Source organism: Crotalus tigris, unplaced genomic scaffold (assembly GCF_016545835.1).
Source record: "Crotalus tigris isolate CLP2741 ecotype Arizona unplaced genomic scaffold, ASM1654583v1 scf7180000017548.2638350, whole genome shotgun sequence".
NCBI classification, from domain to species: domain Eukaryota; kingdom Metazoa; phylum Chordata; class Lepidosauria; order Squamata; family Viperidae; genus Crotalus; species Crotalus tigris.
The window spans coordinates 1,737,458-1,809,546 of NW_024096466.1; the positions used below are offsets into that span (position 1 = coordinate 1,737,458).

A 72,089-nucleotide genomic window follows, 5' to 3' on the forward strand; every position below is an offset into this window, starting at 1 on the left:
TTTTTCATTATGCATCCTACACCCATTCCTTTATGTACTGAAAAATTTTACCCAGAAGGGATAATCAATTTTCTGATTCCCTTTGCTGGCTTAACCAAGCTGCATTAAGTCTGCAAGACACCTGTTATACTCACAGTGCCTTGAAAAACAATGCCAGATTGAGTTATTAATTTTGCAAAAGGCAAAGCAAAAAGATAAATTTGGTTGTAGGAAGTACAACGGCAGTTATCTTTATTAACCCTTATTTAATCATCCCAGCCAACCAAACAACCTAGAGCTACAGTTCAATATTTACATCTTGCAGGGGGGAGAATGTGGGGCAAAGCATTTCATCTAATCAAATTGAGCAGAGCTTAACATGCCACATTAAATGTTTGCTCTTCGGCGGCAGAGTTCACTCATTCTGTCACTCTAATTCCTGGGCCCAATTTGAAAATAGTCTGCGTTATGTGTTATCTTGGAATATGTTTGCCTACTAAACTTATGTTAAACGACCTTATCCCTGAATGTGACATTGTCAAAACCAATAAAAAAAGAAAATAATAAAATAGATATTAATAAATTTTTGAACTGGAAAGGTACAGAAAGAAAAAAGAAGGGAGCAAAAGGAAACGCTTCCCTTCATTTCCAAAATTGTGGATGTGGTAAGAGATTACTTAAAAGATTTTTTGTTTAGATGCCTTCAAATGAGTTCTTAAGTTCTCATTATTTTGTCAACCCCTTCCTAAATCCTTTCTAATCTAACATATTTTACTATTAGTCATGCCTGAGATATCTATGGAGGGGGGAAAGGTTAAAAAAAATCAATGTAACAGCTGCAACCATGTGATAAAGGTCCTTTTTCATGTGCATCAGAGCTACTATCTTGATTTTTTAAAAAAAACAAATTTCCCCTTGCAGACATCCCTAATTTACACTTACCATAGTCTGTTGGAAATTGTAGTTCAGCAACATCTAAACGATGTTTCCCAAACTTGGCAGTTTTAAGTTGTGTGTGGACTTCAGTTCCCAGAATTCCACAGTCAAGGTTGAGAAACTCTGATCTAGAACAGGCATGTCAAACTGCTGGCCCACGGGCCGAATGTGTCATGATGAAACCGCGCCCATCCCATTGCCGGCAATGGGGGAAAAGTCATGATACGTTGTGTGACGTCACATGATGTCTCAAGTTTGACATGCCTGATCTAGAAGATCAATAGTTGATTTCCTGCCTTAGAACCTTAGAACCCTTTCCCTTTTGACAATGGCATGCCGGCTCCTTTGTTAATCAGACACAATATTTTCATGATTCAACAGTGCATTCCACATTTCAATTTAAACCTGGACAAAACGTAGGTCCAACAAACCAGACAAACAACAGACAGCCCTATGCAGGCTGAAAATCCAAGTCAGCTTTTTAATTTGATCAGCTTATCATTAGAATCAGGGACTGCAAAATTCCTCTGCATTTTCTTTCTATAAGTTCCTGGATGAAAGAGAATTTGCTTCAGAAATTTATTACAAAGTAAAGGAAATGAAATTAGGACACATTCTTGAAGGATGGTATGCAAAGTTCAAGTTATGTTGTGTGAAAAACCTTTTTGAGATGCCAAAAAGCTTTTACTACTCAAAGAGGTAGTCTTTGATTACAGAGACAAATAACCTAACTCATTTAAAGTGCTGTCCTATAAATGGAAAAAGATTCCATTGACCCAACTAACATTATGGTATTTTTTAAATAGATTTGGGGTTAATGTGTAAGGTCACTGGCCCTTACATAAACTTGAGATACTATTAACAGTCTAATTAGGCAATTCAAATGGAGGCTTCTTGAGGAAACAGTGATTTAATTGATGAAGTAAAACAGCTGGGTGGCAAACAATCTGGAACACTGTCAGAGTTGCGTCCAGAAGTGCCACACCTTAGAAAATTAGTAGCATTGCTTTATAAACTTTGTTAGCCAATCAAAAACAGACAACAGAGCCATTACATCATAAGGAAGACATCAATCATTCCTGTACACTCCCTTATTCCCCCCTTCAGTACATCCCATCCATGTACATGTTTCCTATGCTTGCATGAAATACTGATTACAGAAGCAAGATAGCAATAATTAGGCTAAACAATTTCTTTTTGTTCCAGTTACAAAACCATTGTATTTGGGTTTACCCATTGTGGGTTCTTATTATCATCATGCTTGTCATAATCCGGGCTGAGTGTATTGTTTTATGTTTTTAACTATTTTTAATCTTGTTTTAATTTTTAAAGCGTCCCTGAGTCTAGACTGTATAGTTTATATAATCTAGAGTCTATAGGCAGCCATAAAAAAATTTAACATCATTAATAATAGCTTAACATATGCATGTTCATAGATGTAACAGTATATGAGAAAGACCTTGAGAGACAGGCAAGAAATGCTGCCTAAGGATTTGGTCAGATAGCAGAAGGTATAGCTCTCAGCAACATAATGAGCAGAGAAAGACACTCATAAGCAACCCTCCTAACCTCTCAAGCTGTAAAGGAGATGGCAGGAATTTGTACTTTCAGACTTTCAAGTACTTACAACAAAGTAGAATTAGTTCATTTTGTCATTATTTCCTGTCTGGTCCACTTGGGAAGGCTGACGAGACATGACACTGAGACAAAAGTATGCTTGCTTGTTTTGTTTTGAAACACCCAAACTCCACTCCACTCTGATGTATGTGTCTATATATCTGTTTTTCCTTCCTCCCATTTCGGAAGGGTTCAATGTTGGGAGCACTTGGTAAAACACTTGATTGCAAAACGTTTCAGGCTGAGATGAATGGTAGTGGGAATGCTGACACACAGCAAAGCTGATCTTAAGCATTAGCACAGTGTTAAATGGATTTTGAGCTATCCCAGCGTAGCTTTGGCATGGTAAAGAAGCTCTCCCTGATGGATTGTTAGTGGTGCCCTAACTCTTTACAGGACAATAATATTGACTTCACATTAGATAAACATGAATCTTCTAAACAAGAAGAGAACAAACCAGAACTGGTCTCTCCGTTGCTTCTCTGTTAAAAGGCAGGCAGGACACAGTCTGTAGAGTTTAATTTTAACTGTAATTACCTTTCCCAGTAAGGTGCAGTACAGTAACAAATGAAGCACAGTACTGTAACAGAGGGTGCTAAAGAGAGACTTGGAAAGGTCAAGCCTCTTGCCTAGACAATTTTTATTTTTAAGAAAATCCATTAGTGCCTACCCACCACCTTTAAAGAGCCTTCAGGATTTTCAAAGAATGGTGGTGTTGAGGAGAGAAACAAAATTAATGTTCGATAGGCTTAAATAGCGTGGTTGAATGACATGACAGAATAGAGTACTGGTCTATTTCATTTCCAGGCTTCCATTTTTCCAGACATAGCCCGAACACATTCCCAGGATACCTACAGCAACACTTGACATATTTTTGTAAAATCTACAGCCCTGGTTCAAAGTTCCTATGTTGATAACTTAGAGCAAATAGAAAGTGTATGTGAGCATCATTGATACTACATTCTTCCTGTCCTTTCCTTTTCCAAAGCCAAATCTTGATGGCAAATATACTTTTGCCACTTGCAAGAAACCTTTACATAATTTCAGATCTCCTCTACAAGAAGTCAGTTCAATGCCATTGCTTTGCCCTCAAGCTGCTGAAGGGTGAAGAAGGGAAGAGAAGAGAGAAGAGAAGAGAAGAGAAGAGAAGAGAAGGGAAGGGAAGGGAAGGGAAGGGAAGGGAAAGGAAGGGAAAGGAAGGGAAAGGAAGGGAAGGAAGGAAGGAAGGAAGGAAGGAAGGAAGGAAGGAAGGAAGGAAGGAAGGAAGGAAGGAAGGAAGGAAGGGAAAGAAAATAGTAACTTTATTGTCACTTTAAAATGACAATGACATTAAAATGACATTTCATTGCATACAGCTCTCAAAGGATCACCATCTCCAATACACACTACATAACTATGACAAAAATAAATAAATACAGAATTATGCATATACCCACATATATTATATGACACAGAGAAACAACACAGTCTAGTTCAGATTATGTATACATGTGCATGGCGAGAAAAACGAATCTTGCGAGTTTACCAAATGGATGGCATAGGAGACAAAGCTTTTAGAGAATTGGGTAGTCCTGCTAAAAATACTTTGAAACCTCCTCCCAGAGAGGAGCAACAAAAACAGACCGTAAAGTGGGTGTGTAGGGTCTGTAACAATGCTTCAGCAGTATCTTGAATACCATGAAGCAAGCTTCCCATATTCTTCTAGGCTGTCCTTACCAATCTCTGTATGGACCTTCTATCTGAGGCACTGCTGCCATCAAACCAGACAGTGATGCAGTTTGTTAAAATGCTCTCAATTGTGGCCAGGACAGAAGGAGAAAGATGTCCTCTCCTCATCCGACGCAGGAAATGCAAATGCTGGTTTGCATGCTTCACTAAGAATAAGGTGTGGAGAGACCAATTCAGATTGTTAGTTAACTGCACTCCCAGATCCTTAATGCTGTTGACTATATCCATAGCTCCATCCTTGATACTGAGTGGAGTATGACTATGCCAGCTCTTTCTAAAATCTACAATGATCTCCATTGTTTTATCAATATTTAGAACCAGGTTACTTTTATTGCACCAGTCCACCAGAGCCTTCACCTCTTCCCTATATGCATCTTCAACTATCATCCTGGATAAAACCATCACTGCCATGTTGTCTGCATACTTCATATGATTCATAGCAGATTTGGCACAGCAGTCGTGGGTCATCAAGGTGAACAGTAGCAGGCTCAGGACACAGCCCTGTGGGGAACCCATATTCAAGGAGATGGAGTTGGAAACTTTCTTTCTAACTCGCACAAACTAAGGCCTATTAGTAAGGAAATCAAGTATCCAATTATCTAGAGTATTAAAACCTAATGGGCCCCAGTTTGTTCACCAGATGCTCAGGAATGATTGTGTTGAATGCTGAATTAAAATCCACAAACAGCATTCACACATAAGTATTCTTCCCCTCCAGGTGCACCAAGCTAAGATGAAGTACATAGGAAAGTACATCTTCTACAGAATGATTCTTCTGATAAGCAAACTGTAATGAGACAAACCATATAGTCCTTTACCAATCTCTCAAAACACTGCATCATAATGGAAGTGAGTGCAACTGGACAGTAATCATTAAGGCATGAAATTATAGATTTTTTGGGGCTCTGATACAGTGATTGCAGTCTTAAAACATGATAGAACCACAGACTGATGCAACGAGAGATTGAAGATGTCTGTGACAACAGTGGCTAGCTGGTCTGGATACTCCTTAAGTACTTGCCCAGAAATATTAACAGGACCTGCAGCTTTCTGAGTATTGACTTTCCGCAGGACCTTCCAAACAGCAGTTGTATCAAACCTGAGCTCCTGCTCATTAGGAAGGGGAAGAGCCTTCCTTGCTGGAATGTTTTTTGTGGCCTCAAACTATCCAAAAATATATATTTAGCTTGTTAAGAGAGTTTATGTCACCCTTACATGTCAGGGAAGCTGCCTTATAATCAGTAATTACCTGAATACTTTGCCATATACATCTTGGGTCCATAGGATCTTGAAAGAAATTCTGCACTTTCTGACTGTAGGCCCATTTGGCTGATTTTATAGCATGCCTCAAATCAGCTCTTGCTATTCTAAGTGCTGCCACATCACCTGATTTGAAAGAAGTGTTTCTAACCGTCAACATTGCATGGACCTCCTGTGACATCCAAGATTTCTCATTTGCTCACATGATAATAGACTTAAGAACACTGATATCCTCCATATATTTTTGGATATAAGCAAACATAGTAGAAGCGTACTCATTCACATCCATATGTTGTGCATTCATTGCAGCCTCTTTAAATGTTCCAATTTGTGCGCCTAAAACAGTCTTGTAGAACTTCCATAGCTCCTGCAGGCCACACTCACTTGTTTTCTAATTGGCCTCTCTCTAACTAACAAAGGCTTATATGCTGGCATAAGCATCACAGAGAGATGATCTGAGGAGCCAAAATGAAGGCAAAGGGTAGCCTTAAATGCTTTCTCAATGTTAGAGTAAGTTGAATCCAGAGAATTCGCACCTCTAGTAGCAAAAGCCACATATTGATGGAGATTAGGAAGGGCTACTTTCAAGTCAGTCTGATTGAAATCCTCTACCACAATGAAAAACCCCTCTGGGTGGATGATTTGCAAGTCACAGGGCTTCATTCTTGTTGGCTCTGGGGGGAATATACACAGCTATAATTAAAATGACAGTGAATTCTCTTGGCAAATAAAAGGGTCTACATTTCACAGCTAAACACTCAACATCAGGAGAGCACTGGCTGAAGACTACCTTAGCACTGGTACACCATCTCTCATTAATATAAATACATACCCCATCACCACAGGATTTTCCCCTCAAACACTGCTCCTATCCAGCTGAAATGCTGAAAAGCCCATCGTACTGATAACATTGTCTGAAATAGATGACTTTAACCATGTCTCTGTCAGATTTAAAGCACAGCAGTCTCTCACAAAGAAAGAAGGGACGTCCTAGCAATGCTTGAACTTTGCCCCAGGTAAGAATAATGGAAACCCCATTATATAAACAGGGAGCAAACACACACTCACTACCTCTGATAATGTTACTTATCAGGTAAAGGGAGCCCTTGATTTACAACCAGTTGCTGGGCCATTCAAAGTTGCAGCAGACCTCCCAAATTCCTTTAATGAATATGGTGTTTACTTAACTAACCTCCCTGCAAAAACAGTTGTAAAATCATGTATGGTCCTGTGGCCACCCACTTAACAACTGCCACAATGTACATTCGTAATTCCAGATTCAATTAGTTGAGGATTACCTGCAATAAAATGTTTGAAGGCAAACAATTAAGCTTAGAAAGCACTAAGGAGTCCATAATGGAAATGCTGCCTCACTTATTTTTGGAATATTTTCCACTCAAGCACTGCTCTGTCACAATTGGCATACATAGCCGCAGAACTGGGCTCCTAGCTGAAATGTTTGTGGTCACAAATCCCCTCTTCCCGATGCTATCATGGTCTGTACATTCGACCTTCATTTGATGTACTCTCCTAATCCAACTGTGTCAGAGAAAGGATTCTCACTATAGTTTTTTTGTTTATGGGCAATGAAAAAATAAAAATGAGAAAAAAATGAAAACGAAATGAAATGTTCATTGTATTATGGAGGTGTGTGGTCAGAAGTTTCAAGGTTTCACCTCTGTCCTATTTGAAGATAATGAATATCACAAGACAAATAAATCCAATTTACAAAAGGCATGCAATGTGCTTGTCAAATGACAAAATGCTGTGAGTATTCTATAGTTAAATAGACTAGTAAAATTTCTGCCTTGGGATTAGATTTCATCTTCAAGAAATCAATGAGAAAAATCTTCTGAAAAACAGTCTTTACCAGGGCTTTTTTTCTCATAGAATAGCCAGAACAGAGTTCCGGCACCTTTTTTGGATGGAACCTTGTAGGGTAGGCAAGGCGGGTTGTATGACATGTGTGAGTTCGCCCCCCCCCCCTTTTTTTTTTTTTTTTACAAAAAAAGCACTGGTCTTTACTAAGTAATAAGAAAAATAATATTTAACCAATTTTAAAGGAATTTGGCATAGCTACCAAGTGGTCTTGGTTGTTCCTTGATAGGGATATTGTTTGTTTCTTGATTGTTGGTCTAATGTTAATCTTGTTGTTAATCTCTGATCATCTTGGTGTTGAGTTTCATTTTTGGCTTTTTGATTGTCTTGTTTGAATTCATCTGTAGATGTCCATCTAAACAGAGGTTTTATTTAAAAGCCTAGGAATAAATCTCTACATAGAGAAAAATGACCACCAAGACCACTCCCATCAATACTGACAGAGGAAGTCACTAGTATATAAAATGAAAGTAAACCCCACACCCTACTAACGCTAATGATAATACCTAGTCTGATAATGAAAAATCTGCAAGAAAATGCCCAAGTTTAGAGAGCACCAAGAACTCTGAAGTTCAACCCTGAACTAGAAATATTTTCCTCTATTAGTGTTTAAAAAGCCAATGAATGTTGGGAAATAATAGTAGAAGGTGATTCTGGGAAACAAAGATGGTATAAAATAAGTAACTGATGAAATGCTGCCTCTTTGATTTTTCAAAAGATCTTTCAAAATTGTCTTTGCAGTACTTTCCCATCATAATTTCATCCCATCATTAATCTTGTTAAATAAAGGATGTGCTGCATTCAGTCAAATTCTTCATTTTTAAATAACAACTTTTTTTTTCTTTTTGGATTTATTTCTTCCTAGTGTTTGTAGGATTCACTTTTTGGGAGGATCAACCAAAGTTGACCAACTGGCTTGTTACCTGTGTCTGGAATCATGGGTTGAGAGAGAATGGATTGGCCCAAGATCATCCCAGATGGCTTTGTGTCTAAGGTGGAACTAGAACTCACAGTCACCTACTTTTTAGCCTATTGCCTAACCCTAGACCATTAAAAACTGGCATCACATATATATTCTATTTTGCAAAACTCAGTGGAGAGAGGTTGCCATCACTGTCCACTCCACTACTGATCAGTAAAACAATTTGTGGTTCAGTGAACTTTTAAAAATTCTCCTAAAAATATAAAGTGTTCAGAGACCACATTTTGCCCTTTCTTGACATGAGATGTCTTGAACTAACAGGCATGACCTGATAACTTGCAACTACTTTTTCTTCATTTAGTGCATTTCAAAACTGTGAGACTTGAAGTATTTCTCTTTCCAAAGAACATGGGAATTAATGGATAGTACATCAGGAGGCCCACAGGATGGGAAAGTCTACTTTAGAAATTCTCTGAGCAGCATGAGAAAATCTATCAGAATAGCTCTATAAGATCGTGTTTGAAAAGACATGGATAAACCTATTGTTATGGGGAAGAGAATATAGTGGAAAATCAAGCTAAGATTCAATTAAACCTAAAGAGAAAAAATGAAGGGGTGGGAATTAGCCTTTAAGCAGTGCCCAAGTAAAGCAGCATAAAATGCTTCGTGGACATTAATTAAATAAAGTTTTCATCACCTTTGGGAAGTGAAGATTATTAAAACGCATCAAGAGACACAATAAAGTACATAGAAGAATCACATTGCTTTGTTATTAAATATTGATTTATGTATCGAACTCCATGTAGGATCAAAAATCCGAGTATAAAGGGAGAGAGACTAGATTTTTACTGCTTGACAAGAAGAATTCCACTAAATACAGACAATAATATTTAGCAGATAAGGAATAGATATCACTGTTTTATTATGTTCCAGGTTCTACCTTAGGTATAACAGGAGAAATGAGAACCTATGAGTGATGGGGAAATGACCAGTTTGGCTAGGGTAGATAACATGGGAATAACTATGAGCAATTTTTACTGGTCATATATATTCCTTAAATTTCTGGAAACAATTTCTATGCATTCACAGAATGGCAAAGCTGTTTCCTTATACAATTGATCTAACACAATTCTTCTAGGCTAAAGGACACACCTCTGAATGGTATGCTGGAGCTATCACAATCCCAGTAATCTACGGGGCCAAGTTAAAAACCAAATTTCCCTTTATTTATATTTCAATAAAAAATATGGTTGATACATAGTAATTTATTCCTCCTGACAAATTTAAAAATTACAGTTTGGTAAGAATTCTGTAGATGCCTTCAGATTTACTCTCTTTATATTTTCAGGGAACACATGAACCTCCGGCCTCTGCCCCATTTGTAAAATTATATTTATCCCTACTTACTTTTACATTAGTTTCTTATAGAAACTTAGCACATCAAATAGAAAGGATTAGCTAGAATTTTGATGTCTGAAGTATCAGTTGAGTATATTCAGGGAATGGGGATTATTTTCCCTAATATAGGCCATTCCAACTGCAGTCTGATGTATTATCAACTAGCATTTGATTCTTGTATTTGACTGGCTCTGCTTGGAATCAATTAGACCTTTATGGACGAACAAGCCTAGATATGGATAGGTCTCTGCAGTTTTCCTGGCAAAACTTCAGAAGTAAGAAAATTACAGAGTTGGAAGGGACCCTGGAGGTCTTTGCAAATGCCAAAAAAGCTAACACAGTTCTAGGCTGCATTAACATAGAAGCAGAATCAAGATCATGTGAAGTGTTCATACCACTTTATAATGCTTTGGTAAGGCCACACTTGGAATACTGCATCCAGTTTTGGTCACCACAATATAAAAAACATGTTGGGATTCTAGAAAGAGTGCAGAGAAGAGCAATAAAGATCACTAGGGACTGGAAGTTAAAACATATAAAGAACCGTTGCTGGAACTGGGTATGTCTGGTTTAATGAAGAGAAGGACTAGGGGTGATATGATAGCATTGTTCCAATATCTCAGGGGCTGCCACAAAGAAGAGGGAGTCAAGCTATTCTCCAGAACACCTGACAGCAGGACAAGAAGCAATGGATGGAACGTAATCAAGGAGAAAAGCAATCTAGAACTAAGGAGAAATTTCCTGATAGTTAGAAAATTAATGAGTAGAACAACCTGCCTCCACACGTTGTGAATGCTCCAACATTGGAAGTTTTAAGATGAGATTGGACAACCATTTGTCTGAAATGATATAGGATTTCCTGCCTGAGCCAGGGGTTGGACTAGAAAATCTCCAAGGTCCCTTCAAACTCAGTTATTCTAGTCTAACCCCTGCTCAAACAGGAGACTCTATACCATTTTAGACAAAAGGCTGTCCAATCTCTTCTTAACTTGCTTGCTGAGAGAAAGGGACTGGCCCAAAATCATCTAGCTTCGTGCCTAAGACAAAACTAGAACTCATGATCTCATGTCTTAACCGCTACACCCAATTGAATCTGAATACTTTTTATTACAATAGCCTAATGCACTTCCTAAAGGGGCATCAGGTAGTAATTTCAGTTTTGAGTATTAAACAGTTGAAGAGGTGCAGTTGAAGACCTCAACTTATAAGGATTTGTCTTGGCTCTTGTCTGTTCAGCATTTATAAAAGAAAATCAAGTTTATCCTGTGATATGACATAGTTATCAGTTTTGGTATCAGTTTGGAAGTCCATTCTGAATGAGACAAAACAAACATGGTGAAAAGATTATGGTAACATAGCAGTAGCTATCTTTGATAAAATAATTGTACTGATTCTTAAAAAAAACCAAAATCATAGTTTGTTGCTTAATGTAACCTTACTCCTGGGTGGTTAGATGATGGCAGTAGCAGGAAACAGTAATGACTTTTACCGTCTTAGGCTATTGTGGTTTTTTTTCCTTGAGAGGCTAGACTTGTTTAGGCTAATCTGTGTCTTATTATTCAAACTACATAATTAGGATGAAGCTGAATACAGGGCTACCTTTGTTAGCTAACAATGTCCCTGTCCACTGTTGCATTATGTTATATATACATATTTGCTCAGGCTAATGATTTCAGTCTTAATTCAAAGAATATTTCTTGATCTTTAAAGCCCTAACAATCTTTTTATTTAATGCTCAGAGCCTTCCTTATTTTTATTTTTTTGGGTGACACTATTTTTAAATCAGCCATAGCCCCAAAGAATGCATTTCTCCTCTTAAGATTGTATTGTGATCCAAGATGTAGCGCATAACAGATGGATATGCCTAGATCTGACTGGGAACTATTCAGAATAGCTTATTCTGGAAAACACACATGGGATGAACAACCTGCACTCCTCAGCATAATTTTATGCAAGTCTTGGCCTTCTATTAAAGTCTCTGTATGAATGAGAAAGAGAAAAGATTATATAAGGAAGAGTTGTTGCAAAGAAAATAAGAATTGTCACCCCTTTGAGCTCTAAACATATTTTGTTGTTCAGCCTCACCCTCAATAATTTATCCTTAAAGAAATTAAGCTATCAACAAGGAGAATTTGATATAGAAACTGAAATGTCAGAAATAGGTCATGTAACCTGTATGGAAAATGTGATGACAACTACTTGGTGTTAGGCTGAAGATAAATTCGCAGAATTTTTTTTGCTGTTATGGAGAGGGGAGAGGAAGTAATAACATCAAACGAGGATGATGGAGAGCATCATGCCCTTGACATTTACATCTGTGATGCAGTTGACTGATTAGAGAAAATTTTTCTTGGGTAAATATAAGAGGGATAGCTATAAAATTCCATCTCTATGGTTACTACCATTTTGAACTATTCCACCAAAGAAAACCTCATGTGAGAATTTCATTTTCTCCCCTTATTTGGGAAACATCCTAACCTTCCTCACCATTAGTAGAAGTCTCTTTTTCAGGATAAAAATGTGAAACATCCTCACTTGAACTATTTCATATAGGAGAGAGACAGTCAGCCAGACAGACAGATACCTTTCCTTATGGAATTTGATTACTGACCTCCGTTAAGACTTGAAGGACAGGTTGTCTTCAACACGGGGGAAGGTGTGTGTATGTGTGTGAAACATCATTGAATTTTTATTTTTTCTGTAAAAGCCACCAACTGACAGAAACAAAATGGATGTCTGGATCAATGACATAAAAATAGTTGTCACCTAGTGATTAGCATAGTATTACTTGCAATAATCTCCTTCAATATGCTCCTTGGAGGAGAATATTTGATTATTTGAACACATCAGAATGTTAATTACAACTGGAGCTGCTTTTCAAGACTCATTTGTATTTTTACATTATATGACATTTGAAAGCTTGAGGTAATTTTCGACACCTTATTAGGTGTTTGAAATTCAATTTGTACCCTTAGTTTCAAACAGCAGTCTTCTTAATTTAGCGCCTCTTTAGCTGAATGGGCTGGATATGAAATAGTCATTAGGGAAATTAAGCACAGATAGAAAACCTTATGGGAGTTTGCCCATCTGTCCCCTTGAAAAGGGAAAATAATAACATATATTACAGTCAGTACACATAAATATGGTGCATTCAGCTTATGCTTCAGCTACAAAAGAATAGTTTAAAGGGTTGGAAGATTATTTTTTTCAAAAACTATTTTTAAAAATGCCACAACCTCAGCATTATGTAAACTCTGATGGTGAAATTATAATGTATCTAAGACATGATGGAACATTGATATATCAAATTATTTTAGGAGGAGCATCCTATCTATAGTTCTTTCATAGTAACATTTGTTCACTTTTCTGTACCATCAACCCAATCGATGGCTTAGAATTGGAAAATCTATTAATTGCACTTTTACTCCATTTCTCATTTTTCCAATATTCAGTTTATTCCTGATTCCACATCAGGTGGTGATTTTTCAAACACAACACATATCACAATGTGAACATTTTCGTGTACATTTCCTCTGATATTTGCATTTTGATAACTATTTTCCTGACTTTTTGAAAATTTCTTTTTCACCTATAATTTTACTAATGTAATATATTAATGCAGTTGCACAGAATGTCAGCAGTTTTATATTTGGTTTGCTTTGCTTTGCTTTTGTGATGCCTGGCTCCTTCTCCTTATTTTTTAATTTGCAAAGTTGTCTGCAAAATTTGGAAAACTATGGAATTTTTAAAGTTTATGTACACACCAAAGACTATTAGATTTAGAAGCTGTCTAGAGTGTCTCTAGGTAGCTTCTTTTTAAAATAAAAAAAAATGAAAAAAGAAGTGTAAGTAAATATAATTTGTCCTCAAACATATCTGTGAATAGAACTGCCAAACATAGAAATGTTCTGCTTGAATTGTATATTTTCCCTTGCAAAAATGACAGGGTGGAGTGGAAGGGTAATTAGCAGGACAAATGTCACTGCTGGGGAACTGTATTCAGCTTGATAGGTCAGCCCATGGCTATTCTTTAAATTGTCTTTTGAGACAGAAATTCAATTAAATAAATAGAAATGTTGAAATGTTTCTATCTGAATTCTTTAAAAATAAAACAGCCACAGAACTCATGAAATAGAATGAAATGTGGCTGCCATTCAACTGCTTTTGCTGCCCAACTGGAATTGTGGCATTTTGGGGGTGGGGGGGAGAAATTGACATTTCATTACCCAAAACTGGGAATGCAATGCAGAAACAATATGGATTTACCCATCATTTGCCCTAAGTTTATGGCTTAGTGTTCTGAGCTAACCTAGCCAAATGTCTGCATCAGCAAACCATGCAGAACAAAATGATGGCTTATTGTGATGTGTGAATTCTGCCACTAATAAGCAGTTAAGTCCACACCATTTTATGTGAGAGATGTTACCATCATTGATTTTTTTGGCAGCTGCCAAAAAAGTCAACACAGTTCTAGGCTACATTATAGAGGAGTAGAATCAAGATCACATGAAGTATTAATACCACTTTAAAATGCCTTGGTAAGGCCACTCTTGGAATACTGCATCCAGTTTTGGTCACCATAATGTAAAAAAGATGTTGAGACTCTAGAAAGAGTACAGAGAAGAACAACAAAGATGATTAGGGGACTGGAGGCTGAAGCATATAAGGAACAGTTGCTGGAATTGGGTATGTCTAGTCTAATGAAGAGAAGGACAAGGGGGGACATGATAGCAGTGTTCTAATAACTCAGAGGTTGCCACAAAGAAGAGGGAGTCAAGCTATGCTCCAAAGCACCTGAGAGCAGGACAAGAAGCGATGGATGGAAACTAATCAAGGAGAGGACTGGACAACCATTTGTCTGAAATGGTATAGGATTTCCTGCCTGAGGAGGGGGTTGGACTATAAGATCACCAAGGTTCCTTCCAACTCTATTATTATTGTTATTGTCATTATTGAAGCAATCTAGAACTAAGTAGAAACTTCCTAACAGTGAGAATAATTAATCAGTGGAACAACTTGCTTCCAGAAGTTGTGAACGCTCCAACACTGGAAGTTTTAAGAAGAGATTGGACAACCATTTGTCTGAAATGTCTGAGCCAGCGGTTGGACTAGAAGACCTCCAAGGTCCCTTCAAACTATTCTGTTCTGTTCTATTCCATTCCCATTCTATTCCATTCCATTCCGATAGCAACTACTCCTTCCTTGGTCTGCAATTATTCCCTGTTCAGAGAGAAGAGTGGAGTATTCTTTATTCAAATTTTAACTTTGTCATAAAATTATCTGGAATTTTATCTTTATCTCCCCCAGACCCCCATTGTTCTGTATTGGTAGAATAGTATCTTACTTTCATATGGATTTTTTCCCCTTTCGGAGCATAGGTTTGGCCTAGAGCTATAAAGTAGAGATGCTTGCAAATAGAAAGGTAAGGATCTGGTTAGCTTTTTCCAGTGCTTGAGGGGCTCTCACAGAGAAGGGGTCACCTATTCTCCCAAGCACTTGAGGGCAGGACAACAAATAACAGGTAGAACATCATTAAAGAGAGATCCAACTTAGAGTTAAGGAGAAATTTCCTGAGAGTGAGAACAATTAATCAGTGAAACGGCATATCCCTGGAAATTGTGGGTGCTCAATCATAGAAGGCTTTTAAGAAGAGAGTGGACAGCCATTGGTACAAAATGGTATAGGGTCTCCTGCTTGAGCAAGGATTTGGATTAGGGTTAGGATTAGGGTTAAGACCGAATATATAATAATTTAAAAATCAAAGATTTTAATTAATATAATAAAATCTAATATTAACTATTAGAATAGAAAGAGTGAATGGTGAAAAGAAGGAAAAACAGAAAAAGAGAAAGAGAAAAGAAAGAATATAGTAAAGAGAAAAGAGATGTATAAAGAAGTGACTTCCAAGCTTCTTCATGAGTATGAACAATTTTTGTATCTCTTCATCTCTCTCAGTTTACATCTAAGATCTCATCATCCGACATCCCATTTTTTTAATCAATAGACAATTCTATAAAATATCATTTTTCAACCATAATGTCAGCAGAAAGTCTACTGAGGGTTACAAGAAATAACAACATAATGTTTTATCCTGGATCAAATAAACCAACTTTATGTTTCTTTCTTTTACTTCTAACATGCTGGACTGTCCAATGATATAGAGAACCAGGAAGAATCTATTCGTCCAATCCCTTGAGCACTTAGAACAATATAAATGCATCATCATTAGGATCATTACCACTATAATCACAGAGGTATCAAATACCTCTGTGATTATATGAAAAACATTAATGATCTTTAGGGGGATAAAATAGTCCTTTTTTCAAGCAAGCCCAATGTAAAATTTGGATGAAAAAATACATATAAAGAAGCAAATTAAGAGGAAACTGTTTTACAATGGTTTTCATTGTATCTGGTTACTGATCAGTCCTACTATTGAATTACCAATTGATTTCTCAATCAATCTATCCATTTACTTGTCTAAAATTTCAATAAATCCTGTTCACAATTAAATCAATTATTTGCTTTAATTAACCATTGCAGAAAACACGAGAAATCACTACATCCTAAAAAAAGCCCACAAACTTTTTTTAAATATGAAAAAAGAAATACCTAATGAAAAAAAATCTTATTAATATTTTGTTCATATCCAGATTTTAAAATCTGACCAGATTTCTAGCCTTGTAATACTTAAATCTTCATTTACTGCCATCAGCATAGAAGTATCAACTGGTGGTTGATCTGATACTGGCAACAAAATGTGGAGGTATTGATTAGTGACTGTAGAAGAAACTTACCAGTTTGCTATTTTCCTGAACTGTTAGGCCACAGTTTCCATCATCTGCAACAGACATAAACTTTGTTGGCTGAGGATGGTGGAAATTCTGATTATAACATTTATAGATGTTATAAATGATGTATCTTCTTTTATTTGTTGGCACTCTCAGAGTGGAGAACAATACCTATAGGTATTAATTTGTTTGGTCCTTATAGCAGAAATCTCATAATTGTGACTTAATATATCTACAAGAAGTACCAAGTTTAGAAGGGCTGAGGTAGGATGTGGAATTCAGCAAGATCCTGCTTTGTTTGCTGTGCCCTCCAAGCATCTGTTCTTAAGTCTCCTTGAAATCAGCTCATTAGGATGAATTTGGTGAGCACATTCACATTTTGTTTTCAGCAACTGATGTGGAACAATCCAGAGATGTTTTACACTTCCCAATAAAGGCTCTGGCCCTTAGACTTCTTGCTAGACCCTGTGCAAGGTCAGCTTCAACTGCCCACTTGAAGGAGCAAATGCAGTGAAACAAAGTTATGTAACATAAAATTATGCAACAGGAAGGTGGGCAAGTAAACAGTAGTATCCTCTGCTATCTTTGACAATAAAAGAAGTTCAAAACCACCAAGTGGAGAAAATTGAAATAAATTTCCAAGCTAAAGTAAGGAAAAATTGATATGAAGAATATTTTCAAGAAATTGTAAGATAGCTTTTGTACACCATTTATTAATTTAAGTGGCTTATTTTTTAATTCCCTTATGACAGGGGTATCAAACAAGCAATGTCACATGATGTGTCACAATGTATCATGACTTTTTTTCCATTGCTGTTGTGATTCCTCACCAGCCAGTTGATCCGGCAGCTGAGTCTAAGGAATCAGATGAGGAGGAGGGGCCTGGAGTGACATTAGAGCTCAAGACTTATAGTTGGATGAGGAGCCTAGTCCCTCTACTCCTGCTCAGGCTGAGACACAGCTGTGCTGGGAGCCTGAGTTGGACAGTGATGAAGAACAGCTGGGAAAAATCCCAGATGCACGAATGTGCAGGCAAGAGAAGCAAGTAGGACAGAGGAATGCAATGAGGCGGCTCCAAAGGCAAAGGAGAAGTCATTAGGAAGTCATGCCTTGGCTGAATTATAAAAGGGAAGGTTTGGGAGGTGCTGGTTGCTGAAGGCAACCGTTCATGTTGAGGATTGAGTTTCTGTGGACTGTGTTTGTTTGCCTTGGACATTGACTCAGGTCTGTGAGAATAAAAGAGGTTGTTGTTTTTCTTGCAGTTCCTGCCTGTTTCTTGTGAGCATAACAAGGACTCATGTAGGTTGGGACAGAACAATTGCCGGCAGTGGGTTGGACACAGTTTCGGTATGACGCATCCAGCCTGTAAACCGGCAGTTTGACACTCCTGCCTTATGATGTCCTCTATCTCAGATCCATGTTAAAGTTACTAAATTTTCATGCCATTGACCAGGGGCATGCACAGAGAGTCAAATGTCAGGATGACAGCTGCCATCTTGCCAACTTTTTCCCCTGCACGTTACATGTAAAAAAAAAAAAAAAAGGAGTAGGGACTTGATAGCAGAGTTGTAGCCTCCTTTTTAACTTTTTTTGGCTTCCATACAGACTTCCCTACCCTGATTCTTTTCTCTTGGGATGCACTGAACATTTACAAGTCCCTTTCTGGCTTTTTTCTCCCTCTTACTGCATCCATTCCTAGCACAGACACCATATTTATATAAAACGGCTTTCCTAGGCTTTCATCAAAATCTGGGTTGCAAGCTTCTCCCGTGACATTAATTCTCTCCCCTCACCAAACTGCCACATCAATTCGGTACTTTATAAACTATTTCAGGGATCCGATTTATCAGGCCTGACAGAGCCTTGTGCTGAAATAAACAGTCACTGCCTCTGCCGAGCTCGCTCTGTGCCTCCTATTTATCATTATTTAATTCAAGGGCCTAAAATTCTCTGACATTATTAATAGTAAGATGAATCGCTCAAAAACTATGGAATCTGTGACCAACCAGGCTGAAATAATCCATTTTGGAGAAAATGTCTACATGGAATTGCCTTCTCCACTGGGTTGGCTTCTATCATTAGCGGTTCCATATGCATGGATGATGGGGAGCTGAGGCACCAAGTCCCCAAAGACTTGAAGACTTTAAGTCTTGCACATTGAAAGTGAGGGGGAAATGAGAAAAAAAAAATGAACCAGGAAGTTTGGCCCTAATATATTTATCAGCTGAATTCCAATCGGCTAATTTAATTTTTTAAGAAAATAACAGATTAACTTGTCTAAGGGTTGAACTCTGGGCACTAACTGGACTTGCAAATTCATTCATTCATTAGAAGGACTACATTACTAAGCCGTCTTGATGAAGATAATCAGCTCCCTGGGATGTGTATGTGCTCTTGCCAATATAATTTGCACCTCATTAGCTATATGGTTTCCTCCTTCCCTGTTTTATTTAAATAGCAAGGATTTAACTGAGGGAAAACATTTTGCAAAGGCTCCAGACATGTTATTTATAATAAATGCATGTCCTGGTCTCTCTCATGCTGATCACTGGCAGCATCCAGCATCCATCATGAAAGATCACAGAGGTGAAGCTCGGCTTGAATGTCTTGCTATCCCCCTCCACTCCCAGAGCTGAGCATACGTTTTGAGAGAGACGATGAGAAATACATCCGATTCATCAGGAGTATGATCCTGCTACCAGTTGTGGGTGGCCAATTGTGAGCAATAAGGTGCGTGATTGCAGCCCCGGCTGCTTGGTTGAGAGTTGATTCAAATGCACTCATGCAAAATCACATTCAGCAAAATTGCCCTAGGAAATGCTTTGACATGCCCATGAACAATTCACAAATAAAAATAGGGATAGGGTAGAGTAGCTGCAAGATTGTCCATCTTGGAATTCAAGCACATTTTCTCAGAATGAACAATTCTTTATTAGACCTAGTAAAGGTTCAGAGGTTTTCTCTTCATTTCACAAACTTCGCTTAACTGGGTCAGGATTAATGGATCATGCAAAGAGCTTATGCTAGCAGGGTGGAGAGAGGGACCTTTTCAATTCCAAACAACATGGGTGGAATAGGTTTTCCTCAGTTCTCAAACTTTTCAGGGCTGTGGTTTGGTAAAGAGGCCCTCTCTAAATAAAAGTACTGATTTCATGGGGTCTGGTTTGGCAGGAAACAAATACACATTTACTTTTAACTGCATTATAATTGATAGAGCAAAGAAAGCAAAAACAGAAATGTTATAATTGAAAACCATTTCATTGGTAATAAGCAATCATTGCAACAATCAAATTTAAAATATTTTCCCCCAACAGAAAGGATAACATTGCTTACTTCTGAGTTTGTTTTGAAATCTGGGTATGTATGTGCTGTGTTTCCCTGAAATTAAGATAGGGGTTATGCTAAATTTTGCTACAAAAGACGCATTAGGGCTTATTTTCTGGTAAGGGCTTATTTTCGGGAAATTATGTATTAAATGTGTCCATCTGGCTGACGATATTAACTGGGACTTATTTTTGAGGTGAGGCTTATATAACGAGCATCCTGAAAAATCATGCTAGGCCTTATTTTCTAGTTTGGTCTTATTTTGGGGGAAACACTGTATGTATTTGATTTATATTTAGATAATGCTCGACAGGCAACCACAACTGGGCCCAGAATTTCTGTTACTAAGCAAAGTGACGGTTAAGTGAATCCCCAATTTTACAACTTTTTTTGTATGATTGTTCAGCAAATCACTATAGTTAAGTGACTCGTGGAGTCTTTAAACCGATCTGGTTTTCCCCCACTGATTTTGCTAGTTGGAAGCCAGCTGGAAAGGTTGCAAATGATGATCCAATGACCCTGGGATGTTGCATCCATTGTAAATAGATGCCAGTTGCCAACTGCCCAAATTTTGATCACAGCACCATGGAGATGCTTTGATGATGGTGTGCAAGAACTGGTTCTAATCCACTTTTTCAGTGCCGCTCTTCAATCACTAAATAAATGGTTGTAAGTTATTTTTGTTCCAATGTATACCTATAAAATTAGACAAGAATTTTTTTCAAAATTTGAATAAAATGATGTGTAAATTCATCTGGCAAGGAAAAAGAGCAAGGATTAAATTAAAATTATTGCAGGACTCAAAGGAAAGGGGGGGATTTGGTCTTCCAGATTTGGAGAAATATTACCGGGCTACAGCATTAGTATGGGTAAGAGATTGGATATTACTAAAAAACAGGAGACTATTATGTCTGGAGGGCCATGACCTACAAATAGGATGGCATGCCATATTATGGGATCATAAATATAAAGTACATAAATATTTTCAAAGACACTATATTAGGCAAGCTCTTGTTGATGTATGGACAAAAATTTGGCAACCAAATTATACCCAAGTACCTAGCTGGATCTCACCGTTAGAAATATATGTACACCCAAAATTTACCCAATTAGACAAGACCATAACATATAAAAATATCTTAGATGAAAGAGGGGAATTGAAATCCAGGAAAACCCTCCAGGATGAAGGGATAGAATTAGAATGGTGGGCATACCTGCAACTACAGGCAAGATATCGGAAAGACCAAAAAGAGTTAGGCATTAAATTAGAACCAATAGAATTGGATAAAATAATATTGGGATCGGAGGATAAAATGATTAAAAAATTATACTATTATTTGTTAGATCAGGCAATGTACAAGGAACAAGTAAAAGTGACTATGTTGAATTGGAGCAAGGACTTTGGTCTTAATTTTGATCTGCACATCTGGCAAGAACTATGGGCAAGAAACAAGAAGCTTACTTTGGCCACCTCTTACAAAGAGAACCTTTACAAAATGTTTTATAGATGGCATCTCCCACCCACAAGATTGGCTAAAATGTGTACCAATGTCTCCCCTAAATGTTGGAAATGTAATTTGACAAGTGGAACTTACTATCATATGTGGTGGGAATGCATGCGAGCTCGTGATTTTTGGAACAGGATTAAAGTATGGTTGGAAGAAATATTAGAGCAAGTGGTAGAACCAAAACCAGAACTCTTTCTATTAGGTTTAACTACGTAAAAGCATGACAAAGGCGTACTTTCTTTAATGCTACACATTTTAACGGCTTCCAGACTGGTTTTTGCTCAAAATTGGAGGAATAAGGGAACTCCAACGGAAGAAGAGATCCTGTATAAAATTTTATCATGTGCTGAGATGGACAGGCTTACAATGATTATGAAAGACAAGACAGAACATGAATACTTTGAAATCTGGGGCAAATTTTACCGTTGGTATGAATTAAGGAGAACTGCTCGGACTTCAAGTTAATGGTAGAATTAAAAGATATATATAACTGTACATATAATTGTATATATAATTGTATTGTATAGAAGATGAGGCTTATATAGAGGTTAAGAACGATGTATTAAACTTTTGTACCATGATAGGAACTGATAGGAAAATTCATTCTGGAATGTCATGTTTGTCCATTGTTGTTTTAATTGTATTATGAATAAAAACATTTTTTAAAAAAGTAAGTAGTATTTACCTGCCAATCAATGCAGAGATCACTGATGCTACAAACAGGTTCACTCCAAACATCCACCTATTCAGAAACTTGCTGAATAACAACTTCAATCTGTTTCAAGCCTAGACACAAGAATGGTCCTCTACTGCTCTTCCAAAATGTCACAACATTCCCTGCTTTACAGCTGAATCAAAAGGATTCAATCTACCTATAAAACCCAATCAATCCTCAATAGGATAAGGACCCAAAATGGCCAGTGCACTAATCTCCTCCATAAATGGGGGAAGCTCTTTTCTTTGGAATATAGCTGTGGTGCTCCAAAGCAGACAGTGAAAGGCATTGTGGAACAGTAACCTCTGAGCACATATCATGCATTGACTATGTAAACAGTCTGTCTTTGAAATAGAGTGAATATTTAACTGTGACGTGCTTTTCCAACATTTTCACCATATACTAAATAAACATATACCAAATAAATAGTAAAGGGAGGAACCTTCTTCACTTTTTGATCTCCCAAATATCTTGGAGGAAATCCAGCTGGAAGAAAGAACACCAAAATCACATTCCCTCTGTATTATTGCCAAGATGACTATATAATTATTTAGATGAAATTAAGATACCAGGTTATGATGCATCTTTTCCCTTCATCAAAAACAAAGATCGTGAGGAGATCTGGAAGGTATGTTGAATCAGATCTGAATCACAAGTAATTCAGTGATGTTGCTAGAACTAAAAAGAGAAAATGCTCTTTTTTATAGGTGCATATACAAAAACTGGAACATGGAATATAAGAAGCATGAATTCAGGAAAACTTGCAATTGTCAAAGTGGAAATGAAGCAGACCAAATTGGTTGTCTTAGTAATAAGTGACTTTAACTGAATTTGAATGAGCCACTTTAACTTAACCATTAGGGCATGAATTCATCAGAATTGTATTAAATATGGTACTTAAAAGAACAACAATAAGTATGTACTTAGCTATAACTAAATAAACAATAGGATTGTATCTATTACAATTATTGGTTATCCTGCAAATACCCAAAAAAGTGAAAGCATCACTGCACAGAATGGAAATGTAGGTCTTCAGTCATTTGTCCTAAAATTGCATACTGTATATCCTTGGTGTGAGGAACACTTACATAATGCACTACAACATACAAGGATTTGTATTTTTTGGAGTTCTTCATTAAATCTTTGGCGTGGGAAGAAATATCAGAAAAATCAAGGAGAAGGATTTCTGGAACTTTATTGTAAATCAGAATTCAGACTTTATTTTAGCTGAGAATCAGATCACATAGCACACAACATACCTTCCTCTTCAGCAGAGTTTTGTACCTGCCCAGATGCAAATAAATGTTTTTTAAAACTTAAAGGACAAATACATAATTGTAAATCTTATATTTTTATATTTACCCAATTCAATCCCATTCCTTTCACAAACTTGCCACCAATTGTAGAAGATAATTTCTGGAAATATGTTTTAATTTAATTTATTATTAATAGACAGCACTAAGTAAAGCTATGACTTTCCTACTTATTGGAAATCAGAAGAAATGATCAATCAACATCACACCTTGTCCAATAGGAAGAACATCCTTCATCTATCTTATTTAATAGGGAGCAGGTAGCAGGCTGCCACATTAGCGACTTTCAGAACACAACAAAGGAAATAGATGGCTTAGTCCTTATTACTCAGAGAAATCTATAATGCTTCTTACCACACAGTAGTTCTGGCAGCCTAAGATTGCTATTGTATTTCCTCGAAAGTAAGGCCTACACCAACAATAAGCCCTAGTTTGATTTTGGGGGGTGGGCGTAATATAAGCCCTATCCCCAAAATAAGCCCTAATTTTAGGGTGAGGCACAGACCTAAAAATCAAACTAGGGCTGCCTCACCCTCCCTGCATCCTGTAAGTGGCCAGGCCACTCCTTGCCAGCCCGCTTCTTCTTCTGAGGCCTCTTCTGCAGCCAAGCCTGCATTTCTCAGTCACAGGGCTTTCCGCAAGGCCTGCGGAGCCAAAAACCGATTGAATCCATAGTTCGGTTCTGCAAGACCTCAGCAGCTGAGCACCAAGCTATGGATTGAATCCATGGCTCAGTACTCGGCTGCTTAGGCCTTCTGGAAATGTCTGACTACAAAATGCAGGCCCAAATGCAGTTGTAGCATTTCAGCCCCAGAAGAAGTGGCCCAGCTGGGTGGGGCTGTCGATGCCAGAGGTAGTTCATTTTGTTCATGCATGTGCACTATCCTTGGTACACCACAGGGGGCAGACTAGCTTTGCACCAGCTGGGTAGTAGCATTTGAAGGATGTTGGGTCATCCAGACTTTTTTCTGCCAACCTCGTTTCTCATCCAGGCAGATCTGGCACCAGCTCCCATTTCTAGACTGAGAGCTGCTAGCTTTTCCCACTGGAGTGATTCCAATTGGTCTACTTGCTTTTTTACATGCTTTTGAACTGTCAGGTCGGCAGGAGCTAGGGGCAAATGACAGGAGCTTACTCTGCCATGTGGTGCCATGGGTTTGAGCTATTGGAGTACCAACCATCCCAGGCCAACAAATCCAGTATTTTTAAACCATGACATCACCATGCCCCTCTTCTCATTTTATGCAATCCTTTGAAAACATCTTTAATTCAGATACCATTTCCTAGAAATTGATCCTTTTTTAGTGTTTTTCATGTGAAATTCTTTTAATGGAGTAATTTTGCTCCATGGTCAATAAATGACAATGAATATCTAAGGCTGAAGCAAATATCCAAGAAGGATGCCTGGACTGTATTGACTGCTTATTTTTTACCTAAGACCTTCTTCATGCCTGTGTAGTCTTCATCATATAGTACATCTCTTCTAGAGTCTAAGATCAGGATTTGTAAATTTTTCTTTTCTAGAACTTCTAGAGATTTTCCTTCTGGATCTGGTTGATGATTGTCAATGTGGCAATGGAGAGTTTGGAAGCTGCTCCACTCATCTTCTTAGAAAGGTATAGCTGAGATAGTTCCACCTGAGATCATTCAGCTGTTTTTTCTTCCTTATAAATTTCTCACTATGATTTTGATCGTAACCATAGCAGGCAACGTAACCTACAGATAGGAACTGTTTTATCATTAGCCCATAATTGGCAGATGAGCTGGCTGGAAGGAAGGGGCAAGTTAAATTAGAATTCATATAAATAATACATTGTATCTCGTCACATTAGAGAGCCTGTTTGATCTAGTAGTTAAGGCTCCAACCTAGCAACCAGGAGATCATAGGTTCTACAATGGTCCCATCTTAGGCACAAAGCTAGTTAGCTGGATGGGCAAGTCATCTCTCAGCCCTAGGAACAAGGCAATGGCAAGATTTATTCTGAATGCAGGGACTTGTCCAAGCAGTCACTAGGCATTAATGCTGACTCAAAGGAGAAAGAAGGAAGGAAGGACTAAAAGAGAAAAGCAAAAATATTGGCTTAATTTTTTTAAGAAACAAAAATCCTTATATAAGAATATGAGTCAAACTGATGAATGGCAAACAACAGGTTTAATACATTTGTTTGGCTTATTACATGCAATAAAATTTCAATAGCATGCTTCTTTTGAAGGAAACACAGATTGAATACAGTTGAAATACATTCTATGATGAAGCAGTGCACTAGAACATATTGGGCTAGACCAGGGGTAGGCAACCCAAAACACTTAAAGAGCCACTTGGACCCGTTTCCCACCAAAAACAAAACACTGGGAGCCGCAAAACCATTTTGATATCTAAAATGAAGATAACACTGCATATATCCTTTTTTACCTTTATTATAGGTGTGTGTGTGTTTGTGTGTGTGTGTGTGTGTGTGTGTATATATATATGTATATGTATGTATGTATATATATATACACACACACACACATACACACACAGGTAAAAAAAAAGGATATATGCAGTGTTATCTTCATTTTAGATGTCAAAAGGGTCTCTCTCTCTCTCTGTCTCTCTCCCTCCCTCCCTCTCTATCTGCCCTTGGTCTGCCTGCTACTCCTCTTCCCCCGCTCTCTTTCTTTCTCTCTCTCTCTCTTTCTTCTCTCTCTCTCTCTCTCTCCCTCTCTCTCTTTCTCTCTCTCTCTTTCTCCCCCCCCTCCTATCTGCTGCTCACCTGACAAGCTTCAAGCTGTTGTCCAACAAGATAAGGGGTAGACAACCTCATCTCTTTTATGACTCATGGACTTCAACTCCCAGAATTCCTGAGTCAGTCTAGCTGGGCTAGCTAGCTCTCTCCTGCCCTTCCTGCAGAGACGCAGCAAAGGGAGGAGCTCCGCCCAGTAAGCTTTTCAGCTCCTCGGAAAACACTGTGAGTCCACTCTCTTTTACACACACACACACACACACACACACACACACAGAGAGAGAGAGAGAGAGAGAGAGAGAGAGAGAGAGAGAGAGAGAGAGAAGCAGGGAAGCACAATTCCTCTCTCTGTCTCTGTCTCTCTCTGCAAAGGCAGACGAGGCTGGGAGCCGCAGGGGAAGGCTCAAAGAGCCGCATGCGGCTCCGGAGCCGCAGGTTGCCGACCTGTGGGCTAGACATTAATTCATGAACTTTTAAAATTGTGGGCAGTAATACATATACAAAAGACCCTTTTCTCTTGATGGGAGCAACTCATCAAATTAAATCAGGCTCTTCTGTCCCCTCAAATCAATTCATTAGAATGGCTTTGTTCCCCAACTCAAAATTCAATGACTCAAACTGAAGTAATGCTTCAAACTGGATTACAGCCAGTTTTCTCACACACTTCTAAAGTCTCCTAAAAAAAACATGGAGAATAATACTACCAGTATTGAATTTTGGCAGGAACTCAGTGGTGGGATTCAGCCAGTTTGCACCACTTAGGCAGAACCGGAAGCTATTTTTTTGTTGTTGTTGTTGTTGCCCAGGCCCAGAATGGACTTCCAGAAGCAGCATCCACACAGAGAACCAGTTGTTCACATATTTGAATCCCACCACTGTTTGAACTCCAGGTGCTGCTAAACAGGCTTTGTTTGGAGGGGGGCATTGCTCACTCATCGTCAACTCACCACTAGCACTTTGAATATTTATTTGAGTCAATCAGCAAAAGCAAAACAGAACTAGTTATTAATACCGATGGTTGGCTTATCTTTGTAAATAAGACCACTGGATTTTCAGACAAATTTATAGTCCAAGGTCACCCCAGCTGTCTTTTATGCATAAGGCAGGATTAGAACTCACAGTCTCCTGGTTTCTAGTCTGGTGCCTTAACCACTAAGTCAAACTGGCACTATTGAACCAGTATTTACTGCACATAAATAAAGTACACCCTGCTTTAATCCTCGTAAATTCAGAATCAAGCCTTCAAACTGACAAAAAAAATAATCAAGAATCTTACAGCACTTTTTGCAATTAATTGTTTTTATTAAAAGCTAGAAAGTTTCATGAGCTGCAGTTCACTATATCAGATGCATGCTGACAAAAGCTTATGCTTTTTATTAACATTAGGGTCAAAGAAGTGCTGCAAGATAGACTAACATACTGTATCTTTCTTCTTACAATTCCTTCAAGGTGGAAAAAAGATCATGCTTATGCATGATAAAGGAATACCATCTTTGGATGGATTTGATAGGCAGACTGATGAGTGATTGGACTGAACTGAAGCAGGAGGGAATGTATGCCCTGGTTATAACTGGATAAATGTTAACATTATGTCTGATATACGATGTGAGATACTCAGTTGAAGCCTGAGGCCCATCACCTGAAGCAGCAGGTCTACAGGTATGCTTTTTCATTATTTATATATATCCCTATACACAACTGCACTTCATTTTTTAAAAAATCTGTTTTCAATGTATCTTAAATTACTAATTATCTTTTTATATAATTTAAATCCTTAAAAACCATCTGAATAGTAGCTTTGCCAGCCAGCTACTAATAACTAATTTTCTCCTCGTTCATAACCCCATATCTAGAACCATACTATAGTTTTTCCAACCTCTTTCCAAAGATATATGTTCTTCAGCAGAACCAGCAGTTAATTTTTTTATTGCCTAGGTCCAGAAGGCACTTCTGGAAGTGGCATCCACATAGAGAACCGGTTGTTCACATATTTGAATTCCACCACTGTATGTTAAGGTTCCATTGGATCTATATGGTTTTAGATGTTTACTACTAACAATGACACGTTCACATTCTAGCATCTAGATAGAATGGTCAAGCCAAATTTTTTCCTGTTCAGCAACCCAAAATCTCAAGTTTGCAATACTTCTAGCTGTCTATCCGAGAGATTTATTTCTTTTAGGTCACAAAGGTGGTAGGAACTTTGTCAATCCTTGTCTCCTTGGTGCCCCCAACCTTAGACAAGTCTTCCTTGACATCTTGATACTCACACAATATGCTTTGGGAGTGGGATTTTGGCAGGAAACTAAGTTAGAGAAAAGGATAGCCAGATAGAAACTTTTGATGTTCTGTTTTAATCAAGTTGAATATGCAGATTTTAATACTTGATAAAGCGCAAGGATTAAGACTTGTTCAGGTTTTCCTAACTAACCTAGTGAACTCCAATGCTTTTCTTACCTAGTCTTCATTTTTCCTAGTCATGTATTCCCAGAAATAAATTAAAATTTTCATCAGATAACTAGAAATTTGGAAAATGAAAATATATCTCATGAAGCAAGATATTTATAGGATTCTTTACACATATAATGATAACAAGGACTTTAAACCATATAATACAATCATAGAAAAGTTTTTCATACCACTAGTTTATTATTCATATTAACAGGATGGCCAGTTTAGATGCTCAGGTGCCAATATATTTTATTGCTGTTGTTAAATCCAACCCTCTAATATAAATTAATGATAGATAGATAGATAGATAGATAGATAGATAGATAGATAGATAGATAGATAGATAGATAGATAGATAGATAGATAGATAGATAGTGTTATGTCCTGAGCCTGTGGAAGCAGGCTCGGGGCATTGCAAGCGGTCCCGGGCAGGTGCAAGGTACCCGGGACCAGACAGGCTGTCGCCAGTACTTGTACGCATGCGCGAGTGCTGGCGCGCCAAAAGTTGCAGATTGACCCGGGAATGGCCTATATAAGAGGCCGGGAGTTTTGGGCATTGGCGGCGTCTTGTAACCAGTATGCTGAACAGAAATAAAGAAGTTCCTGAGAACTACAACTGCTTCTCGTGTCATTGCCATTTCGCGAAGGACGCAACACTGGCGACGAAGGTGGGATTGCCTTACATCGACCGAAGACAGGTGTAAGCTTACCCGAGAGAGTCCTGAGCGGTAGGAATGGTGTTGACTCGGCAGCTACCCGCCAATCCAGCGAGCAATCGGGGGTAGGCTGGCTGATAGACCCTTCCTTTTCTACAAAAATGGCAAAAATTGGAAGACTTTCAGAATTCGACGTCTCGCATCCGGAAAGATGGGAGTCCTACGTAGCCAGGGTGGAAAACTATCTCAAAGTAAATCAAGTAAGAGAAGATAGTTTAAAAGCTGCCACCCTGCTGTGCGTTTGCGGGCAAGATGCATTCAAAATCGCTGAGAGCATAGCAGCACCTGCATCTCTAGAATCTGTCAGCTACGCAGATCTCAAAAAGCTATTAAAGGAGCACTTCCAGCCCAAGTTGTCCGTCATCGCGTGGCGACACACCTTCGAACAGAGGGATCAGCGACCCGGAGAATCAGCCAAAGAATACATTGCCACGCCGAGGAAGGCTGCTAAACACTGCGAGTTCAAGGATCTAGAAGAATGGCTGAGAGACAGATTTGTATGCGGACTAAGGCATAGAGAATTACAGCAGAGACTTTTTGCCAAAGAAGACTTATCATTCCAAGATGCCTTGAGAAAGGTTACTGCAGAAGAGGCAGTGGGCAGCGCCATCAAAAACATGCGGCCAATCAAAAGCACTCCAGAGGCTGCGTCCGTGTACCAGGAAGGAGTCCAAAGGAACCCAGAGGAGGATCCTGACGATGAAGTAGAGCATCTCTACCCCATGAAAGAAGGAAAACAGAAATGAAGCTCTTCAGCTCTTCCCAAGTGCCTCGGTTGTGGAGGTCGCCACAAGAGGACCGACTGTAGATTCCGCTCCGCTATCTGTAGGGCATGCGGAAAGCAGGGACACAATGCAGCTGTGTGTCTGGGCCGTCCGAAGGTACAACCTCAGGAAGAATTGCGCCTGAAAGGTACCAGGGTTCCCAGCCAAAACAGGGTGGGGTTCTGCGCTTCGCGAAGAAGCATTTATAGGACAGCACACACAAGCCCATTAAGAAAAAGCTGTCACTTAAGGTGAAGCTACAAGGGGTTCCATTGGCTATGGAACTGGATACGGGGTCTGCACTTTCGATCATTTCCATGTACACGTTTAGGAAGATTTGTTCTGGCAGTGGATTTCAGGCCAAGTTGAGGCCTTCCGACATTGTGTTAACAGACTTTCAAAACTCCAGAGTGTGTGTTAAGGGGGAGGCCACCCTTAACGTACAGTATAAGGAATTGAAGGTCCACTAGATGTAATAGTAGTAGGGGGTGAACGAACGAGTCTCATAGGACTCGATTGGTTTGAGGCCTTAGGGATACACGTCACAGGGCTCAATAGCTTGCAAACACTCGACCTACAAGAAGTCTGCAAAGAATTTGCAGATGTTTTCAGCCCTCAGCTGGGCACATACAAAGGACTCCCTGTGTCACTGAAGTTAGACCCCAATGTCATCCCTATTAGAATCAAAGCAAGAAGGGTCCCTTTTGCTTTAAAGGGTAAAATTGACACTGAGTTGGACAAATTGATTCAGCAAGGAGTTCTAGAACCTGTCGACTCCAGTCCTTGGGAGACCCCCATTGTCACGCCTCTCAAGGCAAATGGGGACATTCACATCTGTGCAGATTACAAATGCACTCTAAATAAGGCATTGCAGCAACATGCCTATCCTGTCCCTGTGATCAGTCATATTCTGGCCTCCCTCAAGGGGGGGGCGCGTTTTTGCAAAGCTTGACCTAGCTCAGGCGTATCAACAGCTGCCTGTTGATGATGCTGCTGCTGTAGCTCAGACCATTGTGACCCATAGGGGGGCATTCAAGGTAAAGAGGTTACAATTTGGAGTAAATGTCGCTCCTGGAATTTTCCAAAGCATAATGGAAAATACACTACGGGGTATACCAGGGGTTTGCCCCTATTTTAATGATGTCTTAATTGCAGAAGACTCTACACACAACTTAGCTGAGAGATTAAGGACTGTTCTGCTGAGGTTCAGGAAAACGGGCCTCAAACTTAAGAAGAACAAATGTAAAATTGGGGTGCCTTCTACAGATTTTCTGGGATTCAAAATTGATGCTACTGGGATTCACCCTGCTGAATCCAAACTTAAAGCCATTATGCATGCCCCTAGGCCAAAGTCTAAGGCCGAACTACAGGCTTTTCTGGGCCTTCTGAATTTCTATAACTCCTTTCTCCCACACAAGGCTAGTATAGCTGAGCCTCTTCACAGGCTCTTGGACAAACAGGCAGTCTGGCAGTGGTCACAAAAACACGAAGCAAGTTTCAATGAGGTCAAGGCCTTACTCACGTCTAACAGCGTACTTGCACATTTCAATGAATCCCTTCCTGTGTGCATCGCTTGTGATGCTTCTCCTTATGGGGTGGGAGCCGTACTAAGCCACCTCAGATCAGACGGAACTCAGGTTCCTGTTGCACATTACTCCAGAACCTTGTCTTCTGCTGAGCGAAATTATGCTCAAATAGACAGGGAGGCTTTGGCTGTTGTTGCTGGAATCAAAAAATTCCATGATTTTTTATATGGCAGGCAGTTCACGGTCTTCACTGACCATAAGCCTTTGTTGGGACTGTTTACCACACGTAAACAAACTCCCCAGATCATCTCCCCCAGACTGCTGAGATGGTCTATCTTTCTGTCTGCCTATGATTTCTCCTTACTTCACAAACCTGGGAAGGAAATGGGCCATGCTGATGGCCTCAGTAGATTACCCCTGCCGGTAATAGAAGCTGACCCTGCACCAACTATCAATATCCTCTCCATTCAGGCCTTGCCTGAGTCTCCTTTAGATGCCAGGGATGTGGCCGCTGAATCAGCCACAGATCTTACACTTTCACGTGTCCTTTCTTGGGTTTTATCTGGATGGCCAGAGAGCTGTCCTGGCACTGAGTTTCAGAGTTTCTGGTCCAAAAGGAACGAATTGTCCACCTTCCAGGGTTGTCTGCTTTGGGGAAGCAGAGTTGTCATTCCTACCTCAATGAGGACTAGGGTCTTAGGTTCCCTCCACGAGGGTCATCCTGGCATTGTACGCATGAAGGCGCTTGCACGCAGCCATTTGTGGTGGCCTGGGTTAGATAGAGACATTGAAGCTAAGGTGCATGCATGCCACCTTTGTCAACGCTCGTGCCCTGAAATGCCCCAAGCTCCTGTACATAGATGGGAGGAAACACAGTCTCCATGGTCTAGGGTGCACATTGACTACGCTGGGCCTTTTCAGGGTCAATTCTTCTTGGTCCTAGTTGATAGCCATTCAAAATGGCTTGCGGTTGTACCTGTCTCTTCCACCACCACTGCAAAGACTATTCAAGTACTGAGGGGGATCTTTGCTGCACACGGGCTTCCAGACGTCCTCGTGTCTGACAACGGCCCTCAATTCACTTCTTCCGAATTCCAAGCTTTCTTACAGGCTAACATGATTCGTCATGCCACCTCTGCACCTTTCCACCCATCCACCAACAGTATGGCTGAACCCATGGTTCGCATCACCAAGGATGCCTTGAAGAAAATTACCTACGGAGACTGGCATCACAGGTTGGCTGACTTCCTCCTTTCTTATCGCACTACACCGTCCACTTCTATGGGGAGGAGCCCAGCTGAACTTCGTTGGGGGCGCAAACTGACTACCAAGCTTGACCGGTTGCATCCGGATAGACTTCCTTCCACACTCACACACCCCAGGGCACCTAGACAACTGCTTGTGGTTGCCCCAGTTTGGACTCGTAACTATGGGCCTGGCCATTCATGGGTCCCCGCTACTGTATCCAGGGTCACAGGTCCTCTGTCCTACGAGGTGTTCCTGGACAACGGTTGTGTCCTGCATCGACACATCGACCAGCTCCGCCCTAGATGGGACCTTCCCACTGAGACTCCTGGGTCTTTTCCAGGGGGGGAGGGGGACCCTTCTGGGCAAAGGGAAGAGTACGGGCTGCTGCCCATCATTACTGAGGAAGCTACAAACAGCTCATCCCAAAATTCCGCGAGTGCTCCAAACAGGAATTCACGGAGCCCAACTAGAACTCAGGCATCAGTGCCTACTCCAGCCAGGGAGTCACCCCGGGGGCATAATCACTACTCACCCGCATCACTCAGTACTCCAGTCAGGGAGGATACCCGGGAGCGTCCAAACAAATCACACCCTGCAAGAGAGCTGGCACACATTCCCTCTAGTTGGCCCGACACTAACCCTGTCCCTAGAAGGGGGCAAGCACACAGGGAGGTGGTCGAGGAACCAAATCCCGACTACAACACCTCTGACTTCACTCAGGGGACAACTGAGTTTTGGGACAGCACTGAAACCCCTACAAGCCCGGGGACAGAACGGGAACAAGGGGACAGACAACCTCCTGACAGGTCTTGGATGGACCTGGGAGGTTCTACAGAATCGCCCAACAGTGACAGTCACTTAAAGGGGCCAGAGACCCTGCAGCTAGGCAGGACAACCAGGTCAAACAGAGAAAGAAGCCCTGGCCTGACGAGCCCGGTAGGCAAGCAAGCAGGCCAGGCATTGGAGCACAGTCCTTGGGAATCACCAGGGTATAACAGAGGGGACAGGTATGCATCACCCCTCAGTCAAGGGGCACTTGGCAGATACCCAGAAGTAAGGAGGTCACAGAGAGCCAGAAGATCTCCTAAGTATTTAGAAGATTTTGTAACTCTACTGGCAAAACAGAGTTAACAAAGAACATTCCTGTACACACAGGAGAGAGAACATTGAGACTGATAGAAGCAGGGGAAATACCTGGCATTAAGTAGTATGGGCACTATGCTCGCAGGAGGTTGTATGTTATTATTGCATGATCAAAGTCTTAGCCGGGGGGGAAGGGGTGTTATGTCCTGAGCCTGTGGAAACAGGCTCGGGGCATTGCAAGCGGTCCCGAGCAGGTGCAAGCTGCCCGGGACCAGACAGGCTGTCGCCAGTACTTGTGCGCATGCACGAGTGCTGGCGTGCCAAAAGTTGCAGATTGACCCGAGAATGGCCTATATAAGAGGCCGGGAGTTTTGGGCGTTGTCGGCGTCTTGTAACCAGTATGCTGAACAGAAATAAAGAAGTTCCTGAGAACTACAACTGCTTCTCGTGTCATTGCCATTTCGCGAAGGACGCAACAGATAGATAGATAGATAGATAGATAGATAGATAGATAGATAGATAGATAGATAGATAGATAGATAGATAGATAGATGATAGGTAGATAGATAATGGAAGGACAGACAAACTAGTAGCATTTGTGTATAGTCATATGCTATTTTATTAAGTGTGTGTGTATGTGTGTGTGTGTGTATGTGTGTGTGTAATGTATGTATTGTCTGTATTTATGTCAGAAGCATCTATAAAGCTAATTGAAGGGTGCTTCTGGATTGAAAGTACTTGCCAATTATACCATTAGCCAGAGGAAACTCAATTGCCCAAAGTAATGCAGTATTTGGGCAGGCCCTATCCGTTGTGTATACATTAAATTTTCTGTATCAGAACTAAATTGAAATTACTGTGGAGGAATTTGGTCAGAGAATAGGGCTAAAAAGGCAGTGACAATGATCAAGAGAATGGGAAAAAAAATCTTAGCAGCAAATAGTACAACCAATTGAATGTTTCCTGTGAAGTCTAGATACCTATCTCTCAAAGAGGTTTTAAGTTTTGGATTCTTGTAGTGACCAAATGTCTGTCCTACATGGTCTCTTCCAATTTTATGAAGCTTTGATCACGTGAACCACTAATATGTGGCAGTATCCCAATATCATGTAAAAAAATAGCCAATTTCCATATTGTAATCTTCTAGAGGCCAACTGAATTCCCATAAAAAGTGCAGTGAGGGAGAATAATTAGAATTGAAGACTGGTGTTTTTTAGAAACAAGAAAAAGAGTGAAGTCAACGGGATGCATTCATCGAATTATCTCCTATTTGACCTCCAATATTATTGCAAATGAGAGAAAATGCTTTCAGTGCTGTCAAATGAAATCATAATGTGCAGCAAAATGAATGAAAAGCAATTACATTTCTTCACAAGTCTGGATATTTCCTAGCCTGTCCTATTAACTGATGATTTTACAGAGAAAGGTAGGCAAAATTGGATCATTTATTGAAGATGCTTCTCAAATCAGACCTTCAAAATTCCCTCTCCTATAGATAAAGTCTTCTTCAAGAGTTTGGCTGTGTTCTTAACAACAATAAGGAGAGATCATTGTCTTCTTTCAGGATGTTTCAATTTTCAGTACTCCAATATTCTAGCCTACAGTCCTGGGACTTCCTAGTGGTCTCCCATTAAGTCTGAGATCTTTTCTGAGATCTTCTGAGTTAAGTAAGTATTGTCATCTATTCTACATTAGTGAGAAGACTGCCTGTTCAATGCCTAGGTATTATGGGCTGGGGCGTTTTTAAGACAATCTTGACTTCTAGTGACTATATGGACAGTCATACAATAGCCTTGGCAGCATTTTAGCAGTTTTGGAATTGGTATTGATGTCTCTGAACTTTGATATTGGAGAAGACTCCTGAGAATATTGTGTGCAGTCAGGAACACAAGCAAATGGACAATCAAACTTGTCAATCCAGAGTTCTCAGTGGAGAAATTTCCTGACTGTTAGAACAATTAATCAGTGGAACAACCTGCCTCCAGAAGCTGTGAATGCTCCAACACTGGAAGTTTTAAGAAGAGACTGGACAGCCATTTGTCTGAAATGATATAGGGTTTCCTGCCTGAGCAGGGGGTTGGGCTAATGACCTCCAAGGTCCTTTCCAACTTTATATTATTATTATTATGAATCATCGCACAGTCAGCCAGATGTTCAGACTGGATTTGGCATTTTGTCTACCTATCGAGTCCTTACCCAGGACCTGGGATAGGCAGATGTGGATGTTTGATGGTATTACAGATATCGTCACAGGATGGAAGCAGTTCCTAATAAGGCCGCCTTTTGCAATTAACTAATAGCGAATTTGTCAATGCCAATGGTGTTCAAGTGATGCTCCAGTTGTTTTGGGATTGCACCTAAGGAGCCTATTACTATTGGTACTACCCTTCCTTGCTTTTGCCACAGTCTTTCTATTTCTATTTGTAGGTCTTTGTATTTTGTTATCTTCTTCTTCTCCAGTTCTTTCTCTTCTATTCTACTGTCTCCAGGCACTGCCACGTCCATTATTATTATTATTATTATGGATCATCGCACAGTCAGCCAGATGTTCAGACTGGATTTGGCATTTTGTCTACCTATCGAGTCCTTACCCAGGACCTGGGATAGGCAGATGTGGATGTTTGATGGTATTACAGATATCGTCGCAGGATGGAAGCAGTTCCTACTAAGGCCACCTTTTGCAATTGACTAATAGCGAATTTGTCAATGCCAATGGTGTTCAAGTGGTGCTCCAGTTATTTTGGGATTGCACCCAAGGAGCCTATCACTATTGGTACTACCCTTCCTTGCCTTTGCCACAGTCTTTCTATTTCTATTTGTAGGTCTTTGTATTTTGTTATCTTCTTCTTCTCCAGTTCTTTCTCTTCTATTCTACTGTCTCCAGGCACTGCCACGTCCATTATTATTATTATTATTATGGATCATTGCACAGTCAGCCAGATGTTCAGACTGGATTTGGCATTTTGTCTACCTTTCGAGTCCTTATCCAGGATCTGGGATAGGCAGATGTGGATGTTTGATGGTATTACAGATATCGTCGCAGGATGGAAGCAGTTCCTAATAAGGCCGCCTTTTGCAATTGACTAATAGTGAATTTGTCAATGCCAATGGTGTTCAAGTGATGCTCCAGTTGTTTTGGGATTGCACCTAAGGAGCCTATTACTATTGGTACTACCCTTGTTTGTTTTTGCCACAGTCTTTCTATTTCTATTTGTAGGTCTTTGTATTTTGTTATCTTCTCCAGTTCTTTCTCTTCTATTCTGCTGTCTCCAGGCACTGCCACGTCCACAGACTTTTTTGTCTTTCTTATCGACAGTTGTTAAGTCTGGGGTGTTATGTTGCAGGTGCTTGTCTGTTTGAATTCTGAAGTCCCAGAGCAGTTTAATTTTATCATTTTCTATGACTTTCTATTTTATGATCCCACCAGTTTTTGCTTACAGGCAAATGATATTTTTTGCAGATCTTCCAATGCACCATTGTTTCTACTTTGTCATGCCGCTGCTTGTAATCAGTTTGTGCAATCTTCTTGCAACAGCTTACCAAGTGGTCCACTGTTTCTTCAGCTTCTTTGCATATGCGGCACTTACTGTCTTTTGCTGTCTTCTCAATTTTGACTTTGTATGCATTTGTCCTTAAGGCTTGGTCTTGTGCAGCCAGAATTAGTCCCTCGGTCTCTTTCTTCAATTTTCCTGCTCTTAGCCATTGCCAGGTTTTATTATTATCTGCTTTCCCAGCTATTTTTTTCATGTATTGGCCCTGTAGTGCTTTGTCTTCCCATGCCTCTATTCTGTTCTTCATTTGGTCTTTCTTGTAGGCCAGTTTGGTCTCTCCAGTAGTCAATAAGCCTTCCTGATATACTAATTTCAGTGCATCTTCATCATTGTTCTTCAGATATTCTTCCAAAGCCATTTTTTCTTCTTCAACCATCTAATGTACTTGTAGCATTCCACGCCCACCTATTTCTCTTGGTAGATAAAGTCTATCAATGTCACTGCGTGGATGAAGGGCATGATTCATTGTCATTATTTTTCTGGTCTGCCTATCCATTGCTTTTAGTTCTGCTTAAGTCCAGTCCAGCTGTGTACCTAATAACTGGGATTGCCTAGGTGTTGATTGCCTTTATGGTATTTCCTCCATTGAGTTTGGACTTTAAGATCTTCTTCACTCTCTTGATGTATTCACCTCTAATCTTTTTTTTGACTTCAGTGTGCTTGATATTGTCAGCTTGAAGGATACCCAAGTATTTGTAGTACTCTTCCTCATCCAGAATCTTAATGTTATTTTCGTGGGGCATCTTGATTCCTTCAGTTTTCACTATTTTCCTTGTTTGATAGTAAGTGTGGCACATTTGTCCAAGCCAAACTCCATTACAATATCTTGGCTATATATACGGACAGTGTTGAGCAGCGATTCTATTTCAGATGATGTTTTTCCATACAGCTTCAGATCATCCATGTAAAGGAGGTGGGATAGTCTGGCAGATGTTTTTGATGTTTGATAGCCATGTCCTGAGTTATTCAGTATTGTTGACAGAGGAAACAGTGCAATAACAAATAGTAATGGTGATAATGAATCTCCTTGAAATATTCCTCTCTTGATATTAACCTCTCCCAGCCTCTCACCATTGATCTGCAACTGTGTCTTCCATTGTGCCATCGATCTTTGCACAAATTTTCTGATGTTTCTACTGACTCCTGTTATTTCTAGGCATTTTATTATCCAATCATGTGGCAGAGAGTCAAATGCCTTTTTGTAGTCAATCCATGCCACATTCAGGTTGGTCTTCCTTCTTTTGCAGTTTTCCAAGATCATTTTGTCTATTAGGAGTTGATCTTTTGTTCCTCTGCTATTGGGGCGGTTTCCTTTCTGCTCAGGTGGAAAGAGATTGTTTTCAACTAGATGCTGTTGTACTGCATCAGCTACCACACCAGTTAATAATTTGAAAGTTGTTGGTAAGCAGGTAATTGGCCTGTAGTTGCCTGGTGTTGCCCCTTTTGCTGGGTTTTTCATTATTAGGTAGGTTTCCCCAGTTGTTAGCCACTTTTCAATTTCTCCTCCTTGTAGTATATTGTTGAACTGCTTGGCAATGAGTGGGTGTATAACAGTTAGATGTTTCAACCAAAACCCATGCAGTTTATCTTCACCTGGTGCTGACCAATTTTTGATTTTCCTTGCTCTTTTTTCTACCAGTTTTGTTGTTATTACTAGTTCTTTCATTTCAACTTCTGTTTTATTTGCATCCACTCTTTTAACCAAGCTGCATCCTTGTTGTATTCTTTGGGTTATCCCATATCTGCTTCCAGAACTGCACTGTTTCTTCCTTGTCAGGTACTGACTGATTCCTTTGCAGTTTCTTCATTGATGGATTGGTAGAAACGTTTCTGATTGGATTGAAATTGGAGGTTCTGCCTATAGTTTGCAATTCGAGCTTCATATCTACTGATTTTCCTGGCTATAGCTGTTATTTGTTGCTTTATTATTTCCAGTGCTTCCTTGATCTTCCTTGTTTCTAAGTGGTATTTCTTGATTAGGTATTCTTTGGTCTTCTTGTTCTTCAGCTTCTTTTCTTTCATCTGTTCTAGCTTGCTTGCATGTGATCTTAACTTGCTGATCTTATTTTCTAGTCTAACCTTCCATTTTTCTGGGTGCACTGTTTGTTTGTTTTATCTGTTTTGTTTTTCATCTGTTCTAGCTTGCTTGCAAGGCTCAAAATGAACTAAGGCTTGCGACCAAAGTCAAAAATAACAAAAAAAGCTTCTTTCAACATGTAAAAAAACAAGAAAAAAGTGAAGGAAATGATTGGTCCATAGTGGGTGGAAGTGGCAAGAAGGTGACAAGCAACAGGGAGAAAGCAGAACTATTTAACTCATTTTTTGCATCTGTCTTTACACAAAGGGAAAAAACAGACCAACCTATCAAAAATAGTGCCATAAAAAACAAAACAGAAACACAAGTTAAGAATAGGCAAGAAAATGGTTAGGAGCACCTGTCCAGCCTAGATGAGTTCAAATCGCCAGGACCAGATGGATTACACCCCAGAGTTCTCAAGGAACTGGCAGATGTGATATCGGAGCCACTGAACTATATTTTTCAAAGATCCTGGAACACAGGGGAACTACCAGAGGACTGGAAAGAGCTGATGTAGTTCCCATCCTCAAAAAAGGAAAAAAAATGGATCCAGGAAATTACAGACCTATCAGCCTGACCTCAATACCTGGGAAGATCCTGGAAAAGATAATCAAACAACGAATCAACGAACACCTAGAGGCAAACAAAGTCATTACTAAAAGCCAACATGGGTTTGTCAAAAATAGATCATGCCAGACAAATCTTATTGCATTCTTTGACCAAGTGACAAAATTAGTGGATCAGAGGAATGCTGTGGACATAATTTACTTGGACTTCAGTAAGGCATTTGATAAAGTAGATCACAACCTACTACTTGACAAGATAGAAAAATGTGGGGTAGACAGAACCACCACCAGATGGATCCGTAGCTGGCTGACCGGCCGTACTCAGCGAGTGGTCCTCAATGGAACTGCATCTATATGGAGGGAAGTGTGTAGTGGGGTGCCCCAGTGCTCTGTTCTGGGCCCAGTACTCTTCAACATCTTCATCAACGATTTGGATGAAGGGATAGATGGGGAACTCATCAAATTGCAGATGACACCAAGCTGGCAGGAATAGCCAACACTCCAGAAGACAGGCTTCAGGTACAGAAGGATCTGGACAGACTTGAACACTGGGCACTAACTAACAAAATGAAATTCAATGGTGAAAAAAGCAAGGTTCTACATTTAGGCAAGAAAAACCAAATGCACAAGTACAGCATAGGTGGCACCATGCTCAATAGTAGTAACTGTGAGAGGGACCTCGGAGTCCTAGTAGACAATCAGTTAAATATGAGCCAGCAGTGTGCGGCAGCTGCCAAAAAGGCCAACACAGTACTAGGCTGCATTAACAGAGGGATAGAATCAAGATCACGTGAAGTATTAATACACTCTTCAATGCCTTGGTAAGGCCACACTGGAATACTGCATCCAGTTTTGGTCACCACGATGTAAAAAAGATGTTGAGACTCTAGAAAGAGTACAGAGAAGAGCAACAAAGATGATTAGGGGACTGGAGGCTAAAACATATAAGGAACGGTTGCTAGAATTGGGTATGTCTAGTTTAACGAAGAGAAGGACAAGGGGGGACATGATAGCAGTATTCCAATATCTCAGGGGATGCCATAAAGAAGAGGGAATTAAGCTATTTTCCAAAGCACCTGAAGGCAGGACAAGAAGCAACGGGTGGAAACTAATCAAGGAGAGAAGCAACCTAGAACTAAGGAGAAACTTCCTGACAGTGAGAACAATTAATCAGTGGAACAGCCTGCCTCCAGAAGCAGTAAATGCTCCAACACTGGAAGTTTTTAAGAAGAGACTGGACAGCCATTTGTCCGAAATGGTGTAGGGTTTCCTGCCCGAGCAGGGGGTTGGACTAGATGACCTCCAAGGTCCCTTCCAACTTTACTATATTATATTATTATTATTATCAATCCATCGCACAGTCAGCCAGATGTTCAGACTGGATTTGGCATTTTGTCTACCTATCGAGTCCTTACCCAGGACCTGGGATAGGCAGAAGTAGATGTTTGATGGTATTATAGGTATCGTCGCAGGATGGAAGCAGTTCCTAATAAGGCCGCCTTTTGCAATTGACTAATAGCAAATTTGTCAATGCCAATGGTGTTCAAGTGGTGCTCCAGTTGTTTTGGGATTGCACCCAAGGAGCCTATGACTATTGGTACTACCCTTGCTTGCTTTTGCCACAGTCTTTCTATTTCTATTTGTAGGTCTTTGTATTTTGTTATCTTCTCCAGTTCTTTCTCTTCTATTCTGCTATCTCCAGGCACTGCCACGTCCACTATCCAGACTTTTTTGTCTTTCTTATCGACAATTGTTAAGTCTGGGGTGTTATGTTGCAGGTGCTTGTCTGTTTGAATTCTGAAGTCCCAGAGCAGTTTAATTTTATCATTTTCTATGACTTTCTCTATTTTATGATCCCACCAGTTTTTGCTTACAGGCAAATGATATTTTTTGCAGATCTTCCAATGCACCATTGTTGCTACTTTGTCATGCCGCTGCTTGTAATCAGTCTGTGCAATCTTCTTGCAACAGCTTACCAAGTGGTCCACTGTTTCTTCAGCTTCTTTGCATAGGCGGCACTTACTGTCTGTTGCTGTCTTCTCAATTTTGACTTTGTATGCATTTGTCCTTAAAGCTTGGTCTTGTGCAGCCAGAATTAATCCTTCGGTTTCTTTCTTCAATTTTCCTGCTCTTAGCCATTGCCAGGTTTTATTATTATCTGCTTTCCCAGCTATTTTTTTAATGTATTGGCCATGTAGTGCTTTGTCTTCCCATGCCTCTATTCTGTTCTTCATTTGGTCTTTCTTGTAGGCCAGTTTGGTCTCTCCAGTAGTTAGTAAGCCTTCCTGATATACTAATTTCAGTGCATCTTCATCATTGTTCTTCAGATATTCTTCCAAAGCCATTTTTTCTTCTTCAACCATCTGATGTACTTGTAGCATTCCACGCCCACCTATTTGCCTTGGTAGATAAAGTCTATCAATGTCACTGCGTGGATGAAGGGCATGATTCATTGTCATTATTTTTCTGGTCTGCCTATCCATTGCTTTTAGTTCTGCTTGAGTCCAGTCCACTATTCCAGCTGTGTACCTAATGACTGGGATTGCCCAGGTGTTGATTGCCTTTATGGTATTTCCTCCATTGAGTTTGGACTTTAAGATCTTCTTCACTCTCTTGATGTATTCACCTCTAATCTTTTTCTTGACTTCAGTGTGCTTGATGTTGTCAGCTTGAAGGATACCCAAGTATTGTTATTATTATTATTATTATTTTATTATTATTATTATTATTATCTTAACTTGCTGATCTTATTTTCTAGTCTAACCTTCCATTTTTCTGGTGCACTGTTTGTTTGTTTTTCTTCTTTGTTGATTTTGCATCCCAGGTATTCTGTTATAACTGCAGCTGTGCTGTACATTAGTTGGTTTGTTTCTTGCAGTGAATTGGTGCTTATACTTGATATTGCAGTATTTGCATCTTTTAATGCTTGTGCTAGCTGTTTCTTTGGAACAAGCTTCAATGCAGGTAGCCTTATTCTGTTGTTTTTGTGCTGTTCTAGATGCTCAGTTATTCTTTGTTTCAATTCTTTTATTTCTTTAGTTAGAGGGTTTTGTTCTTCCTGAGGTAGAGGTGCCTGGTTTCCAAATGAGAACAGTTGTATATCTCTGCTAGATTCCTTCACTGCCAACTCCCCCTGGTTTGCCTCTACATTCTGAATTACTTCTGGTAAGGCTTTGATTTCTTTGCCCTGGGTAAACCTTTGCAGTTCGTCCAATTCTGTTTCTGTGAATACTTTATTTTATGTTATAAATCGCGTTGATCTGCTAGTCTCTGTTCTGTTATTTCTGATTCTGGATGTTGTTCTTTCCAGAACTGGTGCATTCGTTTTAGATATCCTCTTCTTGTTGGACTTGATCTGTAGTAACAGATCATTATTTCTTTGTTTGTACACCACAAAAATGGAAGGTTTCTTCAATTTTCCTGCTCTTAGCCATTGCCAGGTTTTATTATTATCTGCTTTCCCAGCTATCTTTTTCATGTATTGGCCATGTAGTGCTTTGTCTTCCCATGCCTCTATTCTGTTCTTCATTTGGTCTTTCTTGTAGGCCAGTTTGGTCTCTCCAGTGGTTAGTAAGCCTTCCTCATATACTAATTTCAGTGCATCTTCATCATTGTTCTTCAGATATTCTTCCAAAGCCATTTTTTCTTCTTCAACCATCTAATGTACTTGTAGCATTCCACGCCCACCTATTTTCCTTGGTAGATAAAGAAATCAATGCTTGTACTATCTGTGCCCTTAATATATGATTGAGATATACGCTGGTTGAGGTAATTGAGAGCCAGTATGGTATAGTACAGTGATGGCGAACCTTTTAGAGACCGAGTGCCCAAACTGCAACCCAACACCCACTTATGCATCGTTGGATGTGACCCATTGGGTGGGCATGGCTGCGGTGGTAACAGCAGACTGGGTGGGACTAAAAAGTTCAATCAATCAATTCCAACTTTGCAAGATCTTTTTTTTCTCGTGAGAAATTGAAATTGACTGATTGATTGAACCTTTTTTTTTTTTTGTACACAGCGGTGGAGGCCTAAAGTGAAAAGGTTTTATAAAACCCAGCTGAAGGCCTAGGATTGGGGTGACGGCGTGCGTGCCCACAGAGAGGGCTCTGAGTGCTGCCTCTGGCACCCATGCCATAAGTTCGCCACCACTGGTATAGTGGTTAAAGGCACTAGGCTAGAGTGGTACATTTTAAGATCCAGTCCTACCTTAGGTACAAAGCCAGCTGGATTACTTTGGGTCAATCACTCAATCTAAGGAAGATGTAATTGATTGATGATTATGTATTATCCGGCTGGCATGACCCATCACCAGTGTAACTCAATTCATTCAGCTTTCTACTGATCTTCCTCTTCTCTTTCCTTCTATCTTTCCCAGCATTAGAGTTAGATTTTTGCATAATGTGTCTGAAGTAGGAGAAATAATAGTAATAGTAATAGTAATAGTAATAGTAATAATAATAATAACTTCCAGTAGTAGTAGTAGTAGTAGTAGTTGTTGTTGTTGTTATTATTATTATTATTATTGTTATTATTATTATTATTATTATTATTATCAACCAACCCAAAAGGGAACAAAAAGACCTAAACACCTTTCTACCGGCAATCAATACCCAGCTCAGCATAGATTAACTCCAAGGTTAACATCAGACCAACGATCAAGTAAACAATACCCCAATCAAGAAACTGCCAAAGAAAAAACAACAAACAGCCCAACCAAAGAATCTCTAAGACCTTACCTAGTTTGAGTAATGAAATATCTGCAAGAAAACAAGCAAGCTCAGAGAGCATCAGGATCCCTCATACTCATCAGAAAAAGTTCTCTTGGTGACTTGATTTAAAAAAAAAAGTTATACAGGTTGAATTTTCTTAATAGGAAGGGAATCTTCTAGCTTCCTGGCAGTTTTCCAAGGATAATAGGATTCATCAAATTTCTGTTTTAATTTGGAGAGAAGGCTCCAAAGCCCCCCCCCCCAAAAAAAGGGGGGGGTTCATATGGTTGCATTATTTTAAAGATAGGAGGAAAAACCTTCTTTTAAGAAAAGTTTTTCTGATGCTGTGCAACAACTGTCTTTTTAGTAGCTTCACCAGGGAACTGTAATCAAATGACAGGCAGTTGAATTAATTTGCAAAGATATGTGACCATACTTAACAACCTTGGCAACATGCGCTGTTTCCTGATTCAGAGCCAAGATTTACATAATTATTTCTAATTTTAAGCTGTCAAGTCTGACACCTTTTCTAGGAGTCTGCCTCTGAACTCACATTTGCCCTGATAGGAACTTAGTCTTTTTTTCTCTAGCTTTTTAAACCCACAACCATTTTTTCATATTTCTCCCCCCCCCCTCCTGCAAAATGAAATTTCATCTAGAAAGCAAGTTCCAAATAAAATGATCCATATTGGATCCAGAAAAATCTTGTCTTTCGTGTTTCAAGATTCCAGCCCTCAAGGCTGCTGAAGTAGGCTTGGTAGTTTTTTCACCTACAAGGCACTCCAGTGCACCAACTTGGACATTTTAGGATTTTTTTCCCCACTGATAATCTGGAAGAAGTGAATCTAAGAGCTTTTTTTGTCTATCCTCTCATGAAGATTTTTTTCCCCACTGATAATCTGGAAGAAGTGAATCTAAGAGCTTTTTTTGTCTATCCTCTCATGAAGATTTTTTTAAAAAAGTTTCAACACATTAGGGAAAGTTTTCCAGTTCCAAATACTTAATTCTGTCCCTATTTAGGCTTTCCAATGTTATTTTTTTTTCTTATATTCAAATTGCCTGGAGTAAAGCTGGCTGGGATGCTCTCAAATAAGCCATACAGCTGTAGCCTTCGTAAAATAAGGCTATGTCACAGGGTTGGGGTTTTTTTTCCTTTTTTTTTTTTTGAATCACCAATAAGCAGACTGGCCCAGACTCAGTCAACACAAAGCAATTTGAAGAATTGATTGGGGTTTTGATTCTGCCTTCAATGGCTGGCAAGGAGACTTTTAAAAAAGAAAAACTTACAAATTAAAAAAAAAGGATTGTAAATTATAGAATGCCTTTAACTAGCGAAGAAATGAATCCTAATGATAAAACTATTTTCTAGTGCATCATCATCATTCTAACTATTGCTATCCACTACAGGATGAAGGCCTCTTCCACTTGTTTCTAACAGATACAGTCCTGAGCTCTCTTTTGCCAATTGGACCCATGGTACTTGCTGATGTTGTTGATCCATCTTGTCTTCGGTCTCTTCTGTGGACGCTTTTTATCAAGTGGGATACATTCTCTGACTGCCTTGGTCCACCTGCTGTCAGTTCTTCTTGTTGTGTGACCAGCCCTCTTCAATTTCAATTGTTTGACTCCATAAAAGCCCAAAGACCTGACTCTGTGAATTAGCTTGGGGCTCCAATAGGGAGCATCACAATGGAGGTGGTTGATCAATTAACATCAGATCCCACCTCCCTCCATCCTGCTTCCATCCTCCCCATCCTTTAATTGTGCTGCAGTGTTTGACTTTTTTGCACTAAAGTATTTCTGTATGTTTTTACCGTAGTTTATTTCATTATAAACCATCCAGAGTTACCTTGGAGTAAGTTGGGCAGCCAATTAATGTTACAAATAAAGTAAAATAATTAAAGCTCTTGTTTGTCTGTTTGTAATATTCAGTTTGGCAAAATGGTGCATCATATAGGTTTTGAACCAAGGTATCTCAAAAGGGTTAACTTACAAAATGCCAAGACCTGTAACTCTTGTGGGAATAAAATTTAGGGAAGTTGTGGGTCTCTTCAGTGCCACTGCACAACTGCTACTACTTCAGTGCTGCTACAGTCAGCCATGGTCATGTGATTATTGTTCTGTCCTGAGCCTGCAAAAGCAGGCTCAGGACGTTGCTATGGTCCCAGGCTGTTGCAAGCTGCCCGGGACCAGGCTAAGCGGCGCCAGCCTGCGCGCATGCACAAGGCGCGAAAGCGCGCCATTTTCTCATTGTAACCTTTTTGCCTGGGAATCTATAAAATTAGAGAGAAGCCTGTGAGCCTCTGAGTTGTGTTGGAGTGAGCAGAAGAAGAATAAACAGTTGTTGGCTACAGAATGTGTGCTCTTCTTTCGCCCTTAACTTAAGGACTTAACAATTATCATTTACAAAGCTACCTCAAGTCAATGGGGAAGCTGGCATTGACAGCCTCCCTCAAGTCAATGAGGAAGCTGGCAGGAGGTATATACTCAGTCATGATTGCCAGTGTTCCCTGCCAGTTCCTACAAGCAAAAATCTTTTGAAATTCCATTTGTTTTTTTATGCATGTCACACATGCAATGCCCTTAAAAAACAAGCAGAGCTTTGATTGTACAGTTGTGGCCACAACGTTGATATTTTGGACCACATCCCACAAACAGCCCTGATCATGCAATATGAATGATACCATCAAAATATTAACAGTCCTAATTTTCCCCCTGAAAGTTAAATATCTTGGCTGGAGCACTTGGAAACTCAAAACTGGCAGCTGTTCAATAAGCCATAGTTGACCTAATTAAAGTATCTGCTTAATATGCTTTTTATAAACATCCTTTTATGATAATAGCTGTCTTTCATGTCACGCATTAAAATCTTATATTAAACTCTATGGGCTCAGTGACCCCATAATGAGGGAGGCAGATCCATGTAAGAGAAATAATAATATATAATGCAAAAGAAAACAAAGCTATTACTACTCTAGTTAGGGGGTTTAATTTTATGAAAATTAATATTTAGCAATGATTTCTACAAAGAAAGATTAAAGTAATACCTAGAATTTGTCCTGAGAAATGGCATAGTGTTGGCTTTGTTTTTATATATTAATATGCGATACGATTGGCTTAGTAAAATTAAATTTAGGGTTTTTTTCTCATGACCCCTTATAGAATATGCAGTGAACACAGTGAAAGCCAATAAAATTGAAGAAGAGTCCTTTGGCAGCCTGAAAATTCACAAAATTTGAACCATTTTTAATGGACTAGAACTGACAAAATATTAGTCTTGCAGCACCATACAATGTAGCAATTAAATCTATTTAATTCAAATTAATATAATTAATTTCTCAAAAGTACAACAATATAATAATATATTTTGCTTGATGAAGGTCCTAAAATAAAATACCTTGAAGCACATAATCACCCAATTAAATTAAATGTTACGTGTTAAATAGCCCAATGTGTCTTCATTCTTATAAATATGGACTGAACATTTGGGGAATTAAAGTCCAATCCATCTGGAGGGCATCAGGTTGAAAAATGGATGAGATCCTGTTAAATTATTTATACAGTCTACCCAAGACTGACTTCAGTATGAAACGTGTTTAGCGGAAACATTTTGTGCAAAGTTTCTCAACATTGGCAACTTGAAGATGTGTGGACTTCAACTCCTAGAATTCCCCAGATTTCCACAGACAAACTTTGACTTAGTACCTTGATGTTAGTCTCTCTAACAAGCATCTATCACCAATGGTAGCTAAGCCTTAGCATCAAACATGGTACTAAGATGTGCTGGGTAAATGAAAGTAACTGCAGAATAAACCAGTTCTTTCCAACATTCAAAGAAGCTTTGAAATGCAATAAAAGTACATGAACTGTGCCATAGATAGCCACTGTTATAATGTTCTAATTACCCAAGTAGTCAGAATTCAAATACTAACCCTAATACATCATGGAAACTATTCCCTCCACTCTTTTACTTGTTTATTTTGTTTTGTTTTATGCAGAGCAAATGGGAAGGATCTCCTAAGCCACTTAGTAGACAATCCAAGTCATAAAGTGTAGTACTGAGGCACTCTCGTTCTAGAGAAGAACAAATTTAATTTGCCAGTGATTGGCTTTAAAAGCAGGAGGTCTGAGAGGGACCTCGGAGTCCTTGTAGACAATCACCTAAATATGAGCCAGCAGTGTGCTGCAGCTGCCAAAAAGGCCAACACAGTGCTAGGCTGCATTAACAGAGGGATAGAATCAAGATCACGTGAAGTATTAATGCCACTCTACAATGCCTTGGTAAGGCCACACTTGGAATACTGCATCCAGTTTTGGTCACCACGATGTAAAAAAGATGTTGAGACTCTAGAAAGAGTACAGAGAAGAGCAACAAAGATGATTAGGGGACTGGAGGCTAAAACATATAAGGAACGGTTGCTAGAATTGGGTATGTCTAGTTTAACGAAGAGAAGGACAAGGGAGGACATGATAGCAGTATTCCAATATCTCAGGGGCTGCCATAAAGAAGAGGTAATCAAGCTATTTTCCAAAGCACCTGAAGGCAGGACAAGAAGCAATGAATGGAAACTAATCAAGGAGAGAAGCAACCTAGAACTAAGGAGAAACTTCCTGACAGTGAGAACAATTAATCAGTGGAGCAACCTGCCTCCAGAAGCAGAAAATGCTCCAACACTGGAAGTTTTTTTTTAATAGAAATGTTTTTATTTTTCATTTATTCAACATATACAGCAAAATTCACTTTACAAAATAACCATAACCATAATCATAGGTTATGATTATGGTTATGGTTAAGAAGAGACTGGACAGCCATTTGTCCAAAATGGTGTAGGGTTTCCTGCCTGAGCAGGGGGTTGGACTAGGTGACCTCCAAAGGTACCTTCCAACATTATTATTATTATTATTATTATTATTATTATTATTATTATTATTATTATCATCATCATCATCATCATCATCATCAATGCTCTTCCTGGGTAGCTGATGCAAAGGCCAAAGTAAAAAAAGAATAATACAAACTATCCCTGGATTTTTAAACAAATCAAGCCAAGCCTTCATCTTGATTTAAGGCAATGCAGTGAGCTGGCCAGATATGTGGATGATATGTAATTACTAAGGGTGATATAAATCAAATGTAGCTATGAAAAAGTCCAAAAGTAGTTTTTACAATCTGGTAAATGATTGGCTAAATGGTAAATGCAGTTCAATTTAAGTAAATATCAACTGATGCATATTGGGGCAAAAATTCCAACTTCACATATACATTTTGGAAAATCAAGCTGGCTATAATATTTAGGAAAAATATTTTGAAGTCATAGTGGAAAGCTTAATAAAGAGGCTCATTCAGTGAATGACAACTGTGAAAACAGACAAATTCCATGCTAAGAATCACTAGAAAGGACTGAAATTGAAAGTGCCAAGTTTGTAATGCTGTTAGACAACTCTAAGATTTATCTATATCTGGAGCACTGTGGACTATACTGGTTGTTCATTTTACAAACTATCCAGTAGACCTGGAAAAAGTTGTAGAGAGAAGAAGAAATGACCTTGAAGGGCAGAAAGAAAAGTTGCTACCAAGACTGGTGTCAGATAAAAGGTCAGAGTCTGGGACAGGAATGTGATCTGAATAAAATTCTCAAATAAGACCCTCCTTAGTTTTCACAAAGACAAATGCATTCACAGAATGATAGAGCTGGAAGGGAAAACCTTGGAGGTTTTCTAGTCCAAACCCCTGCTTAAAGGAGGAGACTTTATATCATCACAAACAAATCTCTTCTTAAAAACCTCCAGTGATGGAGCACCCATAACTGTTCCAAAGATTAGTTGCTCTCAGTGTCATTTCTCCTTAGTTCTAGGTTGGAGTTCTCTTTAATGAGCTTCCACCCTTTGCCTCTTAACCTGTCCTCAGGTGATTTGGAAAATAAATCAACCTGCTCTTCTTTGTAACAGCCCTTCAAGTACTGGAAGACAGCTGTCACATCACCCTAATCCTTCTCTTTAATAGACTAGGCATTCCTATTTCCTATCTAACTCTCGACCCATGGGCTGGTTACATCATATGAGGCCGTGTCCACCCCAGCTCTGGCAATGCAAAATAAGTCACAATAAAGTGACTAAACTAGTAGACCAGCGAAATGCTGTGGACGTAGTATACTTAGACTTCAGTAAGTAGACCACAACCTACTCCTTGGTAAACTAGAAAATGATGGCATAGACAACATCACCACCAGATGGATCTGTAGCTGGCTGACAAACTATACTCAATGAGTAGTCCTCAATGGCACTACATCCACATGGAGAGAAGTAAGCAGTGGGGTACTACAAGGTTCCGTCTTAGGCCCAGTACTCTTCAATATCTTCATCAATGACTTAGATGAGGGAATTGAAGGGGAACTCATCAAATTTTCAGATGACATCAAACTGGCAGGAATAGCCAACACCCCAGCTGACAAACTCAGGATCCAAAAAGATCTTGGCAAACTTGAACAATAAGCCCTATCCAACAAAATGAGCTTCAATGGGAGAAAAACAATTTTTTTCATTTAGGCAGGAAAAATCAAAGATACAAGTATAGACTGGGCGAGACCTGGCTTAAAAACAGTAACTGTGAGAGGGACCTTGGAGCTCTAGTGGATGATTACTTGACTATGAGCCAGCAGTGTGCACCAGCAGCCAAAAAAGCTAATACAATCCTGGGTTATATAAACAGGTATAGAATCAAGATCACGTGAAGTATTAGTACCGCTTTATAAAACCCTAGTAAGACCACACCTGGAATACTGCAGCCAATTTTGGTCACCATATCACAAAAAAAGATGTTGAGAGTTTGGAAAAAATTCAGAGAAGAGCAATTAAAATGATTAAAAGCTTGGAGACTAAAACATACAAAGAACGACTGCAGGACCTGGGTTTGGCTACTTTAAAGAAAAGAAGAAATAGGGGTGACATGATAGCAGTATTCCAGTATTTGAGAGGCTGCCATAAAGAAGAAGGGTCAAATTATTCTCCAAAGCACCAGAGGGCAAGACAAGAAACAATGGTTAGAAACTGACCAAAAAGAGAATCAACCTGGAATTAAGGAGAAACTTCCTGACAGTGAGGCCAATTAATCAGTGGAACAGCTTGCTTCCAGAAATCGTGGGCACTCCATCACTGGAGATTTTTAAGAAGAGGCTAGACAGTCACTTGTTTGAGATGGTATAGGTCCTCCTCTTGAGCAGGGGGTGGACTAGAAGACTTCCAAGATCCCTTCCAGCTCTATTCTATTCATTCAAATTTGGTCTGCCTTGAAGAGCTGACATCCTTGAAGGACTCACAATAGTACAAAAGGAGGTCAAAATAATTTCTTTTTCTTTCAAAACCCTAGGATCTGATTGCAAGCTGATAGAAGGAAATGCAGAACCAAGAAAATAAGTATTTTTTTTCATATAACTAAATTTGGAGGAAGTCACTGCCACAAGAGGTATTGATGATTACTAATCTGGATGACTTTTAAAGGGATTTAGACACATTCATAGAGAGCAGATCAATCAAAGTTTATTAGACTTGAGACTTTATGTGGCTTTATCACTATGTTCTGAGTATCAACAAAAGGCAAAAAATGGAGAACAGAAACAATTTTTAAAATTAAATTTATATACCACCTATATCACTATCAAGTGACTCTGGGTGGTTTAATATGCCTCCAACGTATCCCCGTGAATATTTTAGATGCACCTGCCAGCCATTCTGAGAAGGAAATATTCTGAAACTTTGGACTAAGATAGGCTTGGCCTGCTCATCAGTTCTACTCTTATATTCTTGTGAAAAGCAAGAAAAATAATGGATCTCAGTAGAATATCTTTATAGCATTTGAAAAGAGCAATTTACTTTGGAACAAATACATGAAAGACTTCAAATGAATGAAATAGGTTTTGTAGAAAAGATAAGACCACAGTTATATTGTTATTCCTTGTCATATTATTCCTACATTCTGTTTCTTGAAGTTTCCTGACACAGGAATTCTTTCTTTCACTATTTGCTTTAAGGAAGTTTTTATTACAACTTTTTAGTGAAATGCCTTGTACACTAAAGAGCAACTATTGACAGTGATTCTGTATCTGCCTTCTTTCCTTCCTGTTGGAAGATCCAGTTGGAGTTGAGAGTCAGGCAGAGAAAAAGATCTGCTTTAGACCTCTGATATGTGAAATAACTCAAGGGTTGATTCCCCACTGCAGGAAGTTGTTGGAAGAAATCGTCCATCACTATATTTTGAGTTATAAACAGTGTGCTCCAGATATTTAGTTATATGTATCTGTGCCAAACTATAAAAGCTATGACGTTCAAGTTATTCCTAGTTCCTGGAAATGTGAGGATCTGGATGGGAAGAAACAGGCTCTTCCTCAACCCCAGGAAAGTTAGGTAGTTCAAGATTTTGGACTTCCATGAATCTTCCATCTCTGACTCTGGAAGGCTATTATTTCCCCAGACAGAAACTGGTCACAATCTGTCAGATTTTCTAGAAAGATCAAATAGAGAACACAACCAGAGGAGCTAAAGGGCTGTGGTGGTACAGTTGGTTAGAGTGCAGTGTTATAGGCTAAACCTCTGCCAACTGCCAGCAGTTCAAGGCTGACCGGCTCAAGGTTGACCCAGCCTTCCATCTTTCCAAGGCCAGTAAAATGAGGACCCAGATTGTTGGGGGCAATAGGCTGACTCTGTAAGCCACTTAGAGAAGGCTATAAAGCACTGTGAAGCAGTATATAAGTCTAATAGCTATTGGCCATTGCTATTGCTAATTCTACTTCATTGTAAGGCTACATTAACAGAATTTTGCAAGTCCAAAAGTACAAATCCTTATGCCATGTCTTTTACAGTCTGAGAAATTAGGGAGTTTTTTTTTTTTAATTTCTTTCCCTGTCTGCTATGCAGGGATGGGCTATGGTATCTGATATTTCCTAGGAATCATCTCTTCACCTCCCCATCTCCCAAAAGTCATTCAAACACACCATTACACAATCTGGGGGCCCTAATTGACCCATAGCTCCTGTCCAAAAAGGGCATTTGCACAAATATGTCTTGTGCACCAGTTGCACCCATTCCTGAACTGGGAAGCTCTACTCATGTTTGTTCATGCCTTACTCACTTCTCAACTGGATTACTGCAATGTTTTTTACATGAGGTTACCCCTGAAAAAAAGCTGCCTTCTTTTGTGTACATGGTGTGCATGGTACTGAGCACATTAAGATTTGCTATTGTGAAACTACTGTTGTACAAATTGTCTCAACAGCATTTGTGGTCGGGAAGGCCTTATTTAATATGTGTGTGTGTTGAGCAATTTTGGTTACATAACAAAAAGCACCACTACATTATGTAGTAGTAGTAGTAGTAGTAGTTGTAGTAGTAGTAGTAGTAGTAGTAGTAGTAGTAATAATAATAATAATAATAATAATAATAATAATAATAATAATAATATTTCCTGCTCAGGCAGGAAACCCTATACCATTTCAGACAAATGGCTGTCCAGTCTCTTCTTAAAAATTTCCTGTGTTGGAGCATTCACCGCTTCTGGAGGCAGGTTGTTCCACTGGTTAATTGTTCTAACTGTCAGGAATTTTCTCTTTAGTTCTAGGATGCTTCTCTCTTTGGTTAGTTTCCATCCATTGCTTCTTGTCCTGCCTTCAGGCACTCTGGAGAATAGCTTGACTCCCTCTTCTTTGTGGCAGCCCCTGAGATATTGGAACACTGCTATCATGTCCCTCCTTGTAGAAGACTTCCTCAAATTCTTCCCTTTTCCAGTATTTGGCTGTACTGCCACTTTAATCCAAAAACTGTAACCTGACACACTTCGAGAGAACTGGATGCCAATTTGGGGAAACTTCCAAAATTTCATGAAAAACAGTCCATAAAAAAGAATGGACTGAAATTAGTCCTCTGTAGCTTCATCAGTGATATGGCAGAGAGAGTAAAAAACTAAGAGAACTGAATATGTACTCAAATTTGGAAATACCAAATGAAACTTAGAAAAAGCAGGATTTTTTTCCAGAAACGTTCATCTTTTCAATCACACCTATTTTTTTTTTTTTTTAACATCCAGGGCATATTCACATTATCAACAAAATTTGTGCAATATTATCTATATATAGTAGAATTCTGATTCTGGCTGTGTGACAACTTGAGTCTGCAATATGCTAGCACTGTGTTCAAATGACTATATAATGTTTCATTAAGGACTGTAAATACCCATCAAGTTAATCACAAAATTGCTGTTTCAGTGGTTTTAGGGCTATTTAATCTTGGGTTACGATGACAGGGATGAATGACTTTATTATATTAACAGTTGCCGTTGGCTGTAAGACTGAAGAGAAGGGATTTTTAACTCTTTTTCTTCTCCTCACCCTTTCTACAGTCCATCTTCTCTTTTATCATACCATTGCTGATAAAGTAGTTAATGTTAAATGAATATGCAAAAACTTTGCAGTGCTTGACTTTGATGAAGTTTTATTTGAAGCAACCCTTCACAAAGGCTTGCCCTTCTGTGTTCAAAAATGCAGTGGTCCTATTGCTTCATTTTGTGTTGGTCTACACCTCTTGCCAGCAGTTTTAGAAAGATGCTTTTGCACATACAGAGATGTCTCTTTTGGCTAAGGAAATTGCTAGACAAAACTTAGAGGGTTCTTAAAATGCCTTAACAGGGATGGTAATGTTGCCTCCATAATGCAAAGCAATTTAGGAACTTTAAATTCTGTAGTTTAATCATTCTTCATATAATGGGTCTCTCACTAATATGAAAGATTTTGGAAATAATCCTGAAAACAAGCTAGAACAAATAGATTCAAGATTCAGCTTTCAGTCATGATGAGCATTCCAAAGAATCTCTTCCAAGCAACCACATAGATATAGAGGTATTGTTGTTGTAGACCAGATCTAGAACATCCAGTTTCAGCCCTCTTCTGGCCTTTTGATGTCAAGGTATGAGCAGGGAACCCAATCTAAAGATTTTCAGGCTGGGAGAGCCAGTTACCAGCAACCTGAGAACACTATGCTTCTGAATTCTAAGTAGGCAACATCCTCCTGAAAAACCTAGAAAGGATTGTAATTGCAAATTCACTTTGTGATCATACTGGCTAGAACTCAAAACTATTATGTTGAAGAAGCCTAGCTTCATATGGCTCAACAAGGCTCCAAGCACAAATGTGCAAGGAAGTGATATCAGAATTGATTTAAGAAGAAGATGGAGAGAAGACCTCAAACAAAGGTTGTTTGTGTCCTTTACTGGTGAACCAAAAAGTTTCTAGATCTCTTGGTGGCCCAACCTCATACAACTTTGGATAATTTCACAAAATTAAAAGAACAACAGTTACAAAAATGCAATATCCATAAAAGCAAGAACTATCCAAAAATCAATAACCATCCTTCCATGTCTACTTCTAGGTCAAAGATATTTGCTTACCAAGACTTCCATTTGCACAGGGGTAAGTTAATAGGACTGGTGGACTCAAAGTCCTACTGCCTATGTCAGAGGACTACATCTTTTAAAACTGCTTTATAGAAAATATAGGTTTCCATCTGTTGGTTCACAAATAGCTAAAGGGATTGGATTGGATGGGATGAGGATGGGATGATAAAGCCATTGGGTGAATATAATAACTGTTGTGCTCATCTAACATCTATGTCCTGAAAAGATAAATCATATTATGATTTGGTATGATGATTTAGTTTCCATTACACACTATAACTATGGATACATCACAAAATATTGATTTATAAACTTCCTAAACTATGTTAGCTTACCCTAAATTAGTCTAATCTGTAGACTTCACTGCAATTGTTTGCATTTGTTTAATCAATTTGCAGCTGAAGCTTACTGGATGTTTTGTATCTTCTTTCTTGGGGTGGGGGTATATAGGGCTAGTCTTAGTGAATAAAAGCAAAACTGTTCTCAAGTAAAGGCTTCATAATCACACTACAAATTCATTAACCATATTATTCTCTAGGTAGGTTTCACAAGGTTTTAGAGGGGAGAGACAGGAGTAACTATTGAAAGGCCCATATCTCTTATGACAGATACTTTCTTGCTTCTCTAAAATTTAGTTCCTCATTCCTCAAAGCCAACTTTTATTTCATTCATAACTCACTGTAGAAAAGAGGTCAGCAGTTTCCTCTCCAGACTGGAAGCCAAGTGGTCCAACAGCTGGGGAAAATTGTGACAAGGTTGATGGCAATTGAATATGGAAACAGTAACTCAAAAATCTGATGCTCATTCTTAAAAGGGAGCATCAGCTGAATATTGTTTCATAGCAGATATTGGGGTGACAATTGTCCTCAGCAAACTAAGACTATTAGAACTCTAATCCTGACCTATGCTTATTTACTTGATTGAATTTGATGACACAGGTCCTGGTAAGCAGAGATGCAAACACTGAGCACTATACAATTGTCGTCTGATACAATAATAGCACTTAGACTTATACCAGTGGTGGTGAACCTATGGCACGGGTGCCAGAGGCGGCACTCAGAGTCCTCTCTGTGGGCACACACGCTGTGACCCCAGTCCTAGGCCTTCAGCTGGGTTTTATAAAACCTTTTCATTTTAGGCCTCTGTTGCCATGTGCAAAAAAAAAAAAAAAAAAAAAGGTTCAATCAATCAGTCAATTTCAACTTCTCGCAGGAAAAAAAAAGATCTTGCAAAGTTAGAATTGATTGATAGTCCTACCCAGTCTGCCATTACCACTGCAGCCATGCCCACCCAATGGGCCACCCCCCAATTGGCTACACCCAGCCAATGGGCCACACTGACGATGCATAAGTAGGTTTTGGGTTGCAGTTTGGGCTTAGTCTCTAAAAGGTTCACCATCACTGACTTATACAATGCTTTACAGCCCTCTCTAAGCAGTTTACAGAGTCAGCCAATTGCCCCCAACAATCTGGGTCCTCATTTTACCAACTTCGGAAGGATGGAAGGCTGAGTCAGCCTTTTGCGGTGAGAATCAAACTCAGTATATTTAGCCTACAGAATTGAACTATTGGCAGTCGGCAGAATTAGCCTGCAACACTGCATTCTAACCACTGTGTCACCACGGCTCAGTGTATTAGTTGATATGATATCATATCACTTGTATCAGCAGCCTGAAAGTTAGCCTTAATGCTGTCAAGCCTCAGAGTTCTGTTTTATTCATCTCTGTCAGAACCATGACAGTTAGTTTGGCACAAAGCTGAGGCACCACTAAAGGTTCGTGTTACATTAAAAAGAATCTTCAACCTCATTAGAAAAAAAAAAATCTGCCTGTAGCATTGCCATTGTCAGGACAAGGTCTGAAGGGCTTTTTAAAAGGATAATCTTGCAGAATGGCATACCAAAGATATTATCAGTAAATGAAGAAAATGTTTATGGAGATTATGTCTGTGCAAAAAAAAATCTCTTACCTTAGGGACTCTAGATGCCTGACAATATACAACAACAGTAACTTAAAGCTATGAAGCACCCTCCATTCCAAACACCCTAAAAAAAAAACCTGTTTTACCCACTAATTGTCAAAAAAAAGGTTATATAATTATCCATATTAAAATAGGAACCTGAGTAGAATTTTCTTAAGAGCTAAAAAGATTTATTAAAGTACTTCTATCCTTCTTAGTGTGGAACTTTGCAAACCCTGGATGTTCACCCTTGAAAGGGACTCTTTATCTTTGTCAAGAGAAATCATCTTTCTTGTTTCTTAGAAAAATTGTTTCAACTTTCCACACACAGAGAGAGAAGATTATATATGATTTTTAAGTTCATATGTGATACAAAGTATTAACCAGTCTCTAAAAGAAGATCAATAGCTGCACACTTTTGCACTGACCCTATTAGATCCTGATTTATCATGATTTTAAAAACCTGTACACATACCAGTACAGTTTAAAATTATTTTGTCCATGATTCTTGCTGATTTCATTCAGCCTTAAAAAGCTTTCCTAACTGGGAAGAAAAAGTCTTGAGATGCAACATTAAAATAATGCAGGGAGGAAGACATTAAAATGCTTTATTACATATGAAGGATGACATACATTGTGGGAGTAGGAGAGTTATTAGCTTGATAGCTGATCATTGTTTATGTGTCATATTTTTCTGTATTTAAAAGATGTCACATATGCATAACGGATTGTGAGTGTGTGTGCGTGTGTGTTTGTGTGTGTGTGTGTGTGTGTGTGTGTGTGTAAGTAAGAAGAGTTTGTACACTAACACTACTAAAATCCTGTAAGAATGCAATAATTCCAAAAGCATTCTTCTTCCCTTGTTGGGACTCTTGCTAGCAAAAGTCCAGTCTATCTGAGAAAATATCTAGGGACCTGTCACTTCCTGGACATAGGACATTGCATGCCAAGACAACTAGACACAAAGATAGTCTCCCCCCCCCCATGCTATCACTCTGCTAAACACCTAACTCCCTCAGCACCATCTTATGCCTAAGGATATCTAACCATGTAATAGGACTGTACTACTATTATCCTTCTCATCTTCTCATCTTGCTCATCTGCTCATCCTTTCTCATCTTCTCATTTTTCCTATTATCTTCTCCTATTGGTGTCTTATGATTTATCACTTGCTGTCTGTGACCTTATGACTTATGATTGTTTCTTATGATTTATGATCTACAACTTATTGCGATGTTGTTGTTTGTATGTATGCTGAGAGCTTATGTTTCAGAGACAAATTCCTTGTGCATCTAGTCACATTTGGCCAATAAAGAAAGTTCCTAATGCTTGAAACAATAAAACTATAAGAAAAGTTATAGCAATTCTTACCTATTCTAGGAGTCATATCAATATAGCAGCACCCTGTCCTTCCACTATAAGAAGGCATACTGTGAAGTTCTGGTGAGATGAACCCACTGATGATCTGTGCGGTTGTTGTTGTTGTTTTCAGCCCATCCAAGGTGAATTTCAAAATGGCAAAGTGTCACTGCCTTGTGCTAAAAAAAAAACCTTATTTGCCCTCAGACTGAAGATGTACAGACTTCAGCTTCCAGAATCCCCCGGTCAGCAAGTTGATGTTGATACTTTCTGATACCTAACACAGCAGTCCCCAGCCTTTTAGGCACCAGGGACCAGTTTTGTGTACAGAGGTTTTTCCACAGACCAGAAGGGGCATGGTTTCGTGTGCTGCCTGCATCCTGCAGATGGGGCTTTCCTTGTTTCCAAGGATTGGTTTCTGGCATGCCGGGGACTGGTGCCAGTCCATGGATAGGGGGTTAGAGACCCCTGGGAAAGTTGTGTAAATAATCTGCAAAAATCTTGGATGTTTTGTAAACTGCATTTAATTTGCAATGCTGGCTATAGAGCAGAATTCTATCTCTTGATCCATTATTGAATGTTTAGTATGTTAGAGTTCTCCCTGTTTTCTGGATTCCCTTTTCTTCTCTTCAAAAAGCACCTAAACTTTTTAAAATGCCTGGGGGTTCACAGACTCTTGTCTGTTCTCCACCACGCACAAAATTAAAAAAGACTTTATCCAATAATATTATAAATGAATTAAGTATCTGAACAATTTTGGAATATTCAGACTTACTGTAATGTTCAGGAAATAACTATATAAATATAGAATTACAACTTCCTGAAGTTCAGCAACTATTTCCTTACTTTAAAATGGACCCATTTCATTTTTCAATCAACAGATATGTAGCCATCAAACTTCACTGTTAGAATTGTGAGAACTACCATTTATTAAGCGGGAAATGGACCCGTGCCCATTTTGCTTTCAGTAATGAAGAATCAAACTGAGAATCATATTTACTTAAATAGTCTCACCTTGCATTTGCTATGTGAGTATTAAGGTTTTGGTTTTGTTAATACCATGAGTTATGAATTTGGTAATGCCATAAATTATTATGAATCATACTGTCCTAGTATGTAAACAAAATATCATATTTGGGCATATGATTCCAGTTAAAATAATAAACCCTATTTAAGAATGATTGATGGTCATGGATGGAGAAATAAGGTTTCTTCTATAATCTCTAACCATGGAAGGAATAAGAAATCCTGGGTTTTTTAATTTTATAGACAAAGTAATTGCAAGCATGAAGCTTAAGCAAATTCAAACCAGAAAGTGTTGGGAAAAGCGAGCAAGTAGCTTTTTATTCCTGGATCTGTCTCTCTCCCTATCCCTCTCCTTCTCTCTTCCCTCTTTCCTCTTCTCTCTCTCTCTCTCTCCCTCTCTCCCTCTCCCTTTCCCTCTCCCTCTCTTCTCCCAAAGTGCAACAAATTCTCAGCAGGATCACCCAAAAGAAAACATGACTTGGCTTTATAGTACTCTAGGTTCACATTGTAAATCAGAAGGTTGTTCCATCATAACAACAACATAGTTTCTGGAGACTGCAAGGGGTTGGATAGGTCAAAGCAAGGTGAGATTATATTCCTGCAAGATGAAGATTTCTAGATCAATCTGACTCAGTTCCAATCCTTCCATTAGATCTGGTAAGGTGGCAGGTCCATGATTTGTGGGACCTCTTGGTTACTGATTGAGCAGCAGGTAGGAGCCATGCCAGAAGTCTCTTTCTTTAGCTTCACCTGTTTTATCAGCTGTGAGCTTTGGGGGATCAAGATGTTCTTCCAGTATTGACCTGGTTATACTACTGCAGTAAGTCATACATGAAAGTGCTGTGGAAGCTGCCCTAGGCCAACATGGCTATTAGTGGGAGGAAAACTTTAGTAGTATTATATCTACTATTCTCCTTTTCTCTTAAATAGGCAATACGAAAGAAAACTGGTTATAGGTTTTTAAAGTTACATATATTATTTTCCCTTCTCTAGTTGTGTTTTTTTTACTGAGCTTTAGAAAAAGATCATGCTCCCAACAAATGACTTCTATCTTATCTTAATGGTCACATTCTGTTGCTGATGATGACTTTGGAAGCAGTAATTTCAGAAATGTATTCATTTCCAATACCTTCAGTTTTGAAAGTTTATCCATATTAACCTTCAAAGTAGCCTTAGGCTCAGTTGGTGCACAGTTATCTAAATTAAGAAAAAATGCAATTATTCCATCATGGGTCCTAAGACTAAAGATGTATTATATCTCCACTATTAAAGAATCAACATTTTGACAAATTATTTAAACTCTTTAGAGGATAATAATGCACAAAAGGAATATTAAGTCTATTTTTGTCTTTTTCATTTAGATTAGTCTTCAGAGACATATCCGCCAAGTTATTCTTCAACATTCTCTGTGACCCACATTTACCTCCAAGTTTCACACACACATATGCATACACACTCTTTCATGCATGCACACACACACACACACACACACACACACACCACAGAGAGAGAGAGAGAGAGAGAGGGAGGGAGAGAGAGAGCGAGAGAGCATATAATAGAGTAGGATTTTTATTTTTACCCCCCAAAAAAACCCAAGAGCTTTATATAGCATGGAATATATTTCATACTTTATACAAGTAGTCCTCAACTTACAACAGTTTATTTAGTGACTATTCAAAGTTACAGCGGCACTGAAAAAAGTGACTTATGACCATCTTTCATATTTATGACCATTACAATATCCCCATAGTTATGTGATCAAAATTTGGATGCTTGGCAACTGACTATTTATGATGGTTGCAATGTCTTGGGGTCCTGTGATCACATTTTGTGACCTTCTTACGAGCAAAGTCAATGGGAAAACCAGATTCACTTACCAACTTTGTTACTAACTTAACTACTGCAGTGATTCATTTAACAACTGTGACATGAAAGATCATAAAATGGGATAAAATTGACTTAACAAATGTTGCACTTAGCAACAAACATTTGGAGCTCAGTTATGGTCATAAGCTGAAGACTGCCTGTAATTTTTTTTTTTTTTTTGGCCAAATGTGATTAGACACACAAGGAATTTGTCTCTGGTGCAGAAGCTCTCAAAACAAGAAAGTAATAATAATACTAATAATGATAGAGAAGATAAGAAGGATAAGGGAATTAGATGTTCAGCAGAGTGAACATACCAGTATCTACAACATACCAATATCTACAATTTTCTACCATTGTATATACTTTCACCTTCTCAAAAGAGTTTACCATGGTCAACTGAAAGCAATTGAACACAGGGATGTCTGATTTCAAAAAGTAACTGAAGAAGTGTAGAACCCATTGCAGGAGCTCATAAACAATAGCTGATATGTGAGATAGTAAATCTTGTTGGACGTTCCCACTCCACTCTGATCAGCAGCGTTCTTTTATGAGAGAGATTCATGCCTTAGACCCAATATGCTGTGTGTATTTTCAGTGTGATATTACTCATTTAGGATGAAATCCAATATTCACCTTCTCCCCGCGTCCTCAATATCATCCTTGGAAGGAACTTTCGGGAGAAGATATTGAGAATGACTTTCTTACTACAAATTCTGTGACTTTCCTTAGCAGAAACCTACCTCTGAAATTCACATATTTATTTACCTGAAATATTTTAGACAAATTGCCTTCCAAAACTGTCCAATTTGTAAGCAGAGAAATTAGAAGGACTGTTATTTTAACTTCCTTCAGGTAACAATGTTACCTGTAGGAAGGTAAACAGTAACCTCCAACCATGGATGTCTCCAATGTTACCTCCAACCAGTGCTTTTTTTGTAAAAAAAAAAAAAAAAAAAAAGGTGCCGGAACTCACACACGTCATACAACCCACCTTCCCTACCCTACAAGGTTCCATCCAAAAAAGGTGCCGGAACTCCGTTCTGGGCATTCTATGACAAAAAAAGCCCTGCCTCCAACAATGTCTTTTCTTGAGACTGAACAGGAAAAAAACAGGGAACCTGCAAAATGCTGAAGAGGTAACTATGCAGTGAAAGAGAAGAAGTGCTCCATCCCTGAGGGTTTTACTGAAATGTAATTGTCTTAAAATGGGAAAAATATGCAGAAGAATTTCTCATGCTGGCACTGTTCTTTACATCACTGTTCGTTTTGATGGATTCCAGATGATCATAATTATCATCATCAAGCACCATAAGAAGAATGTCATGGTCCTATCGTTTAAGTAAATTTCAAGATAATTTTCTTTATGGAACAGCCTTTATGGCCCCTTAATATTTTCCATAATTAGTCCACTGTGGGGGAAAAAATCATTCCCTGCACACTGTCCAGTTCAGAAAAGTAAATTGTGGGTGTAATGAAATATCAGTCCATAATATCATAAAGTGTTGAAGAGTGAATCCTCACTGCCAATAGATGTTTGCATTTGTTATTGACTTTGGAAGCAGAGCTTCTATTCAAAGTAATAAAAGTTTCATTCATTCATATGCATGTACAATACATTAATACACAAATAACAAGTAAATTTATATACAAATAATAAGTACAGGAAGCATGGATACAGATGTCCTGGAGGATGTATGTCTCTTGAATTGTTTGAAATTATCAATGAATCAACAATATCCATTCAAACGAGAGGTCTATTTTCTTCTTACATAACCCAAAGAGATATCTCAGATTTAGGAGCTTCCCATACAATCTCATTCAACAGATAAAATTGTGGAGATAGGAATTATGCTGTCAATAAGATACAGTGAGAAGAAAGGAAAATCTTGAATAAACATGTTTTAATATTTTATTGAAGATTTTGATTAAAAAAACAGTTCTAAAAGCAGGTCAGGTACAACTAAAATCAAAGAGAGAATAAAAAGTGAAATGAAAGAAAAATGAGAAGGAGAAAGTAAGATTTTAAAATTAATTAGTTAATTAATTTTAACTAATTAATTAAAAGTAATGACTTCAACCTTCATCACAAGGATATCTAAACTTAACAGCTCTTCACATCGTGTAAAGTTGCAAACAAATATATATTCTTGCCATAACCCATCCATTATCTATATGCAAATCCATAAATCATTAATTCCTAAGTCCTGGTATCAGCAAAAAGTTCACATAAGTTTGCCAAAGATTTATAAAAACATGTCTAATTTTAAACTTGGTCAAACCAAACAGCTTTATATTCCTTCCTTTTACTTTTAAAAATCTTGATCTTTAATTCCTTGAGTTCATGCCATGGAATTTGGCTTGTCTTTAATGATCTAAGTCATTTTCACTTTCTTTTCATTTTATGCCTAGAATCTTTAATCCCCTCTAGAGATCAATTTCTGAAATCATAATATTTTAAATCTCTATTATGACTCAAGATAGACAAAACAATTTGGTTTCACAAAAGCTGTTTGTATAATTTCCAGAATTCTACAGTAAGTCTCAATATTTCAAAATTGTCCAAACTCTTAATTAATTTATAACTTTCTTGGATAAAGCCTTATTTAGCCTATTTTGCCATTTATTTTCAATTCTTTCAATTCTTAAATTTACAGTTATATTTTCTTTTGTTCAAGAATCAAGATAAACTCACCAGGCTTTTCAAACTTAACATTCTGAAGATTTTTAATAGCCTTCAGATAATTAAATAGGCAATTTCTAAAAGTGATTGGAAAGTAAGGTCCCTCTATTGGCTAGTGGTTTCTTTTTTAAAACCCCACAGTTTTGAATTGCAGGAATCCTATCTGATTTGCTTTCAGATGTCAAGTAGGGCATAGAAAACTAGCTTTTATCTGCAATCTAGGATAGTTTCCATTCTCTGATGCCATTTGGCTGTCAAGGTTCCGATAGACAAGACCAAACAAATCAGAACTTCAAGGCTAGTGATTTCCTCAAAGAATAAATTTATTGGTTACATAGTATTGGCACAGTCAAATGTGAAACCAAGTCTGAAATCCCCTCCAAATAGAAACAATATTACAAAGTTGAACTTCCCACAGCAATGCTATGCAATTAGCTATGTTCCCCAATAGAACAGTTTGGCGGGTTTTCTAACCAAAAGCTCATGGCCTCCCCATCTAATAGACAGAAATGACCTTGGTTCCCATGAGACAGTAAAATGTTTACATTAGTAGAAATCATTCAGACCCCCTCCCATTCTTGTGGCAACCTAGAACAAGCATCATGGCTGCAGCCAGGTTCTTTGTAGAGTTGACATTGGTCATGCTATCTTGGGAAGGTTGCAATCCAATATAACTGGAGACCAATGGGCTTGCGATGGTTGGAGCAATAAATAATCTCCCACTGATCCTGTGCTATGACATATAGATTCCCTGTGGAAGAATATGGATCTATTTACTTAGGAAATTGTATCAAATTTGTACCCTTGGCAAACACTATTTTTTTCTTTTTTTCTTTTTTCTTTCTTTTTTTACAAATGGTGCATGAATATATCACGACACAGCAAAGCCTCTGTTAGGGATCTGAAGAGGGGAGTGTGACTGTGTACTGTGATAGAACCAATTTCCTACTGACTTCTGAGCATTTTGAGAATTATTTTATTAAAAATGTATATCTTTGCTTAAATTTTTCAAAGCAGTTTGTGCTAGAATAGGAAAGCATAAGATTCAATTGAAATAACCTAGCAGCAAAATATAGCTTATATAAAAAGTGTTTTAAGAAATGTGACTGTTTTCATATACCTTTGTATATTATTTTATTTCTGTTGACTTCTTTGAACTCATTTTTCCTTAACTGGGTAATTTGATGCAAGTTCAAGAAATAAATATTAATGCTAATATTAATGAATTGGTAAAGTAGCAAAATGAACACCATGCTTGGACAGCATTCCCAAACTATAATTGATAGGCTTAAAATCTTAATAAGTACAGATGAGTACAGATGATATTCTCCTACTGATGTATCATCATAGAAAACAGTTTTTTTCTTTTGTGCTAAACCTTAACTGCTAACCAATATACTAATCATAGTGATTATCAGATAGTTGAGAGAACATCACCATGCTCCTTTAAATATGACATACTGTAGTATGTTATAATAAGAATAAGAATAAGAATAAGAATAATCAGAAAAATAATAACAATGAATCATGCCCTTCATCCACGCAGTGACATTGATAGACTTTATCTACCAAGGCAAATAGGTGGGTGTGGAATGCTACAAGTACATCAGATGGTTGAAGAAGAAAAATGGCTTTGGAAGAATATCTGAAGAACAATGATGAAGATGCACTGAAATTAGTATATCAGGAAGGCTTACTGACTACTGGAGAGACCAAACTGGCCTACAAGAAAGACCAAATGAAGAACAGATAGAGGCATGGGAAGACAAAGCACTACATGGCCAATACATAAAAAAATAGCTGGGAAAGCAGATAATAACAAGACCTGGCAATAGCTAAAAGCAGGAAAATTGAAGAAAGAGATAGAGGGACTAATTCTGGCTGCACAAGACCAAGCCTTAAGGACAAATGCATATAAAGTCAAAATTGAGAAGACAGCAACAGACAGTAAGTGCCGCCTATGCAAAGAAGCTGAAGAAACAGTGGACCACCTGGTAAGCTGTTTCAAGAAGATTGCACAGACTGACTACAAGCAGCGGCATGACAAAGTAGCAACAATGGTGCATTGGAAGATCTGCAAAAAATATCATTTGCCTGTAAGCAAAAACTGGTGGGATCATAAAATAGAGAAAGTCATAGAAAGTGATAAAATTAAACTGCTCTGGGACTTCAGAATTCAAACAGACAAGCACCTGCAACATAACACCCCAGACTTAACAATTGTCGATAAGAAAGACAAAAAAGTCTGGATAGTGGACGTGGCAGTGCCTAGAGACAGCAGAATAGATGAGAAAGAACTGGAGAAGATAACAAAATACAAAACCTACAAATAGAAATAGAAAGACTGTGGCAAAAGCAAGCAAGGGTAGTACCAATAGTCATAGGCTCCTTGGGTGCAATCCCAAAACAACTGTAGCACCACTTGAACACCATTGGCATTGACAAATTCGCTATTAGTCAATTGCAAAAGGCAGCCTTATTAGGAACTGCTTCCATCCTGCGACGATAGCTGTAATACCATCAAACATCCACATCTGCCTATCCCAGGTCCTGGGTAAGGACTCGATAGGTAGACAAAATGCCAAATCCAGTCTGAACATCTGGCTGACTGTGCGATGATCGATAGTAGTAGTAGTAGTAATAATAATAATAATAATAATAATAATAATAATAATGGCAGTAATAGTAGTAATAGTAATAGGAGTCCTTGGAGCAGTATCCAAAAGGCTGCCTAGATCTGAATATTCTGACAGCCTATTTGGAACTGCCTATATACTCAGCTGTTACCTTAACATCTCTTAGGTCAGTGATGGCGAACCTTTTAGAGACTGAGTGCCCAAACTGCAATCCCAAGCCCACTTATGCATCATTGAGTGGCGGGTGGGTGTGGCCCATTGGCTGGATATGGCCAATTGGGTGGGTGTGGCCAATTGGGTGGGCAGACTGGGTGGGACTAAAAAGTTCAATCAATCAATTTCAACTTTGCAAGAATTTTTTTTCCCGCGAGAAGTTGAAATTGATTGAACTTTTTTTTTTTTGCACATGGTGGCGGAGGCCTAAAGCAAAAAGGTTTTATAAAACCCAGCTTAAGGCCTAGGACTGGGGCAATGATGTGCGTGCCCACATAGAGGGCTTTGAGTGCCACCTCTGGCACTTGTGCCATAGGTTTGCCACCACTGTCTTAGGTCCTGGGTTAGGATTTGAACTGTTAAATTTTTACCAGTCCCAGACTGTGAATCAAATTGAAGATTAACCAACAACAATATTAATAACAATAACAGCAGTAACAACAACAGTATTACCGTGAACAAAAAAAATGGAAGCCGCTAATATAATAGTTAAAGGCACCAGACTAGAAACCAAGAGCCTTGCCTTAGGATCATGAAGTCTTCATTCTCTCTCTGCCTTAAAAAGCAGACAATAATCACTTCCAAAAATGTCGCCAATAAAACTGTAGGGATTTGTCCATATAGTTGCCAGGAATGATAGTTGATTTGAAGGAGGGAACATGCATGTTAAGTGCACCCACACGTGTACACATGCACACATATACGCACACACACACACACAAACATACTCACTCACAAACAGAGAGTTTAGGTTTATTTTTGGTTTGGATTCATGCTGAAATTTGTCTCAATTCCTCCCTTGACAAATGGTTTTGATTCAGGCCATACATTTGGACGGTCTGATCCTAGACTCCCTATGACTTCACTGACTACAGCTGAAATCCCACTGTGGTTCTTCATCTAGATTTTGTTTGTAATGAGCATTACTGATCATTTAAAAATAATGTTTAACTATGACCACCAAAAAGCCTCATTGCGTTTTCACTGCACTGACTGCAGAATTAGAGTCCTATTTTGACTCAGTCACCATGAGAAATTGTATCCCATCCAAGCTTTCTTCACCTCACTTTTTAAGCTGTTCATTTCTCCTGCAAATCATAAATCCTTCCTTTGTGCTAAGCTTTTTTTTTTCCCAGAGATACTTCAGCAAATGCCATTTTAAAAGTCTCTTTGGATATCAGAGGCATCTCTGAATTCCTTTTTTCAGCTGCCTTGGAATGAAAGCATGATTTTAAAAAAAGCAAGCTAATAGGCTGGCAAGACAATCACCACCTTGAGAGTTAATACGGACTCCAGAGATATGAAAACACATTGAAGCATGCACATATGTCTGATATGCCTGCACAGGAGGGGAAGGTGTGATGGAGAGGCTATAACCAGAACAAATTCTTTTGTGAGAGTGCATGACAAACTTAAGACCATCAACTTTCCATTATTAAAACTAAACCTCCTTAGATTACTGGAAGCCAATGAAAGCAGATATCAAAGAACTATTTAAGCTGATATAAATCACTCATGGTAGTTTAAGGGAATCAGATAGGGTAATGTAATGGTGGGCCCCCGACACCCTTTTCCATTAGTCACATTAACAGAAGTATTAGGAGTTGTAGTCTAATATATATATGGAAGTTTGTACATTTTCTAGCTGTGGTTTAATGAATAGAGTTAGGTGTGGGCCCAAATGGAAATGGAGATGGTGATAGATGTGTATGTGTGTGTGTGTGTTTTCTGAGGTTTTCACGGGTGTTTGTATGTAGGTCTTTGGTTATTCGGATTTTCTCCCACGTCAAATTGGAAGTATCTGGGCGACGTTTTGGCGAAGTCCCATTCATCATCTTCAGGCTGGTGTTTTCTGCTTCGTGCTTCTAGGAGCAATGTGTGATCATAGCTATATCTTCCTTTTAACTGCCAGTGGGGGTATGAACTGATTGAGTGGGAGCTTAGCTCTGTTCTGATTGGGTGGAGGTGTGTTCTGATTGGTTAGGGGCTTGGCTGTGCAATCTTTTTACCTTGAATGCCCCCCTGTGAGTCACTATAGTTTGGGCCTCGGCTCTTTCCTCATCAACTGGCAATTGTTGATAGGCCTGAGCCAGGTCAAGCTTAGCAAAGATCTGGCCCCCCTTGAGGGAGGCTAGAATATGACTGACCACTGGTACTGGGTACGAATGCTGCTGCAGTGCTTTGTTAAGCATGCACTTGTAGTCTACACAGATTCGGACTTCACCATTGGCCTTCTGTGGAGTAACTATGGGCGTTTCCCATGGACTACTGTCCATAGGCTCTAAGATACCCTGCTGAATCAGTTTATCCAGCTCTGCATCTATTTTACCCTTTAAGGCAAAGGGCACCCTGCGTGGCTTAATTCTAATGGGGTCTATGGCTGTATCTAGCCTCAGAGAAATAGAAGGGCCTTTGTAGGAGCCAAGTTCTGGACTAAACACATCTGCAAACTTCTTGCAGACCCCAGCCAGGCCTGTTGTTTGAACGCTGTGTATTCCAGTCACCTGAATTCCCAGGGCCTCAAACCAGTCGAGTCCAATGAGACTCGTCCGGTCTCCCCCAACCATAACTACATCCAGTAGCCCCTCAAAACTCCTACCCTGCACCTTGGGTGTGGCCTCCCCCCTCACATTGACTCTGGAATTTTGGAAATCTATGAGGATGAGGTTTGATGGCCTGAGTTTAACCCGTAGACCGCTTCTGCTGCAGAATTTGTTAAAGGAGTCTAGGGAGATGATCGATACAGCAGACCCAGTGTCCAGCTCACCATCAACAAGGGGACTTGCAACTTCACATCGATGTGAAGCTTCTTCCTAAGTGGCCTGTGGACCCCTGTTCTAAAAATGCTCCTACGTGATGTGCAGAAGCCCACCCTGTTCTAGCTGGGGACCCTGGTACCTTTCTGAGGCAATTCTTCTGGGTAACATTCCTTCTGGTGACCCAAACAGACGGAAGCAATGTGGCCTTGCTTCCCACAAGCCCTGAAGATGGCAGAGCAGAAACGGCAGTCTGCACGGCAATGGCGGCCTCCACACCCGATGCACCGAGGGGATGATGCTGGCTGGGCCTTCCCTCCATGAGGCCTTCTCCCTGGAGTCTGATGCAGCCAATCCACTTCTGATTCTGGATCCTGTTCAGATTCTTTGTGAGCGACCTCTTGATGGACGGTGGCTGGAACTTGAGGGGGCTTGGCGAGCCGCAAGGCCTTCACAGCTCCGCCTGCTGCTTCTTCAGCTGAAACTTCCCTCAGGGCATCTTGGAATGTGAGGCCTTCCTTCGCAAAGAGTTTCTGCTGCAACTCCAGGTTTCGCAGGCCACAGACCAGCTGATCTCGTAGTCTCTCCTCCAAGTCTTTGAATTCGCAGGGCCTAGATGCTTGCTGTAAGGCTGCAACAAACTCTGCTGCAGACTCACCAGGCCTCTGGTCCCTCTGCTCGAATGCGTGTCGCCAGGCAATCACTGAGAGCTTGGGTTCGAAATGCTCTCAAAGCATCCTCTTCAAGTCTGTGTAGGTGATTGGTTCCAGCGGTGCTGGGGCGACCAGATGCTCCGCAATCTCAAAGGTCTCTTGCCCACACACACATAGCAGCGTGGCAGCTTTGAGGTCATCTTCATGAATTTGATTCACCCAGAGGTAGTTCTCCACCCGGACCACGTACGAGCTCCAGCATTCTGGGTGAGCTGTGTCAAATTCTGAAAGCCAGCCTATCTTTGCCATCATTTCAGCCCAGGAACTTCGTTCACGCCTCCTGCTGCAAGGATTGAGAAGGGGCCCCCTTTTCTGAGCTCACCCCGAGCGGTCTGTGTTGGCAGGCTGAGTCGATCTCCAGGCGCCACACTTCTCTGGGCTGCAAGCCCCCCTGTGGTGAGTCAGCTTAGCTTCTTATTCTGTTTGCCTTGCAGGCATCCCATCCTCGTCGCCAATGTTCTGTTTCAGGAAAAGAGGCATCGAGATGAAGCAACGAGTTCCAATAGTTCTCCTTTATTGCAACACCAACAGGACAGATTTTAAAATGGTGCGGCCCCCTTTTATAGCCCCCCTGCACAACACCTTGCTGGCCAATCATTGCAAGGGATCTTTTCCTGCCGTGCGTGTGTGTTCAAGGCTGGGAGCAGCCTTTC

The 72,089-nt window shown here is 39.3% G+C and overlaps 1 long non-coding RNA gene across 1 annotated transcript; it reads left to right on the forward strand.

Annotated features, from left to right (window-relative positions):
* The first annotated feature begins 24,123 nt into the window (after positions 1–24,123).
* Positions 24,124–46,618, forward strand: LOC120305388. Its single transcript, XR_005556028.1, has 4 exons — positions 24,124–24,222; positions 24,894–24,985; positions 27,545–27,754; positions 46,197–46,618. It is a non-coding gene; the product is annotated as an uncharacterized LOC120305388 (long non-coding RNA).
* The last annotated feature ends 25,471 nt before the right edge of the window (positions 46,619–72,089 follow it).